At 47.9% G+C, this 68,080-nt stretch overlaps 1 protein-coding gene and 2 long non-coding RNA genes across 3 annotated transcripts; 2 read left to right on the top strand and 1 right to left on the bottom strand.

Annotated features, from left to right (window-relative positions):
* The first annotated feature begins 16,558 nt into the window (after window positions 1-16,558).
* On the top strand, window positions 16,559-49,465 carry LOC120713206. Its single transcript, XM_039999211.1, has 4 exons — window positions 16,559-16,608; window positions 16,682-16,861; window positions 16,940-17,157; window positions 49,300-49,465. Exons 2-4 carry the CDS (start codon window positions 16,754-16,756, stop codon window positions 49,463-49,465), a joined length of 492 nt encoding a protein of 163 aa, XP_039855145.1. The 5' UTR covers window positions 16,559-16,608; window positions 16,682-16,753.
* Window positions 49,466-66,264: 16,799 nt separating this feature from the next.
* LOC120711618 lies at window positions 66,265-66,657 on the bottom strand. Its single transcript, XR_005690361.1, has 2 exons — window positions 66,518-66,657; window positions 66,265-66,452 (listed from the first exon to the last, which is right to left on the bottom strand). It is a non-coding gene; the product is annotated as an uncharacterized LOC120711618 (long non-coding RNA).
* On the top strand, window positions 66,352-66,920 carry LOC120711619. Its single transcript, XR_005690362.1, has 3 exons — window positions 66,352-66,470; window positions 66,548-66,699; window positions 66,789-66,920. It is a non-coding gene; the product is annotated as an uncharacterized LOC120711619 (long non-coding RNA).
* The last annotated feature ends 1,160 nt before the right edge of the window (window positions 66,921-68,080 follow it).

The raw sequence follows: 68,080 nt of genomic DNA, 5'->3' as shown, positions 1-68,080 counted from the left end.
TATAGTGTGGATCTCCAAGAGAATCTCTTAATTAGATGAGCCAAATTCCTATTTAGCTAATCATTTAGCCAGTATTTCCTCTCTATATCTCATCTTTTTTCAATAGACTAGCTAAATTTCCTTCTTCGTATCCACCAGCTCTCCTCTCTCTCCTCTCCACTCTCTCTCCAACTCTACTGCCCGGCTGCTCTCCATCCATGGCGGCAGCTCACCCTTCGCCGCCACCGTGCTCTGACCCCGCCCCGCCGCTCCAAGCCACCTCGCTCCGGGCGCCGCGCTGCCGCCGGAGTGATTCCACCCCGCAGCATTGGGCCGCCGCACCGCGCCGCCGCCGGGGTACGTCCTGTTAGATTTATGGACTTGGCCCATATAAATAATCCTAATAAATCTCAAAGGCCCATTAGCGCTAAGAGGAGGTACACCATCTTTTAGTCCCGTATTGCTAATGGACGAGGGTGTAGGAGGTTTTTATCCCTTTAAATACGAACCACCTCCCTCATGGAAAAAGTGTATCATAGATCGTTATATGTGGAGTCCCCAAGGTTTGGGAATTCATAAGAAGATCTAATCTGAGTTAGGATTTTGCCTCCTCTCATTGCTGCGCCGCCACCGTAGTCTTCTCCATCCCGAGCGCCGGCGTGCACCGGCGAATGGAAGAGCAGGTCTCCGAAACCGCTCGCTCTTGTGATCCTGCACCGGGAGGGGGCGAATAAGGTTTTTGGGAAGTGCTAAGCGCGACTGCTCATCTTCTTCGCCACGGCTCGTCCTCCATCCAAGTTAGGAGCTGCGGCGTACCATCGTCTGCAACGCCGGTTGCTGCGCTCCGTTCGAAGGACCGTCTTCGTCTCATCTGCACCTTTCGTCTTCCCGGCGGCTCCCGCACAGTACGTATTTTGTGTTCACATTTGTTTTATAATCATGTTTTTTGAGATCATGTTTATGATATATGTACTGTCTAGTATGTTAGAGTCATGCATGCTAGGTTTAATTCTCGTCATGATAAATCTAGTTCGGAATTTAAACTTACCGTTGTCTATTTTTCCAACTGTAACGTCCCGCCTCCCCGAGGCCGGGCCCGCTTACATCTGACAGCTTTCTAGGATATAGACTGCCCTCACAGACCAACACATGTCTTTTCTACACATTTTGTCCTCACTCGTGCGCACCCGGGAATAACTTCCGGGTCGGTCACCCATCCCCAAATTGTTCCGGGCCAAGCACGCTTAACCTCGGAGTTCTTTGGAGACCGGCTTCCGGAAAAGAAGTTGCAACTTGTTGGTATGAGTATCCTATTAATCCTATTAAGCCCTGGGCCGGGGTGTCACATGTTCACCCCCTTAAGAGACCGACGTCCTCGTCGGTCAATCCCAAGCCAGGAACGTCCTCTCTTGGCCATGTCCCGTACATCCAGTGCCAGCAGCCCATGTGCCACGTCCATGCGTCCAGTGCCAACGGCGCATCCCAGATGCCCGCGCACTGACCCGCCACGCGCCCGTGCACATGCCGGTGGCATCTGCGCCCCCACGCACCCGTGCTCATGCCTCCGCACTTACGCTCGTACGTGCCCGTGAAACCGTGAGAGTCGGCTCTGATACCATTCTGTATGTCCCGCCTCCCCGAGGCCGGGCCCTCTTACATCTGACAGCTTTCTAGGATATAGACTGCCCTCACAGACCAACACATATCTTTTCTGCACACTTTGTCCTCACTCTTGCGCACCCGGGAATAACTTCCCGGTCGGTCATCCATCCCCAAATTGCTCCGGGCCAAGCACGCTTAACCTCAGAGTTCTTTGGAGATCGGCTTCCGGAAAAAGTTGCAACTTGTTGGTATGAGTATCCTATTAATCCTATTAAGCCCTGGGTCGGGGTGTCACACCAACAATCCAAAAACTTTATTATAGGCAATCTGTTGATTTAACAATGGCTGGTTTCGCTGAGTCACTGAGGCCAGAAAAATTTACTGGTGTGAACTTTAAGATCTGGAAGTCCAATGTTCGCCTCTGGTTTACTACTATGCACATCTGGGACATGAGACTTGGCAAGCATGAGGGCGTACTTACTGCTGAAGAGCAGAAGAAGTACGATGAGGCCAATAATCTCTTTGTCGGATGTATCATTAGCAATCTGTCAGACGGATTAGTCCGTGTGTACATTGATGAGACAGAGGCGAAGACGTTGTGGGATGCTCTGGTTGCAAAGTATGATGCAACAGATGCGGGCAATGAACTGTACCTCATGGAGAGTTTCCATGACTACATGATGGTGAATAACCGTTCTGTGGTAGAACAGGCGCATGAGGTGCAGTGCATTGTCAAGGATCTTGATCTCCTTAAGTGTCCTATTCCCGACAAGTTTGTGGCTGGATGCATTATTGCAAAGTTGCCTTCCTAGTGGAGGAACTTCACCACAACTCTGAAACACAAGAGACATGAGATATCAGTTGAAAATCTGATAGCGACTCTTGATGTTGAGGAGAAGGCTCGGAAGAAGGACGTGCCTGAGAAAGGAGATCAAGGCCAGTCCAGCGCCAACTTGGTCCAAAAGTTCCCACATGGCAAGAACAAAGGGAACAACAAGCCTAACAAGACCACTACCTTCAAGAAGAAGAAGAACAAGACTTTGGAAAAGTGCTATGCATGTGGTAAGCTTGGACACTTCTCCAAGGAGTGCCCAGATCGGGCAGACCGCAGGGCCAAGAAAGCAAATGAGTCCAAGGATGTCAATATGGTGACCATAAGCAACACTGCAGATGGGTACGGTAATTTACCTACAGTTCTTTCAGTTTTTCAATCTACGAGTTGGTGGCTTGATACTGGTGCTAATGTTCATGTGTATGCTGACATCTCTATGTTTTCTTCTTACCAGACCGTCTAGGACTTCTCCGTGCTGATGGGGAACGGTTCACATGCTTCTGTTCATGGTGTTGGCACGGTAGATCTGAAGTTTACTTCGGGGAAGATCGTGCAGGTGAGGAACGTGCAGCATGTGCCCACTATCAACAAGAATCTGGTCAGCGGGTCAGTCCTATGCAAGGACGGGATTAAGGTAGTGTTAGAGTCTAATAAATTTATCGTGTCGAAACATGGACAATTCGTTGGTAAAGGCTACGATTGTGGAGGCTTGTTCCGCTTTTCTCTTGCTGAACTTTGTAATAAGTTGGTGAACCATATTTGTGGCAATGTTAGCGATGATGCGAGTGTTTGGCATTCATGTTTATGTAATGCTAATTTTGGTTTGATGTCTCGGCTTTCCAGCATGTGTTTAATTCCGAAATTCACCATTGCTAAAGGTTCTAAGTGCCATAGTTGTGTGCAATCAAAACAACCTCGGAAGCCTCACAAGGCTGCTGAGGAGAGACACTTGGCACCTCTAGAACTCATACATTTTGATCTATGTGAGATGAATGGTGTGTTGACAAAAGGTGGGAAAAGATACTTCATGATATTAATTGACGATGAGACTAGATTTTGCTATGTTTATTTGTTGCGAACTAAGGACGAAGCGTTAGACTACTTTAAAATCTATAAAGCTGAAGTTGAGAATCAACAAGAGAGAAAGATCAAGCGTCTAAGGTCAGATCGTGGTGGCGAGTATTTTCCCAAAATATTTGAGGAATTCTGTGAGGAGCATGGAATTATTCATGAGAGGACGCCTCCCTATTCTCCCGAATCAAACGGGATTGCCGAGAGGAAAAACCGCACGGTGACTGACTTAGTTAACTCCATGTTAGACACAGCTGGTCTTTCTAAGGCATGGTGGGGGGAGGCTGTATTGACTTCGTGTCATGTCTTGAATAAAGTTCCAAACAAGAATCAAGATCAAACTTCATATGAGATGTGGAATGGGAGAAAACCATCACTTTATTATCTGCGCATGTGGGGTGCTTATCGAAAGTAAATGTGTCTATTCCAAAGAAGCGCAAGTTGGGACCTAAGACAGTGGATTGTGTCTTTCTAGAATATGCTCAGAGGAGCATTGCTTATAGATTCTTAGTGGTTAAATCTGAGATACCAGATGTGCATGTTGATACTATTATAGAATCTCGTGATGCAACATTTTTTGAGAATATTTTCCCTATGAAAGATATGCATAGCAATTCTAGATTTTCGACAGAGATAACTCCTCAACCTGCAGTACCTATCGAGTCTTCTGAACAATCCGATGAACATGAGCATGTCCTAGAGAAGGATGACAGTGAAGCTCCTAGAAGGAGCAAGAGACAAAGGATCGATTTCACTGTGTACCTTGTGGACAATACTCCCACGTCCATTGCAGAGGCATATGCATCTTCAGATGCAGATGATTGGAAAAAAACAGTCCAAAGTGAGATGGACTCAATTCTTTCTAATGGAACATGGGAGCTCACTGAACGACCCTATGGTTGCAAGCTAGTAGGATGTAAGTGGATATTCAAGAAAAAACTTAAGCCTGACGGTACTATTGACAAGTACAAGGCTCGGCTTGTTGCTAAAGGGTACACACAAAAGGAAGGCGAAGACTTCTTTTGATACTTATTCACCTGTTGCTAGATTGACCACTATTCGAGCATTAATTTTCTTGGCTGCCTCATATGGTCTTATCATTCATCAGATGGATGTTAAGACAGCTTTCCTAAATAGAGAGTTGGATGAGGAGATCTACATGGATCAGCCTGATGGATTTGTAATGAAAGGTCAAGAAAACAAGGTGTGTAAGCTTTTGAAGTCTTTGTATGGGTTGAAACAAGCACCTAAGCAATGGCATGAGAAGTTCGATAGAACTTTAACTTCTGCGGGTTTTGTCATTAATGAGGCTGATAGATGTGTGTACTATCGCTATGGTGGGGGTGGAGGAGTGATATTATGCTTGTATGTGGACGACATACTGATATTTGGCACAAACATTGATGTGATCAATGAGGTCAAGTCCTTTCTTTCAAAGAGCTTTGATATGAAGAATATAGGAGAAGCTGATGTTATCCTTAACATCAAGCTTATTAAGGTTGAGAATGAGATTGCTCTTTCACAATCCCATTATGTGGAAAAGGTCTTGAGCCGTTTTGACTATATCGACAGCAAGCCTTCTCCAACACCTTATGACCCTAGTGTGATGTTGAGAAAGATCAGGAAAATTGCCAAAGATCAACTGAGATATTCGCAGATTATTGTTTCACTCATGTACTTAGCTAGCGCAACGAGACCCGACATATCTTTTGCTGTGAGCAAATTGAGCAGGTTCATGTCAAACCCGGGTACTGATCATTGGCATGCACTTGAAAGGGTTATGCGCTATCTAGCAGGTACTATGAGTTATGAGATTCACTATTCTGGGCACCCTGCTGTGCTTGAGGGATATAGTGATTCAAACTGGATATCTGACGCTGATGAGCTATATGCCACGAGTGGGTATGTGTTTACCCTTGGAGGTGGTGCGATATCATGGAGGTCTTGCGAACAGACCATTTTGACGCGGTCAACCATGGAAGCAGAACTTACTACTTTGGACACAACCACTGTTGAGGCAGAGTGGCTGCGTAAGCTCTTGATAGACTTGCCTGTGGTTGAGAAACCAGTGCTGGCCATCCTTATGAACTGTGACAATCAAACGGTGATAGTCAAAGTGAACAGTGCTAAGGATAATGCAAAGTCATCAAGACATGTTAAAAGATGACTGAAGTCTGTCAGGAAGTTGAGAAACTCCGGAGTGATAAGTGTGACTTATATTCAAACAGACAAAAACCTGGCAGATCCCTTTACAAAAGGATTATCACGGAATGTGATAGATAGTGCATCAAGGGAGATGGGTATGAGACCTATATAAGTTGCCACAGTGGTAACCCAATCTATGTGATCGGAGATCCCGTGAATTAGGACTTGGGAGAACAAGCTGATGGTGAACTGAGGAGAGTAATGGTTAAACCCTCTCTAAGAAAAGATGCAATACTCTCAGTTGCTGTAAGGCAGGTTGGCTATTTGCCTTAATGTGTTTCTGTTGGCTCTAATGAGTAAAGGTGCTGTCCTACAGAGCATTCTTGAAAGAACACACCTATATGAGTCTGACTGTCTAACGTCGCAGTCTGTGAGATTTGGGTGATCTCTAGTAAACTCATGAAGAAACCAGGGAGTACGATGTATATGCTCCACCCGCGGAGAAGGCTACTGGCAGCCATGTACTGGTTATGACTTTGAGGGAAATTTGTTCGCACCAAACTTGCAATTCAAGGCGTAGTCTATTGTTCAAGTTGTGGATAAGTGTAGCTTAGAGCTCTAGGTGATAGTTCAACTTAACAGTCCTCACTAAAACACTGGTATATCAAACAGTAGTGAGAAACAGACAAAATCTTTAAATGTGTATTTGAGATCTGGTGGGGGATTGTTAGATTTATAGGCTTGGCCCATATAAATAATCCTAATAAATCTCAAAGGCCCATTAGCGCTAAGAGGAGGTACACCATCTATTAGTCCTGTATTGCTAATGGACGAGGGTGTAGGGGTTTTTTCCCCTTTAAATACGGATCACATCCCTTATGAAAAAAGTGCATCATAGATCGTTATACGTGGAGTCCCCAAGGTTTGGGAATTTATAAGAAGATATAATCTGAGTTAGGATTTTGCCTCCTCTCGTTGCTGCGCCGCCACCGTAGTCTTCTCCATCCCGAGCGCCGGCGTGCACCGGCGAATGGGAGAGCAGGTCTCCAAAATCGCTCGCACTTGTGATCCTGCACCGGGAGAGGGCGAATAAGGTTTTTGGGAAGCGCTAAGCGCGACTGCTCATCTTCTTCGGCACGGCTCGTCCTCCGTCCAAGTCAGGAGCTGCGGCGTACCGTTGTCTGCAACGCCGGTTGTTGCGCTCCGTTCGAAGGACCGTCTTCGTCTCGTCTACACCTTTCGTCTTCCCGGCGGCTTCCGCACAGTACGTATTTTGTGTTCAGATCTGTTTCATAATCATATTTTCTGAGATAATATTTTTGATATACGTACTGTCTAGTATGTTAGAGTCATGCATGCTAGGTTTAATTCTCGTCATGATAAATCTACTTCGAAATTTAAACTTACTGTTGTCTATTTTTCCAACAGGCCCTTGCCGCATCAGGCTGCCGCGCCTCTGCAGAGCTCTGGCTCCGCCACGCCAGGCCACCGCTCCTCCGCAGAGCTCCGGCCCCGCCGCATCGGGCCGCCGCGCCTCTACAGAGCTCCGGCTCTGCCACGCCGGGCCACCGCGCCTCTGTAGAGCTCCGGGGCCGCCGTACCGCTGCAGAGCTTCAGCTCCGCCGTACCCCGCCGCAGAACTCCGGCCCTACCGCGCCGGGCCGCGCCGGCGCCAGGAGGGCGGCGCTCGACTTTTGGACCACCGAGGGAAGAGGAGGCGGGGGCCTCGGGAGGGTGCAGGATGCGCGGGAGCAGAGCAAGAGCGAGGGCGACGGCCATGTTATTTTTCCTAGCGAGATCAATGGGATGGAGAGCCAGATAAAGAAGAGAGGTAGATAAAGAGTCCGTTGAATTCTGTTTTCTGGAGTTTTTTTTTGTTTTTAACTAGCCAAGTCAAGATAGATGGTCTCTTAGAGATGCTCTACCAATAGAAAAAATAAACGCATGAATTCATGCCCAGCGCCCGTCGGATCGGCCACGCTCGCGGGCCCACCACATAGTTGGCGGTGATTGCCTGGCCTCCATGGCTCCATAGCAAGAGCCACTCACAGTTCGTGAAGGGGCCGTTTTCCATCCGCCATTCCCCCCGGCTATATAAACACCCGAGCAGCAGCTTATTCTTCCCTGCTATATAAAGCAGCACGCACATTCTCTCTACCCATCCTCTAATTAATCCTCGGTGAACACGTACACAAAGGCCAGAGCCAAGCACAAGACACTAGCTAACTGAAAGAGTGCTGCCAGTGCCCGGGGATATAGTCACATATAGATGGCGCCCGGTAATAAGATGCCCAAACCCGCCGCCGCGACGGCGGATGGCAGTGCGGTGCCCCTCATGCAGCATGATGAGCCGGGCATGGCCGACGCCGCGGTTCAGAGAGGCGCGGCCTGCGGCACCGCCGCGACAGCACTGGGTTGGAAGAACAAGGTAGCAGCCAGTGCACGCCGGTGCCTTCCGGTCGTCGGAGTCGCCGTTGCCGCCTCCGCTGCTGCCACGGCCCTTTGCCGCCGGCACGGCCACGCCGCCAACGGCCTTCGCACTCTTCATGATGCTACTGGGAGGACTCTCACTCGTCACTCTCGGTGTGCTCATGGATCGGGATGGGAGTACCGATGCTGGATGGGACGGGGATCATGTTCCTCGGAGTTGATCAGGAGTTCACGACTGTTCTGGCCGTGTTTAGATCATTTCACAAAATTTTTTTAAAGAGAATATTACTATTTTGGAGTACTAAATAAAATTTATTTGTAAAACTTTTTGCACGAATGAGTTATAAATCGTGAGACGAATCTAATGAGCCTACTTAATCCATAATTAATCCATAATTAACAGATTGTTAATGTAGCATTACTTTTGCAAATCATGGATTAAAGTAAGCTCATCAGATTTGTCTCACGATTTATAATCCATCCGTGCAAAAAGTTTTATAAATAGATTTTATTTAATACTTCATACATGTGTTTAAATATTTGATGTGATGTTTTTAGGTGTAAAGTTTTTGATCTAAATAAGGCCTCTGGTTTTTTCTCGTTTCTGGAATAATTGACATGTGTCGGACTTTAATTTGCAGCTACAGCTATAGCTTTTCTTTGAGGTCTTAATGCATTCTCAATAATTTTGTTTTTTTGGTGGGGCGTTTGGGCGGGGGCTCACCTTATATCGCTGGTAAAATTGTCTTGTTACTTTCTTTTCTTTTTCTGTTCATCAGTCCTCCTATCCTATCCGTTTGTTGCTGCAGCGCGCTGCATGCATGGGTCGTTTTGGCTGGTTGTCCCCCCTCTTTTTCTGCGGATCTTTTGTTAGTTTTTTCTCTTTTTTTATTTTTTTCTATATTCTCTTCTAATAAAATTTATGACAAATCTTTTGCTGGCCCTTCGGGTAAAGCACAACTTTCAGTGGTTGTAGTGTATGCAGCAGCATAAACTTTGACGATATACTAAATCTATCAAGTATTGTATTTCTATTTTACATCGACATCCTACACTACCTTATTATTTTGCACATTAGTGTCCCAAGATTCCACAGGAAAAACAAAATCAGGTACAAACGTGAGGTGGAGTTATAATAATCTAGAAAAAGCAAGCAAACATGTCAACCTTTTTTTCATTTTGCTATATACAAGTTGACCACCATTTCTTTGTATTGCTATATTGTACTCCCTCCGTTCCAAATTATAAGTCATTCCAAAAATCTTGGAGAGTCAAAAAAATTTCAAGTTTGACCAAATTTATATGACAAGATAATAATATTTATGATACCAATTAAATATCATTAGATTTTTTGTTAGCTATATTTTCATAGTACACCTATTTGATGTCATAAATTTTTAAATTTTTTTCTATAATTTTGGTCAAACTTTGAGATGGTTTGACTCTCCAAGATTCTTGGAATGACTTGTAATTTGGAACGAGGGAGTATATTAGAGATGCATGCGAAGACGTCCGATGACTGATGCCGGATCACCAGGTAAATTCTAAGCAATAAAACCAGTGTTTCGGCCCTTTAATTTGGCTCCCACCTAACACATGTCCCCTTTGCACCTTTTATTGCAGTGAAAAAAATGGGGTCTGTAAATGTGGACCCCTCCACTACTCTTGTGTTGAAAACTTCTTTTCTAGTATGCTTGAAACCCGACTTAGTTCTAAAAAATATCTTGGGACAATTAAGGCACCAGTATTTGATTGATCGTTTATGGTACCAGTTTGTGCAATTGTGCTACTAATTAAATAATGCCAGTGGAAGCGTATTCCATTGGAGAGGGGAAGAGTTCTTATAGATTATCAATAAGCAACCTTTGTTCGAACGGTTCAACTCTTTTGCACGGTTCAATATAATTCATCATGTAAGCTTGAACTCTAGCATTGGTTTAATATAATATTTAGACTGCGTGAAACCTGACGTGGTTCTTCAAGAAAATATATTAGATACGTGTTGCTGAACCAATGAGGTGGAAGTGATCAACGGCTAATACAACAATATTTGATTGACTGTTTATGATACCATTTTGTGCTACTCAATAATGTTAGTAGAAGATCTCAAACCTTAAACTCTATACCCTAAATCGTATTTCATGAATCTTTTTTCGAACAATTCAACTATCTTGCATAGTTCAATTCATGTAACCTTGAACTCCAGCATCAGCTTAATATAATGTTTAGGCTGCGTGAAACCTGACGCAGTGTTCGTTGAACGAATGTGGTGGAAGTGACCAACTGTTATTAAGGCAAGAATATTTGATTGACCGTTTATGATACTGTTTTGTGCTTCTCAATAATGTCAGTGGAAGATCTCAAAATCATATTCCATTGGAAGGGCCCGGGAAGATGCATGTACTGTATAGTTTATAAATAAGCAAGCTTTGTTCGAAATGTTGACATTGCAAGAGCACTAGACGAAATAATGAGCAGAACAAACTTTGACTTTTCTCTTACACAATTCAATTCATGTACTAGTAAATTTGAATTTATTCAGACGGAAGATGACAACATATCTCCCTATGTTGACAAACTATTTAATTTTAACTAGTGGTGGCCACTTGTGGCAAAGCTTAGGAGGGCAAAAATGAACCGGCGACTGAGTGAGTGCAGGTGTTGCCACGATACGCCGCGAACCAGCAATTAACAGTACAAGCGTATAGGATCAGTTCATCCTAACCGTACAAGAGCAGCTAGGGCCATGTTCATCCACTGATGCCGTACATCATATCACATCTATTTATATCAAGTTTCAGTTGGTACCATACTATGCATGTCATTCACAAAAAGAAAACTTATTAGCTAATAACAAAATCTATGTACGAATATCCACACATACCTATAAATTCTACATACTATTTTTCCTGTACTACATAACTATCTATATTATTAACTACTAGAAAACGGGCCTTGGGCACCGGCTGAGAAAGGCCAAAGGCACCGGTTTCCCAACCAGTGCCCCGCAACCGCAACCATTGGCCTCTACTTAAGACACCGGGTTTTTTCAACCGGTGCCTTAGGCCTCCATTGGTACCGGTTGGAAATACCAGCCGGTACCAAAGAGGCTGCCACGCTGATGTAAGGTGGCAGCCCCTTTGGTACCGGTTGGTATTTCCAACCGGTACCAATGACCTTTTCCCTTTTTTTCCCAAATCCAGTTTTTTATTATTGTTTATTCTTTTATAATTACTAAACGCACTCAAGCTCTACAGTACTCTACGTTCATTGGTTGTTCGTGTTCGTTTTCAGAGAATATTTGAAACTAACTAAAAGTGAAATGCGAGCATATAATTAAGCTAATTACATGAACTAATATATTTACAAATTTACAAACATCAAGGCATAATGTTTAAATATTTACAAATGTACAAGTCATGTTAGCCGTCCAACTACTAGTCCCCTCAGGATGTCGATGAAAGTCCTCTATCGATGTGACCGTCATGGTAGAACTTGCCTCTAGGATCCAAGATCTCGTTCAAAATGAATCCGGCGAGCTGCTCGCACACGGCGTTGATCTGATCAGTAGAGTAATATTCATCCCCCATTTGAGACATCTATCATTTAGGAAAAAAGCATTAACATTCTGTGCGTTAGTATAATTATGAAAAATACTAGTGAACGGTTTGGACGTACTCTCATTTCTTCATCAGTAGCCTTCCTGCATGGAGTCATGATGTGCAAGTAGTCGCATACGTAGTACCCGCACCAATCAGTTCCTTGTTGTTGTCTCGCACACTTAAGGAGAAACAAATAAATTACTCAATTTAGAACAATTTGGGATTATATACTTAACTAGACAAATCTTTATGAATGAACATACCGGATAATCCATGTTAATGTTCAGTTCGAGCCTCCATTGACCACGTCCTTTGTTATTTTTCACAAATTTTTTCCAAACCCTGCGCTCAAAGTTAAGTTTGATATTCAGGAATTGTTATTAACAGAAAAAAGATTTGATTGTACAAACTGAACTTACCTGTTCAAGGGGTCTATGATATGTTGGATTGCGGAATATGGATTTCTCATTGAGCCAAAGACTATAAGATTGCCGGTCTCTACGGAAAGTATGAGTAAAATCCAATGATAACTGCAGATATAGATATGATATATACATAAATGTATTAGACAACTGTAGTTGACCGAAACCCACCGGCGAGCAACGACGGGCAACACGAAGAGCCGGGAGGTTGCTAGGGCGCTAGAGGCACTGCTCCCTCGTCGACGGCCCGCAATGTCCGTCACGCGCCCGGAGGAAGTGTGAAAACCGGGCGTGCCACCTGACCTATACCCGATCAGGAGGGTGCAGACGTACTCCAAACAGTTTCCTGCATACAAAGACACGTGTAAACGTAAGTCCGAGCCGTAGTCGGCTCCCCGGGACGACTCTTGCATCGGCTTTGAAGAGCCGATCGAGTCCCGGTGTCAGACGGGATCTGATTGTATCCGGATATGATAAATAGAGCAAATCACTATAAAACTGCTTCAGTCAAATCTAATTGATCTAATCCACGATGGTAACAGCTTCACTGCTAGATCGGAACATCCTACACGTGACTAGGCCTAGCGAACGTAACAGACAACTAAACCACAACCTAAAACAATGGTCTAAGAACTAGCAAGAGCCGATTTCCCGGAACAATCCCTATCAAGGCTAAGATAAAGCATCTACTACGCCACCGGATCATCCAATCCGTTTGTAAGGCCTAACCTAGCAGATATTATGCCAACTCTTAAGATAAGAGCAAATCATAATAGATCGGATCTACTAAACATGAAAGAAGCAGGGTGTTGCCCCTGTGCGACTAATTCTATGCGATAAGAACTAGCAAGAGATTGAAACGTGACTGCACAGAGACAACATGATATTCGCAGATGATAAGCAACAAAGCACAAAAGATCTACTAAAAGCCATGCTACGAACATCATGATAACTAGCACTACTCGCCATCAAAAATGCTTCAGTATGAGTAATACCAAGGTAAAAGTAAGAACAATACTGCCCTGATCGCAAGAAGCGATCAGGGTAGCATGGCACTTACTTGGATGAAACCCTAGGATTAGGGGTGGCGATGCGCCGAGAGTTGTTGTTTGCGAGTCGTGATGATGCTCTCTTTCATGAATAACGAAGGATACATATTTATAGTCCGGAGACTTGGGAAACAATCTAAACTAATCTTGTCCCGATTGGACTCTATCTCTAATCTCAAACTAAATCTAAGGATACACGGCCAATGTGGCCCAGATGCTCACGCAGGAGCCGATTTACAAGTCTTCCTCATCTTTTGCTTTAAGCCCATCTTGATTTCGGCCCATAAATTAACCCTGTTAATTTATGGCGATAACACATGCCCCCCTGGTTTTGGCAATGATAGTTCCAAAACCAATCCGTCGCTTCATCTTCCCGTTAATGTTCATTAATCATATTGCAACCACCAAGGAAGACGCAACGTCTCTGCAACTGGCTCCTCGTAGAATGTGAAACTGCCGATCCGTCTTCCATCTTCTCACTATTTAATCTCACCCGAATCGGCTCTTCTCCACAGAAAACTCATTCTTCCTCCCAAAGCCAGTAACGCAGAAAACCACCCCAAACCTCCAGCAGCCATGGCCATCTCTTCTTCCTCCGGCTCCAACTCACTCAGAGACTCTTCTTCTTCTTCTTCGTCTTCCCCTTCTCCTTCTTCCTCCCTCTCGGCTTCCTCCATCGACTCTATCCCAGAGAGCCGAGAGCCGACCCCCGAGTGGGACCCAACAGCAGCCTACGAGGCGCTAGCTCCTCTGTACTGGGACGCAGAGGAGTTCGACTTCGGGGTCGCCTCCGAGGAGGACGAGCCCATGACTGAAGGAGAAGACCTCCAACTCCTGTTCCAAGAAGAGTCGGAGAAGGACGAGGAAGAAGACCCCTCGTCGGACGGAGTCGACTCTTCCTCGGAAGAGGAGATCGACTCCCCCTCCGATGATGATGAGCCGATGGGCGGAAAGCCCTTCCAGTTCCTCGGGTCCTTCGAGGAGGACAGCGAAGAGGAGGTCAACGGCGACGACGGCGGCTGGAGCGACTCCGGGTCTGAAGGTGGCAGCAGCGCCTTCAGCAGCAACGACGACGATGACGGCAGCGACGACGACGGAAGCGGGGATGTGCCTGCCCGAAGCCCCAAGCGTCGTGGGTACTAGGTACCTACGAACAGTAGTAGTAGTATTGTAGGAGTAGAATCAAAAAGCCGAAGGATCGATTCCTTTGTAAAATCAGCTTTCTTTGTAATAAACTCTCTTTTAATGAAATCGAATTTCCCCAATTTCATGTCTTCGTTTATTTCTTAAAAAGCCGATGACAATGCATCAGGCTTCCATAAATATCCAAGAGCCGACGAAATTCAAACTAGAAGCAACCCGCACAAGAGTAGAATATCGCTTCCAGCTTGAACCGAACTCGACGTACCCTCAAATTCGAGTGTAACTCGAAAAATAAACTCTACAAATCCGAGCAAGAATTCTCCAGGTAGCCGGAATTCGAACCAGAATCTCCAGCAATCAAACCCTAAGTCAACAGATCTGTGACCATGGCGGATTCTGCAGTTCAGACAACAAGCTCTAACGATACGGCAATCCATGGCCTGAAGGTAATATTCGGCCTAATCTTTTAGTTTTCTTCAGCTCACTAAGCTTCTGAAACTGAAACTCTGAAATATGACACCATACACATACTTTTGAATTTCTGAACTTCAGGTGTCAGACATCCTTCTGCCGCATCCCTCCAATCCAAAATCTTTCTGTCTTGGCCCACAAACCCATGAAACCCCCACAGATTTAATCTCTTGTGAAGCAAATAGGATCCCTTTTGTGAGTCAAAACATTGATTTTAACCTCTGGGCCGACTGCTTAAGAGCCTGGCCTAATCCACCTGAAAGCTGGATAACATGGTATAACAGAGTAGCAAAAACCCACATGCCCTTGTGGCAAGATTTGAGCATAGCCGATGCACTTAGCTTATCACTGTCACCCCTTGACAAAAATGAAAATCTTCTGAAAACCATCGGCTATTTCTGGTCTGATGCTCTGAATTGTTTCCTTTTTGGTCACGGACCCAGGACTCCCACTCTGCTAGATGTTGTCATGATCACCGGACTAGACATTAACTCCCCCAATCTTGCTGCTCACAAAATGACAGAAGTCTCCTTTAAACTTTCTTCCAAAGTCAACTGCACAAATTGGGGTACTTACATGAATCAGCACATGAAAACAAAAAGGTCCAGTGACTGAAAAGGAACACACAGCCTTCTTAAATCTTTGGCTAGAGCACTTCATCTTCTGCGGCCCTTCCTTAGCTCCAACTAAGAATTATCTCCCCTTGGCCTACCACCTGGCCCATGGTAATCACACCGGCCAAGGCAAACTTTTTCTCGGAGAAACATACAGATATCTCCATTTAATGACATCTAACTTGCTCAACCACAAGAAACTGAAAACTGGAGGCCCTTGGTGGTTTATTCAGTTGTGGGCACAACTGTACTTCCAGCATCATATTCCCAACTTCCAAGGCCTGACCAAGAACTCTTTCCCTGATGAGACTGGCAAACCAATTAGATGCACAAGCTATGGCCAAGCTTTATTCAGTCTTCCTGGCAGCAAACTAAATTCAGCAGATGCAACAAACTGGTTCAGAGTCTTCTACAAAGGACTAGATAATCCTCTCTACCTTCCGTTTACTGAATCTGAATCCTTTGAGAACCCAACTGCCTTCAGATTAGATAACTTTGCCGATGACGACAGCACTCGACATCTGTATTCTTTGATGATTCGACCTGGCTTCCTCCCCGTTGGCATCAGTACTTCTAACAGAATTATCAAGCCAGGCTATGAATCCTACCAGCCAGTCATAGTAGCTCGGCAATTTGGCCTAGGACAGGTCCCTCCCCACTTCCATATTCACCACTTGGTGGAGAGTAGGGCCGATCTGCCTGACGGTCTTACCAGCTCGAGATGCTACAGCATGTTCGATGACCTCCAAATTCCAATACCAGCCGATCTGTCCTTCACTTCTTCATCAATCGGCTTTGATACCTGGTGGAAGATGTGGACAACACATGTCTTCAGAAAAGCTCTAGGCCCTCAACTGCAGCAAATTGATCCTGAATACGTAATCCCCGAGGAAGAGGTACTGATTTTATGCATCCATCCTTTTAAATCCTCTACTCCTTTCTCTTGGCTTAACCTACTCATCCCGTCAGCAGCAACGAGATGGTCCAGAACCCACGACCAGTACCGGGGAACCATTTCACTTTCTTCCAACTGCTCCTGACGTACTTTTCTGCAAAGGATCACCACCAATGAAGAAAGTGATAATGTCTGTTCAGACAGACTTACTTCAGTCGGCTTCCAAGCGAAGACAAGCCTCTGCAGTAGTTGCCCCCCGAGTCTTGACCAAGAAAAGGAAGATGATCACAAGGCGAGTGATCAAGAAACCAGCACCAGCATCTCCGAGTCCATCAGAGTTCAACACCAACCAGGTAACTCATCTTTCAAAACCTTCTTCTTTATTTTAGACATATATGCTCTGGTTGACTATAATTCTATTTCCAGGATGCAGCTGAAGAAACCTCCAATGTAGAAGGCCTGAATCAACATGAGACGGCTGCAACTCCCGATGCACTGATGGATACAAGCGAAGAACAAACTGATACAGTCGAGGCTCTTAACGCTAACACTAGCTCTGATAGGACGATTGCTCCCGAACCGACCAACACTTCTTCTTCAGAACAGGTAACATCATAAAACCAATTCTGAACCAGCCGATAACTTCATAAATGTATATTGTTCTAACTCCAGAGATGTCCATAGAGCTTTGACATTTCAGGTTTACTTTCCTTCGACCCGGCATCAATGGGTCTGATTGTCCCTGGAGCAGAAGCATTACCTCTGCAGCAATCGGCTAACTTGTCACATCAGCTTCGACTCATCAGGGATTTTCTATCTGCTCCAATCACTGCTCTGATTGATGATTCCAGCAACATAAAGAACATCTTTGAGCAAATAGAACCCCAACTCCCGGAGCCATTGCAAATCAAGCTCTGGTCAGCCAGCAACCTCCCATTCTTTCGGATAGAAGTCAGTAAAGCACAACGAAGGATGGAAGCACGTCACTCTCAAGCTTCTCTGAAAGCTGACATTACCCAAAAATGCAAGGCCCTCAACCAGAAGAAAGCAACTCTAGATATCAAAGCTGACGTGTCTGCCAACATGAACCGACTCGACCTCCTGAAGAAAGAACTGGCAGAACTCGAAGAAAAGGTCCGCACCACCAAAGAACTCATTCAGGCCGAGGAAATCTCCATTGCAAACTCCAAACAAGAAACCCAGGAAATAGCCAAGCAGATACAAGCAGAGTTTGCAGAAATCAGCACCTTGAGTCGGCAGATAGTCACAGGCGATGACAAGGATGACGAAGCAATTATAGCACGAGCAGATGCCCTCCGTACTGAAGCCATCCACGCCATAGAAGAATTCCTGAACCAGTAGATAGGCTCAAGATAGAATTAGTACCGCCTGTTAACTTGAGATTTGTAACTGTCCTTTAAAAACATCTTAAGTCGATGGTCATACATCGGCTGTTCGCTTTTCATATATTTCACTAGCCAACTCAAAGTGTTGGCCTGTCATGATTTTTTTTACTGGCCAACTCAACGTGTTGGCCTTTCATGACTCTTTTTTTTGTGCGGCCAACTCAACGTGTTGGCCTATTACACTGCAGCCAGATGGATCTCATTGGCTTTTCGTTACTCGCCTTCCCACATGCTCGGGAAATACTTCTTGAGATGCTGACCATTGACAGCAACAGGAAACTTGACACCGTCCAATTCTTCGAGCATGTATGCATTCCCAGGCGAAACCTGATCAACCTTATACGGCCCATGCCAAGTCGGAGACCATTTACCAAGCTTTTTGTCTTTAGTTCCTAATGGCAATACCGCCTCCCAAACCAAATCTCCAACTCGGAAATCTTTAGGCTTGACCTTCTTGTTGTATGCACGAGCAACTTTAGCTTTGTTTTCTTTGATTTTTTCAGCGACCAAAGCCTTAGCTCTGTCAGGTCCTCCACATTATTGTTCATCAAGGCTGCATACTGTTCAGCAGATAGATCATTCTGAAACTCAACACGCCTTGATCCAGCCGTGATTTCCCATGGTAGCACAGCATCCTGGCCGTAGACTAGATGGTACGGCGACGTCTTGGTGGACCCATGACACGAAATACGATATGCCCACAAAGCTTCTGACAACACCTCATGCCAGCGCCTAGGGTATTCATCAATCTTTCTCTTTATGAGCTTGATAAGGCTCTGGTTGGATGCTTCAGCTTGTCCATTAGCTTGGGCATAATACGGAGATGATCTGATCAGCTTAATCCCCATGTCATCGGCAAACTTTCTGAACTCCTCTGATATAAAGACCGATCCTCCATCGGTCATAATGGTCTGAGGGATCCCAAATCTATGAATGATGTGTTCTTTGATAAAGCTGATCACATCTCTTGATGCTACTGACCTCATGGGCACTGCCTCTACCCACTTTGTGAAATAATCTGTGGTAGCTAAGACCCATTGGTAACCCTTGCTAGACGACGGGTTGATCTATCCAATCATGTCCATGCCCCATCCTCTGAATGGCCAGGGTTTGATGATAGGATTCATCACTGATGCTGGCACTATCTAAATTTTGCCAAACCACTGACATGCTTGACATCCCTTGTAATATTTGAAACAATCTTCATGCATGGTGGGCCAGTAATAACCCGATCGCCTAATCAGCCATTTCATCTTATGAGCCGATTGGTGAGTACCGCAGGCTCCTTCATGTACCTCATGCAAGAGCCGATTTGACTCTGAAGGTCCCAGGCATTTAAGTAATAGTCCTTCCAAGGTCCTGTAGAACATATCGTCCCCTATTAGAACATACTTCATGGCCTTGAGTCTTATCCTTCTGGGTGCCCCCCGAGCCGAATTCTTCAAGTAATTGAAGATATCGGCTCTCCAGTCTCCAGGTTCTAGAAACTGGACCTCCACCTCGACTCCATCGGCTATCTCCTTGTAGCCAGAAGCCATCTGTGCCAAATCATTGGCTTCATTGTTCAGAGTCCTGCGTATCCAGTGAAAATTGATGTACCTGAACCGTGTCATCAACTCACGGCACTGCATCCATATCGGGAAAAGAGCCTCGCTCTCACACCTATATTCCTCCGTGAGCTGAGAAATCACCAGCTTCGATTCTCCAAAAATTTCCACTGCTTCTGCACCGGCTTCGAGAAGCAACTCCATCCCTTTGCGAACGGCTTCATATTCCACCAGATTATTGGTGCACGGGGCAGTCATTCTGATGGAGAAGGAATAAGTCGCCCCTCGAGGCGACACTAGCAGAATTCCCACACCGCACCCATCATCACAAGCCGATCCGTCAAAGAACATAGCCCAAGCACGAATAAATAACGCAGCAATATCAATGCTGATCCTATCCGCAACAAGATCTGCCAGTGCTTGTCCCTTGACTGCTTTCGCAGGCTGGTATCGGATATCGAACTCTGACAATGCAAACATCCATTTTCCGAGCCGGCCTTTAAGGACAGGGGCCGACAGCATATGTTTTATGACATCCGATTTGCATATGACAATTGTTTCCGCCGAGAGCAAAATATGGCGAAGCCTTGTACATGTAAAGTATAAGCAAAGACAAAGCTTCTCAATTTCAGGATACCTGGTCTCGGCGTCTAACATGCGTCTGCTGAGGTAAAAAACCACCCTCTCTTGGCCGTCATGCTTCTGGACTAGCACCGAAGCAATAGAAGTGTCACCGACGGATACGTACACATAGAACGGCCTATCTTGCTGAGGAGGAACCAATACTGGAGGCTTTGACAAATATTCTTTGATTTCATCGAAAGCTTGCTATTGTTCTGCCCCCCAGCGAAACTCATCATCGGATTTGATCTTTACTAAACCCATAAACGGCTCAATGCGTCTGGACAGATTAGAAATAAATCGCCTGACAAAGTTAATTTTACCGATGAGTTTCTGTAACTCCTTCTTTGTAGTAGGTGGCTTCATCATCTTCGCGGCTTCTTGACTTTTTAGGCCGATCTCGATTCCCCTTTCATGCACTAGGAATCCCAGAAATTGACCGGCCGATACACCGAAGGCACACTTCTTTGGGTTCATTTTGAGCCCGAACCTTCGAGTCCGCTCCATAACTTGACGCAGATCTTCTAAATGCCCCGCAGCTGACTTGGACTTGACCACAACGTCATCAATATAAATCTCTACCAGCTTGCCGATGAGATCATGAAAAATGTAATTCATAGCACGTTGGTACGTTGCACCGGCATTTTTCAGTCCGAAGGTCATAACCAAGTACTCGAACAAGCCAACTGCACCTGGTACTCTGAACGCAGTCTTGTTCACGTCCTCTGGGGCCATGAAGATCTGGTTGTAACCGGCGTTGCCATCCATGAAACTCATCATTTTGTGGCCAGCAGCGGCGTTGATCAACGTCTCTGCAACAGGCATTGGGTATTCATCCTTCGGAGTTGCTCTATTGAGATCTCTAAAATCGACGCAGACACGCCATCGGCCATCTTTCTTTTGTACCGGCACCACACTGGAGATCCATTCTGCATATCGGCATGGCCTGATGAACCCAGCATCCAGCATCTTCTCCACCTCTTTCTTAACTTCTTCTAGGACTTCGGCCTTCATCTGACGTGCTCGTTGCTGAAACGGCCGAAACTTTTTCTTAAGCGGGAGCCGATGCTCGACTATGCTTCTATCCAATCCAGGCATCTCTGTGTAGTCCCATGCAAAGCAATCCCGGTATTCTTTTAGCAGTGTGATTATCTCCTCTCGCAAAGCCGGATCCAACTTACTGCTGATAAATGTCGGACGTGGCTTATCCCCAGGACCGATGTCAACCTCTTCCAAATCATCAGCTGATGTGAATCTGTATCCGAGATTGCCGTCATCTAAAAAATCGGCCGCGAATGCGAGCGAGTCTTCACTATCCACAATGTCAGCAGCAAACACAGGGAGATGACAAGAAAAATTATTTGGCCAACCGCACGGGCTGGCCGCTTCTATACTTCTATTATTTCTCAGAACCAAATAGTCAATAGATAGCCAACTGCTACAGGAGGCCATCATGCGTACATGATGTAACAATTCCGACCAAAAATAGAATTTTTCTATTTTTCGGGGCCGATCGCCGGGATCGGCCTCTCTATTTTCCTTACACCCCGTGGCTAGCCAGGGTGCATCTATTCTGTGAGGCCAGTGGATAAGACCAGCCTCAGTCCGTTTTTTGTCGCCTCAATCCGATCACAGTCTTCCAGGGCGATCCCGGAAATCGGCTCTTGTCCTTCCACATCCCAGGCGTTCATATCTGCGACCGAGACCTCGCTGGAATCATCTACAGGGACCACCTCTACTTCATCGCCATCCCATTGGACGAGGTACTGGTGCATTGTGGAAGGGATACAACAGTTGGCATGAATCCAGTCTCTTCCAAGCAGCACCATGTATGTGCTCTTGCTGTTAACGATGAAGAACGATGTCGGTACAGTCTTGCGGCCCACTGTCAGTTCCACATTAAGAACCCCCATTGCCTCTGTTGGCTGTCCATTAAAATCGTTGAGCATCACATTGGTCTTGATCAAATCGGCAGAAGAACGAACCAATCGGCGCAGCACAGAATATGGCATCAGGTTAACTGCAGCACCAGTGTCGACCAACATCCTGTTCACAGGTTTGCCGTCAATGAAGCCGTTGAGATATAACCCCTTCAAGTGTTTGTAGCTCTTCTCCTTGGGCTTCTCGAAAATGATTGGCCGTGGGCCGAGATCCAGCTGCGCGATGGCCAATTCCTCCGGTTGGGGTGCTCGAAACTCCGACGGGAGCACGAACACCATGTTCACGTCAGCCGATGGCTCTTCATCGGCTTTTGTCTGCTTGGGGCGCCACTCCATCCTCGGGGGCGCCTCTCTTCCCTCTGCGGTTGCCTAACTTGCTCCGCGAGATCCGGACTTCCTCAGCACATCAAGATACTTTGCTTCTGCGTCTTTGAGGTTGCGCAAGCGCTGTACTCTGCGCTTCTGCGACCGATTGAGCCCGTCAGGATACCACCGTGGGCGATGGTACCTGTCTTCTTCCTCTAGCTCTGAATCACCTCCGGATGGGCGCCCCACTTGGTCGTCCTGACGTGTTCTGGGCCCCAAACGCCAGAACACCGATGTCTTGTCCTGTTGGTGCCCTCGAGGCCTGCACTCCAAGCAATCATGTAACATCCCGAAAATTCACTAAATAAATCATGCGCTAAAGTTGTCTTTCGTTGAGCTCGACTCCCCTCAAACCCTGAATCCTAATCCCCAGAACCTCCCCCGAGCAACCCGACACCCGAATTCAATCCGCGTCCCATCTTTTTCCATCCAACGCGACGCGTCGTGACCGGCCGCCGCGAAACCCGCCCCACCTTTTTCCCCCTCTCCTTTTTTCTCTCTCCCCTCCGACCGCGTGCACCACCTCCTGCGGCCGCACGCCCCGCGTGGCCGACCGGTCCCGCAGTCGCCGCTGGCGCGCACCGCCCCCCCTCCTTCCTTTATCCTTTCCCTCTCTCTCCCATTTTCTTTTTCTCTATTTCTTTTTCATTTTTCCCATTTCTTTTTTCCCCTTTTCTCGTTTTCCTTTTTCTTTTCTCTCCCTCCCTCCTTCCTTTCTCCCTCCTCTGCCTCGCTCCTCCGCTCGCCCCAAGCCCCGCCAGGCCGGCGCCCTCCCCCGCGCCCGGCCACGCTGCCTGCCTCCCAGCTCCGGCCGCCTCCTGCTCCGCTCGGCCACGTTCCCCACCCGTGCACGCAGCGCCCCGCTCCCGGCCTGCGGCTCACGCTCTCCCGCGCGTCGCCCCGGGCTTGCCCGTGCGCCCGTGCCCGCGCACGCGGCGCTCGGCGTGCCGAGCCGCGACGGCCGCGCCGCACCAAGCCGCTTGCCCGCGCCCGGCCAACCCCACGGGCCTGCGGCCCACGTGCTCGCCCTGCGTGCTCGCTGTGCCCCGCCATCACCGCCGCGCCGCCCGACGCTCCGCGTGCTGAGCCACGCCGCAACGCTCGCCGGCCGCGCACGCGCCGTGACGCGCCCCGCTCGGCTGCCCTCCGTTCACACGCACGCCCGTACCACGCGTGCTCCACGCGGCCGGGCCAGCCACCGCGCCGCTCGCCGCTTGCGCCACCGCCAGGCCGCCGCCTCGCCGCTCACGCCGCTTGGCGACGCGCACAGGTGCCCAGCCCACCCCACGTGCCACAGTGGCCGACGCGCCTCCCGCCGCTGCCGAGCGGTCTTGTCGCCACTGTGCGCCGCGAATCAAGCCGCCAACCGCCATTAATGGAGTCCGCGGAGCTCGCCGGGTGACCACACCGCGGCCACCGACCACGCCCCCCCCCCCAACCGACCTACATCGGCTATAAAAAGGGCCCCGGGCTCCGCAGCCAACCCCACCGCCGCTCCCAGCTCCTTCCCCGGTCCCGCAGCACCGCCGCCACACTCCATCAACGCCGCCGCCGCCGGCTCGCGTCGCCCTGCTCCCTCGCCACACCCCAGGCCGAGGTGAGCCGGGGAATCGAACCCCACGTGCCCCTAGCCCCTTTTCCCCTCACTCCCGGCCGCCGCCCTGGCCCTGGACGGCCGGATTGGCCGCCGCCGGCGACCCCAGGCGCCTCCCCTGTTTCCCAGCGTGGGAGGGAGGAAGGGGATGGCGATTTTGCCAAAAACCCCTCCCCCTTTCCTTTATTTCTTAAAGAAACCTTCCATCATTTTTGCCTTTTTGCAGAAATACCCCCACCTTTAGTATATTTGCAAATAAACCCTATTCCAATATAAACCTAATCTCAAATATACCCCTGACCTCTCCAGGATAACCCAAAAGCTTCCAAAAATTACAAACAGACCCCTGCCTACTCAAGATTTTTTTACAACCAGGCCCCTGGCCCTTAACTAACCCACGAATCTTTATAAAACCTATCATTTCATGTACCAGACGACCCCGGATTAAACCAAAACTTTACCCTACCTAACTTAACTCAGCCTTGACCATGTCACTCAGAAACCACTCAAAATTATTGCTTCTACCTCTATATTTTATGCGTTTCCATTCCGAGCTCAACGATAAAACTTTTATTCCTGTGTCTTGATTGTGTGCGTGTTTGTTTGCGTCGTAGACCACGGAGTGAACGAAGGAGAGCCCGTCAACGAGCAGTACTGTGAGCAGGAGAACGAGGATCAGTTTCGCGACCCCGAGCCCGAAGGACAGGACTTCCCCGAAGGCTTTGAAGACTGCAAGTTCAATCCCATCCTTTGATACATGTTTCTGTCCTAGTTTTTATAAATACAACCCAATGGCCTATTTTATAAAATTGCATATGATTTTTACTTGCATGAAAACACAGTTGGATAGCCACCCCTTGATTTGTGATGACCATTCCTTGACTACCTAGATTAATGTCTGATTTTGCTTGGACGTTAATCGATATTAGAATGCTTAGAACTTTACTCATAATACTATTTGATTTATAAAGAAAATGAGGGTGTGTGGGGCGGGTTAAAATGTGGATTTTCGAAAGATGAGTACGGACGGGATGGACGGCATTTCTGTGTGAATTGCCGATTGGTGTGCTTATGCCTGTGTGGCAGGGCAAGGAAGGGAGATATCCATCTTGTCGTGTCTAAGGACCGAGTTGGTGTTACGTCTCACCTAACTCCACTCTCGTGCAAACCACTCGACCGTTGAATGGGCAACGGCGTAGCATAAATCCCACTAGTTGGTGTGACGGCCATCAGGAGGGCTGAGAGCAACGGGTGACTAAGGAAAAGGGATAAGCCCAGAGTGACTTATGCCCGGTTATACCTGTGTGAATGGTCGATGACCCCTTGGTGCATCCCGTGATGGTTAGTCAGGCTTAGCTATGGTGGGTAATGGCTATGTTGGGATCTACACCGACACGACGGTGTTCGAGTTGTGGCATCCTACTTGTGGGTAAAGTTGCACACCTCTGCAGAGTTAAGAATCTATTCGAATAGTCCGTGCCCACGGTATTGGGCGAGTTACGGTGTGGTCTCACAACTAGTGTTTCTTGGGATGGGCTGGTGTGAGTTGTTTTGGAATTGTGACCGGCAGTTGTGCCGTGTGCTACGACGGACGGGGAGTCCGGTAGCAGTTTTAAGACGTGAACTCCGTGTTGCTACAAAAACTGATTTCTAAAAGGGTCTTTCTTTAAAATCAACCCCTTCTTAAAATATTGATTTTCTGCAAATTAAACCGTAACCTTATCCTTGATTCACCTTTGCATATTATTCTAATTTAACCCCTCCGTGGGTGTGGTTGGACTTGCTGAGTACGTTCGTACTCACCCCATTCTCACTTTTTACAGAAGAAGACCCGGACTTCGTTCCAGACGACGCCGAGTAGGGTTATCGTTCTACTCCCAATCTTGCCTGTGGAACCGGCCCCGTTGAGATGCCTCCGCTGTCGCAGTACTCTGAGCCCGTAGTAGACCCTATGTGGTTTGCGGTCTGGTGTTATGTTGTAGCTTGGTTAATAATTATCATCATCTGTATCGAGTGTCCCCCAAGGTTTGTACGGTTTTGAACCATCTGATGTAATAAATGTGGCATCAGCTTCCTGGGACTGGTGCTTTGTATCACATTTAAGTCTTCTCTTATGAGGGGACGCTTCAGGTGGTATCAGAGCCGTAGGTTGGCCGTAGGACGTGACCCTAGGAGCGAAGCCCGTTTTTAGACCCTTTACCTTAGGACTTTTCTATCCTTAATCCTTTCCTCACACAAACACTTACCTTTGGTTCTTGCCCTGTTCCAGATGGCTGACAATGGATGGATTGGCGGAATCTGTTTCGCAGAGCCCGGCCTTCCCAAGTTGTTGATACTCAGCCTGGAACGCATCGGAGTTGTGGATCCACCAGAGTTTCTCTATCGGGAGTACGACTCCAAGGGTACTCTTCGGTGTGACCTGATGATCTTCATAGCAAGAAGCACCCGCTATCCTGATGTGGACCCTTGGTTCATCTCCACCACTGGATTCCGTTTCCCGGATACCTATCGGAAAGCCGCCCGTAAAGCCCTGCGACGGCTCCGAGTGATCTACAAGCATCACCTTCAGCGGACTCCTATGGGGTTCTTCCCGCCAACTGAAGGAAGAGGACGCACCTGGATCGCCCGAATGAGAGGACTTGGGAGGGAAGAAGAAGATCTGGAAGACACTGTATCCCACCTGTCCATCTACCTCACCGGCCTGGATGAGCTCTACCGTGAGCAAGCAGCACAACTAAAGCAACAAGTTCACAGAGCAGAAAAGGCAACCCAGGAGCTGGATGAACAGCGGACAAGGACCGCACACGCCGAGTATTCCCTGGCTGCTCTCCAAGTCCAAATGGATGAAAAAGAGGCAGAATTGGAAGAGCAGCGGACAAGGGCCGCACGTGCCGAGAACTCGCTAGCCGCTCTCCAAGCTCAGATGCGGAGGTACGAGGCTCGCTGGGGAATAGGTGGATGGATAGAGGAAGACGAAGAAGAGGAAGAACCCATGGAAACCCATTGGGACGTTGGCACTCAGACTGAAGAAGAAGAACCCGAAGAAACCCACTGGGATAAAGGAACTCAAACCGAGGATGAAGTGATGGATCAGTACCTTCCACTAAAGAAGCGCTCCTTTAGAATTGAGGAAGAGTCCCCATGATAGGAGTAGTCTCTAAGCTAGAACCTTTGTGCTAATAATCATGTACCCATGAAGTTGTACCCAATCATGATGCCATAAATAAAAACCATCTACCCCTTTGTGTACCGCAAATATTCGTGCAAGATCTTCACTCTATCTTTGTTTTCAGATGGCTGAGGAAGGATGGACCCAGGGTGACTGCCAAGCTGCACCTGGCTTCCCCAGCCTGTTGATCAACACCCTGGAAAGCCTTGGCATTACGGAACGCCCAAGGTACTACAGCAGAGAGTACGAGCATCATGGCACTCTCCGCTGTAGGGTGATCATAGTCATCGCCAGAAGTGAGCGCCACCCCAACATCCAGTCGTGGCGAGTGACCGCTACGGGATTCAGGCACCAAGACACCTATCCCTTGGCTGTCAGAAAGGCACTTCGGTACCTATGCCGGATTTTCGAAGAACACCTAGCACCCACGCCAATGAGGTTCTTTCCGCCGGCCATCAGAACCCCTATTTGGGAAGCCCGCATGAGAAGCCTGGAACGGCGCCGCCATGAAGTAGACCCTTTGTACCAAGTGGCTAACTATCTGGCCGCTTTGGACCAACTCTTCGATGAGCAGGCCCACCTGCTGAGGGAGCAGACCAATCGTGCCGAGCAAGCTGAACTCGCGGTGAGGCTCCAACAGGTCCGAGCAGCCCAAGCCGAGGCAAGAGCCGCAGCCGCGATCAGCAGTGAAGCAGTGGCACAGGAGAGCCTCAGACAGGCCCGAGGCCGGCGCATGCAAGAATGGACCAGGAGTGGGACCCCAGTTCCGGCCATCGGAGAAGACCATGTTCTACTTGGGACACCCGTCATAGGATGGGGAACGCTCTTTGGAAGCCCTCGAGCTCCACCCGAGAACCCCGAAGGGTCTACTGCTGTCAGAGAAAGAGAAGTTGCTGCTCAGCCCCAAGAGAACGGGAACCCGGAGGACGACGAGCCGTTTGTTTCCCCGGAAGCACGTACCACCCCAGAAGAAGACTCGCCCCGCGAGTAGAGTGTCCAACCCTACCCTGTTGTTGTACCCTTCTAGTCCTTCCAGTTTAAGTTGTATTCCTAGTTTGAACCTGTACCCGGACGTGTAGTACGCGTTCTAGTCTTGTTCCTGTGTTGTACCCTACCTCGCTTTAGTAAAAGTTGCTTGTTTGCCTTGTTGTGTGCTTGTTGTGTGTGTGCCTTTCGGCAGAAGGTTAATTCTGTTCTTTTTCAAAAATACGAATTAAATAACTTAAACATCACCTAATCCCAATCTCACAAAAACCCTACCAAATCTGCAGATGGTTTCCCGAAGCGTCACGAGGGCCTCCCGTGTCAGGGACCCTGCAGCCGCTGATGCAGGAATACACCCTGACGGGCAAAACCATCCTCAGGAAGAACAAGAAGTGAGTCAGGGCAGAGGAGAAAATCATGGTGCACAGCTGCCACCACCACCGCCACCACCTTTCGTGGACCTGGCACAAGTAATCCATAACCAGACTCTCATACTGGAGACACTGGCCAATGCTCTAGTGAACAGGCAGCCACGAGAGCAGACCTTTAATGACAAGCTGACAGCTTTTCTGAGGGCCAAGCCACCCACTTTTGCCGGATCCAGCAACCCCTTGGATGCAGATGACTGGCTCCGCGTGATCCAGAGGAAGCTCGAGCCATTTGGGTGCCAGGATCGAGATAAAGTTCTTCTGGCTGCACATCAACTCACCGGGACTGCCTTAGCCTGGTGGGAGAATTACTGCGCTGCTGCCAGAGATGCCTCCACCATCACCTGGAATGAATTCGTGAGGGAGTTCCGCCGTTATCACATCCCCTCGGCCACCATGAAGCGCAAGGCAGATGAGTTCCGCGCACTTCAGCAGGGGAGTATGTCGGTGGAAGAATATACTCACCAGTTTATGGAGCTGTCTCGATATGCGCCAGATGAAGTGAACGACGACGAGAAGAAGCAGGACATGTTCAAGAAGGGACTAAACCCAGAACTCAGGACCCTGCTCACTCCTCAGATCTACCCTGATTTCAACACCCTGATGAACAAGGCAATCCTCACGGAGAGGGCCAAGATCGATGAAAGAAAGGATAACAAGCGCAAGTTTTTGGAGAGCAAGGCACGCCAGCAGGATCGTTTTCAGAAGACCAGAAGTCTCAGCTACAACGCACCAAGGTCCCAAGCCCCAATGCAGTACAAAACTCAGTCCCAAGTGACAGGACCACGGGCCCCTAACACACAGCCCAGAAGCCAGAACACCATGAGGGCCTCACAGAATAATGCGAGCCAGGTCACCAATAACAACAGCAATGTGAGGGCCTGTTTCAACTGCCGAGAGACACGGCATTTCATCGCCGACTGCCCTTATGCCAAGAACAAGCCAGCTACTTCAGCTTTCTCCAACACAGTGAACGGACCCAAGCCAGTGCTGACCGGTGCCAACCGAGTACCCCTCCGCGGCAACAGCAACAACAACAACAACCAGCAGAGGCAACCTCAGCAGTCCTTTGGACGAGCCCGTGTCAACCACATCGACGCACAGGAAGCTCAAGGAGCCCAGGGCGTAGTACTCGGTGAGTACATAGTCAGCTCAACTCTTGCAACAGTACTGTTTGATTCTGGAGCATCACACTCATTCATATCTTCGAGTTTTGTGGAGAAACATAAAATACCTACGGTACTACTAAAAACACCCCTATTAACCCGGACGCCCGGAGGAGACATCAGGTGTCAACTGGGTTGTCTACGGGTAAGGATCAATTTAAGTGGGGTAGAGTTTTTAGCAGACCTAGTAGTACTTAAGTCAGAAGGGATAGATGTGATCCTTGGAATGGACTGGCTAAGCAAACATAATGGCCTCATAGGTTGTACGGACAAGATAGTACATCTGACAAACCCAGAGGGAGTCCGAGTGACCTGTCATACCCGAGAAAGTGGAGCAAACCCGATGGTGTTTAGCATGGAAGCCAAGTCCTTGGAAGAAGTCCCAGTAGTGAATGAGTACCCCGATGTCTTTCCCGAAGAACTTCCCGGTATGCCACCAGATAGGGACATAGAATTTGTCATTGATCTTGTTCCTGGAACCGCCCCCATAGCCAAAAGACCCTATAGGATGGCAGCCTCTGAGTTGGCAGAGTTAAAGAAACAACTAGAGGAGTTGCAACGGATTGGCTTCATCAGGCCAAGTTCGTCGCCTTGGGGAGCCCCGGTTCTATTCGTCAAGAAAAAGGACGGAAGTATGAGGTTATGTGTAGACTACCGGGCCCTAAACGAGGTCACTATCAAGAATAAGTACCCTCTCCCCAGGATCGATGATCTTTTTGACCAGTTAAAAGGAGCCAGGTATTTTTCCAAGATTGACCTGAGGTCCGGTTATTTCCAGCTCAAAATCAGGGAAAGCGACATCCCGAAAACAACTTTTGTCACCCGGTATGGGCAGTTTGAGTTTACGGTGATGTCTTTTGGACTGACAAATGCACCTGCCTATTTCATGAACCTCATGAACAAAGTGTTTATGGATGAGCTAGATAAGTTTGTCGTAGTCTTCATTGACGACATACTTATTTACTCAAAGAGTATTCAGGAGCACGAGCAACACCTGAGGGTAGTTCTAGAGAAGCTAAGAATGCATAGGCTATACGCCAAGTTCAGCAAGTGTGAGTTCTGGCTGGAGAAAGTAGCTTTCCTTGGTCATATTCTGACCGCAGAAGGAGTAGCAGTGGATCCCGAGAAGGTCGAAGCAGTCTCCAATTGGCAGCAACCAACTAATGTCAGTGAGATCAGAAGTTTCCTCGGATTAGCGGGGTATTATCGGAGATTCATTGAGGGATTTTCTAAGATAGCCCGGCCCATGACAGAGCTGCTCAAGAAAGAGAAGAAGTTCACCTGGACGGAGTCGTGTGAAAGAAGCTTCCAGGAGTTGAAGCGAAGATTGACGACGGCCCCAGTACTAACCCTGCCGGATATTCATCGGGATTTTGTCATCTATTGTGATGCGTCCCGACAAGGATTGGGTTGTGTACTAATGCAAGACGGGAAAGTCGTTGCATATGCTTCCCGTCAGCTCAGGACCCATGAGCAAAACTACCCGACCCACGATTTGGAGCTTGCGGCCGTAGTGCACGCACTTAAGATCTGGAGGCATTATTTGATTGGAAATAAGTACGAAATCTTTACCGATCATAAAAGCCTGAAGTATATCTTCACCCAACCAGATCTAAACCTGAGGCAGAGAATATGGCTGGAATTAGTCAAAGATTATAATTTGGAAATTCATTATCACCCAGGTAAAGCCAATGTAGTAGCTGATGCCCTAAGTCGGAAATCCTACGGGCCCAAGGATGCCCATTTACGAGAGGAAATGGCACGATTAAATGTGCACATTGTCCCTCGAGGTTCCAGCCAAGTGCTGAACGTTCAATCCACTCTAGAAGAAAGAATCAGGAAAGCCCAAAAATCGGACAAGGGACTGATGGAAATCCGGAGGCAAACCGGAGAAAATAAGGCCCCAGACTTTCGAGTTGATAATAAGGGAACGTTGTGGTATAAGGACATAATTTGTGTGCCCCAGAAAGGAGATTTCAGGAAGATAATCATGGATGAAGCCCACAACTCAGCCTACTCCATCCACCCAGGATCCACCAAAATGTATATGGACTTAAAACAGAAATATTGGTGGAATGGGATGAAGGCAGATATTGCACGATTCGTCGCCCATTGCGATACTTGCCAGAGAATCAAAGCTGAACACCAGAAGCCGGCAGGATTGCTGCAACCCCTACCCATTCCAGTCTGGAAATGGGATGAGATAGGGATGGATTTTGTAGTAGGCTTGCCCAGAACCCAGAAAGGACATGATTCCATATGGGTAATAGTGGACCGACTCACTAAAGCGGCTCACTTCATACCCGTACGGACCAACTATGGCAGAGAAAAGCTAGCCAAGCTCTACGTCGAGAATATAGTAAAGTTGCATGGCGTGCCTAGTCGAATTGTTTCGGATAGAGGGACCCAGTTCACCTCTAGATTTTGGAGAAGCTTGCATAAAGTCATGGGCACCAAACTAGACTTTAGCTCCGCTTATCACCCACAGACAGATGGTCAGACAGAAAGGGTGAATCAGATTATGGAAGATATGCTGAGAGCATGTGTTCTCACCTATGGCAAAGATTGGGAACAGAGTTTACCCTATGCTGAGTTCTCATACAATAATGGGTATCAAGCAAGCTTGGGCATGTCGCCATTCGAAGCCCTCTACGGAAGGAAATGCAGAACCCCTCTGATGTGGTCAGAAGTTGGGGAACGTGCCCTAGTCGGGCCCGCACTCATAAAAGAAGCAGAAGAAAGGGTAGCCGAGATTAGAGAGAAACTGAAGGCAGCCCAGTCCCGACAGAAGAGCTACGCGGACAAGAAAAGACGGGAAATTTGTTTCAACCCGGGGGATTTTGTGTATCTCAAGGTATCACCCATTCGAGGAACCCGAAGATTTCAGGTACAAGGAAAATTGGCCCCTCGGTATATTGGACCATACCGAGTCTTGAAGAAAGTTGGAGCAGTAGCATTCCGATTGGAATTACCAAAAGAAATGTCAGATATACATCCAGTATTCCACGTCTCACAGCTAAGAAGATGTCTGAGAGTACCCGAGGCAGAGCATGTGCCAGCAGAAATGATAGATCTACAGCCAGATTTACGATATCAAGAAGTACCGGTCAAGATTCTAGACACGGTCTCCAGGAGAACCAGGAACTCGGAAGTGCGAATTTGCAGAGTTCAGTGGAGCAGACACGGAGTAGAAAAAGCAACGTGGGAACGCGAAGACGCACTGAAGAAAGAGTTTCCCCACCTGTTTAGGAACCAGCCGAATCTCGAGGACGAGATTCATTTTAAGTGGGGTAGGTTTGTAACATCCCGAAAATTCACTAAATAAATCATGCGCTAAAGTTGTCTTTCGTTGAGCTCGACTCCCCTCAAACCCTGAACCCTAATCCCCAGAACCTCCCCCGAGCAACCCGACACCCGAATTCAATCCGCGTCCCATCTTTTTCCATCCAACGCGACGCGTCGTGACCGGCCGCCGTGAATCCTGCCCCTCCTTTTTCCCCCTCTCCTTTTTTCTCTCTCCCCTCCGACCGCGTGCCCCACCTCCCGCGGCCGCACGCCCCGCGTGGCCGACCGGTCCCGCAGTCGCCGCTGGCGCGCACCGCCCCCCCCTCCTTCCTTTATCCTTTCCCTCTCTCTCCCATTTTCTTTTTCTCTATTTCTTTTTCCTTTTTCCCATTTCTTTTTTCCCCTTTTCTCTTTTTCCTTTTTCTTTTCTCTCCCTCCCTCCTTCCTTTCTCCCTCCTCTGCATCGCTCCTCCGCTCGCCCCAAGCCCCGCCAGGCCGGCCCCCTCCCCCGCGCCCGGCCGCGCTGCCTGCCTCCCAGCTCCGGCCGCCTCCTGCTCCGCTCGGCCACGTTCCCCACCCGTGCACGCAGCGCCCCGCTCCCGGCCTGCGGCTCACGCTCTCCCGCGCATCGCCCCGGGCTTGCCCGTGCGCCCGTGCCCGCGCACGCGGCGCTCGGCGTACCGAGCCGTGACGGCCGCGCCGCACCAAGCCGCTTGCCCGCGCCCGGCCGACCCCACGGGCCTGCGGCCCACGTGCTCGCCCTGCGTGCTCGCTATGCCCCGCCATCACCGCCGCGCCGCCCGACGCTCCGCGTGCTGAGCCACGCCGCGACGCTCGCCGGCCGCGCACGCGCCGTGACGCGCCCCGCTCGGCTGCCCTCCGTTCACGCGCACGCCCGTACCACGCGTGCTCCACGCGGCCGGGCCAGCCACCACGCCGCTCGCCGCTTGCGCCACCGCCAGGCCGCCGCCTCGCCGCTGACGCCGCTTGGCGACGTGCACAGGTGCCCAGCCCACCCCACGTGCCACAGTGGCCGACGCGCCTCCCGCCGCTGCCGAGCGGTCTTGTCGCCACTGTGCGCCGCGAATCAAGCCGCCAACCGCCATTAATGGAGTCCGCGGAGCTCGCCGGGTGACCACGCCACGGCCACCGACCACGCCCCCCCCCAACCGACCTACATCGGCTATAAAAGGGCCCCGGGCTCCGCAGCCAACCCCACCGCCGCTCCCAGCTCCTTCCCCGGTCCCGCAGCGCCGCCGCCACACTCCATCAACGCCGCCGCCGCCGGCTCGCGTCGCCCTGCTCCCTCGCCACACCCCAGGCCGAGGTGAGCCGGGGAATCGAACCCCACGTGCCCCTAGCCCCTTTTCCCCTCACTCCCGGCCGCCGCCCTGGCCCTGGACGGCCGGATTGGCCGCCGCCGGCAACCCCAGGCGCCTCCCCTGTTTCCCAGCGTGGGAGGGAGGAAGGGGATGGCGATTTTGCCAAAAACCCCTCCCCCTTTCCTTTATTTCTTAAAGAAACCTTCCATCATTTTTGCCTTTTTGCAGAAATACCCCCACCTTTAGTATATTTGCAAATAAACCCTATTCCAATATAAACCTAATCTCAAATATACCCCTGACCTCTCCAGGATAACCCAAAAGCTTCCAAAAATTACAAACAGACCCCTGCCTACTCAAGATTTTTTTACAACCAGGCCCCTAGCCCTTAACTAACCCACGAATCTTTATAAAACCTATCATTTCATGTACCAGACGACCCCGGATTAAACCAAAACTTTACCCTACCTAACTTAACTCAGCCTTGACCATGTCACTCAGAAACCACTCAAAATTATTGCTTCTACCTCTATATTTTATGCGTTTCCATTCCGAGCTCAACGATAAAACTTTTATTCCTGTGTCTTGATTGTGTGCGTGTTTGTTTGCGTCGTAGACCACGGAGTGAACGAAGGAGAGCCCGTCAACGAGCAGTACTGTGAGCAGGAGAACGAGGATCAGTTTCGCGACCCCGAGCCCGAAGGACAGGACTTCCCCGAAGGCTTTGAAGACGGCAAGTTCAATCCCATCCTTTGATACATGTTTCTGTCCTAGTTTTTATAAATACAACCCAATGGCCTGTTTTATAAAATTGCATATGATTTTTACTTGCATGAAAACACGGTTGGATAGCCACCCCTTGATTTGTGATGACCATTCCTTGACTACCTAGATTAATGTCTGATTTTGCTTGGACGTTAATCGATATTAGAATGCTTAGGACTTTACTCATAATACTATTTGATTTATAAAGAAAATGAGGGTGTGTGGGGCGGGTTAAAATGTGGATTTTCGAAAGATGAGTACAGACGGGATGGACGGCATTTCTGTGTGAATTGCCGATTGGTGTGCTTATGCCTGTGTGGCAGGGCAAGGAAGGGAGATATCCATCTTGTCGTGTCTAAGGACCGAGTTGGTGTTACGTCTCACCTAACTCCACTCTCGTGCAAACCACTCGACCGTTGAATGGGCAACGGCGTAGCATAAATCCCACTAGTTGGTGTGACGGCCATCAGGAGGGCTGAGAGCAACGGGTGACTAAGGAAAAGGGATAAGCCCAGAGTGACTTATGCCCGGTTATACCTGTGTGAATGGTCGATGACCCCTTGGTGCATCCCGTGATGGTTAGTCAGGCTTAGCTATGGTGGGTAATGGCTATGTTGGGATCTACACCGACACGACGGTGTTCGAGTTGTGGCATCCTACTTGTGGGTAAAGTTGCACACCTCTGCAGAGTTAAGAATCTATTCGAATAGTCCGTGCCCACGGTATTGGGCGAGTTACGGTGTGGTCTCACAACTAGTGTTTCTTGGGATGGGCTGGTGTGAGTTGTTTTGGAATTGTGTCCGGCAGTTGTGCCGTGTGCTACGACGGACGGGGAGTCCGGTAGCAGTTTTAAGACGTGAACTCCGTGTTGCTACAAAAACTGATTTCTAAAAGGGTCTTTCTTTAAAATCAACCCCTTCTTAAAATATTGATTTTCTGCAAATTAAACCGTAACCTTATCCTTGATTCACCTTTGCATATTATTCTAATTTAACCCCTCCGTGGGTGTGGTTGGACTTGCTGAGTACGTTCGTACTCACCCCATTCTCACTTTTTACAGAAGAAGACCCGGACTTCGTTCCAGACGACGCCGAGTAGGGTTATCGTTCTACTCCCAATCTTGCCTGTGGAACCGGCCCCGTTGAGATGCCTCCGCTGTCGCAGTACTCTGAGCCCGTAGTAGACCCTATGTGGTTTGCGGTCTGGTGTTATGTTGTAGCTTGGTTAATAATTATCATCATCTGTATCGAGTGTCCCCCAAGGTTTGTACGGTTTTGAACCATCTGATGTAATAAATGTGGCATCAGCTTCCTGGGACTGGTGCTTTGTATCACATTTAAGTCTTCTCTTATGAGGGGACGCTTCAAATCATCTATAGTAGGTAATCGGCTCATGCCGGAATTCCAATAGTACCTGAAGAACAGGCAATGCCAGTGGTCGCGTATGGCCTGGCGCCTGCCCAATGTCCTTCCTGAACGGTGCTCGTACTCGTCTTCCTCCGATTCGTATCGGTGGCGTAGCTGGTACTGGTATTTCTCCAGAAGCCGATTAGAAGCTGGAAGCTGATTGCGGATGTGACGTACTTGCTCTTCAGTCACATGCTGCTGTTCCAACTCGTGTTCATTCTGCGGCCGCTTGCCAGAAGCGGCCTCTCTCCTCTGCTTGTCATGGCGGCGCATAGGTCCCACCATGTTGATGTGGAATGCCGTGTCCTGGCCCTTGGAACTGAAGTTAGCATGTGGGAAGGGCTTCATGTCCACCTTCATAGTGTGCTGAGCCAGGATTAATCGGCCTTGCTCGATAGCCGATTGGATCTGGTGACGCAGCTGCTTGCATTCACCAGTGGCATGAGTAAACGAGTGGTGCCACTTGCAGTATAGCCTTCCCTACAACTCTTGTGCCGTCGGCAGCTTGTGATTTTCTGGGAGCTTTAGCTGTTTTTCTTTGAGGAGCAGGTCGAATATCTGCTCTGTTTTGGTTATGTCGAAGTCGAAGTCCTTCACAAGCCCCTGCTGCTTGATCCGCTTGCATGGGACATGATTTGCCCCCCGAGTGCACTCTGCCATGGCCACTTCTTGCTCTTCACCCGAGTCGTCAGATTCTTCAGCTTGTGCCATGTTTACATGGCGCCTGAACTTGTCCTGGTACAGCTCAGGATGATAATGCTCGTATGCGGTAAGCTTCTGCACAAGGTGTGCCAGAGACGTAAGCTCCAACTGAAAAGCCGCATCCTTGATCGGCTTAGCAAGTCCCAGGACAGCCAGATCGACTGCCTCTTTCTCTGTGATGCGTGACGTGTAGCATCAGTTCTTGACCTCCCTGAAGTGCTGTATGTACTCTGACACGGTCTCTCCTCGCTTCTGCCTGACTTGGGCGAGGTCGGCAATTCCAGCTTCTGCAGCTTCCGAGTGGTACTGGGTATGGAATTGATCTTCAAGCTGCCTCCAAGTCCGAATCGAATCCGGAGCTAGCGACGCATACCATCCAAAGGCTGGGCCTGTAAGGGATTGGCCGAAGAACCGGACCCTCAATGGATCCGACACTGAGATCATCCCAAGCTGCGTTAAGTATTGGCACACATGCTCGATGGAGCTGGCTCCCTCTGATCCGTTGAACTTGGTGAACTCAGGAAGCCGATACTTGGGTGGCAGTGGGATCAAGTCATAGTCGCTTGGATACGGCTTGGAATAGCCGATCGCTTTCTTCTTGGGCAGGATGCCGAACTGGTCTCTGAGTATTGCACAGACCTGCTCCACACTAAGAACTCCTAGGGCCGATGGCTCAGCACTCGGCCCAGTAGCGTACTTTGCCAGCCACGCTTATTTTTCTGCGTCTGCTCCAAGAGCTCCTGGGTTCACCATCTGCACCGAGCGTGCTGGACTGACGCTGTCAGGGATGTAGGCGCACGTGTAGCCGTGCGGAATCTCCTTAGGTGGCTCGGTGAGGAACTGGCCTTCTCCAGGATCACCGCCGATCTTGTGGACAACGTAGATCGGCGAGCTGTGTGGTCTGGGAGCTGCAAATGTGAATGGCAGTTGCGGCCTAGAATGCAGTGCAGCTTCCTCTGTGTGACTCCCCAGGATTGGCCCCGATGGAGAGTACTGGTTCTTGATTATCTCCTGGATGACGCGATGCGCCATGCGCTCGAGTTCGTTCATCAAGCTCTGAGAGTGCCGATGAAGTGCATGGGCCACCATGTAGTTCATCTCCTGACGCAGGGCTCTGGTGCGTTTTTCAGATGGTACAGACAGATCTACATTGTCCAGAGCGCCTTCTGGTGAGAACCCCTTCCACTTGATGCCATAGTTGCAAGTCCTCTCAAAAGAGCCGATGAGATCGGCTTCCAGCAGAGCTTTGATCTCATCATACTTCTTCTTGTGTTCAGGAGAAAGCTCTTCATATGTGACGGGCTTGGGAGCGGGTTCTTGATCTTGAGCTCCGGTCATCATTGCGGTGGATGTTGTTGCCGAGCGTCCCACCGGGAGTGCCAGAATGTGTTGTCGACCGAAACCCACCGGCGAGCAACGACGGGCAACACGAAGAGCCGGGAGGTTGCTAGGGCGCTAGAGGCACTGCTCCCTCGTCGACGGCCCGCAATTTCCATCACGCGCCCGGAGGAGGTGTGAAAACCGGGCGTGCCACCTGACCTATACCCGATCAGGAGGGTGCAGATGTACTCCAAATAGTTTCCTGCATACAAAGACACGTGTAAACGTAAGTCCGAGCCGTAGTCGGCTCCCCGGGATGACTCTTGCATCGGCTTTGAAGAGCCGATCGAGTCCCGGTGTCAGACGGGATCTGATTGTATCCGGATATGATAAATAGAGCAAATCACTATAAAACTGCTTCAGTCAAATCTAATTGATCTAATCCACGATGGTAACAGCTTCACTGCTAGATCGGAACATCCTACACGTGACTAGGCCTAGCGAACGTAACAGACAACTAAACCACAACCTAAAACAGAGGCCTAAGAACTAGCAAGAGCCGATTCCCGGAACAATCCCTATCAAGGCTAAGATAAAGCATCTACTATGCCACTGGATCATCCAATCTGTTTGCAAGGCCTAACCAAGCAGATATTATGCCAACTCTTAAGATAAGAGCAAACCATAACAGATCGGATCTACTAAACATGAAAGAAGCAGGGTGTTGTCCCTGTGCGACTAATTCTATGCGATAAGAACTAGCAAGAGATTGAAACGTGACTGCACAGAGACAACATGATATTCGCAGATGATAAGCAACAAAGCACAAAAGATCTACTAAAAGCCATGCTACGAACATCATGATAACTAGCACTACTCGCCATAAAAAACGCTTCAGTACGAGTAATACCAAGGTAAAAGCAAGAACAATACTGCCCTGATCGCAAGAAGCGATCAGGGCAGCATGGCACTTACTTGGATGAAACCCTAGGATTAGGGGTGGCGATGCGCCGAGAGTTGTTGTTTGCGAGTCGCGATGACGCTCTCTTTCATGAATAACGAAGGATACATATTTATAGTCCGGAGACTTGGGAAACAATCTAAACTAATCTTGTCCCGATTGGACTCTATCTCTAATCTCAAACTAAATCTAAGGATACACGGCCAATGTGGCCCAGATGCTCACGCAGGAGCCGATTTACAAGCCTTCCTCATCTTTTGCTTTAAGCCCATCTTGATTTCGGCCCATAAATTAACCCTATTAATTTATGGCGATAACAACAACTTAGTATTTATTTAGTAATATAACAGAGGTTTGAGTCGATCAAGGCTTACCCAAAGTTGTATTGTATGAATATATAGGATTTGTAACTTTGCCTAGTCAACGAATCGTACATGTTTTCGCATGTTTCCTTGTAACTTTCGTTGATCAATTTCTGGTTGACTAGCAAAGGAGACATGAAGCCGATCTGATGGTGCCATCCATGTTTTCGGCTTCTTTGGATCTCCTGTCTAAATGATGCAATACAAATTTTATAATGCACACATATAATTACATTCTTGTTAACAAAAAGTATTAATGTAGAGGTAAGTGATACTTACCATACCCAAATGGTGATGATAGAGGCGTCGAGGGCTTGTCGATGGTAAATGTGATATAAATTTTGGAAGTACACCCAGAAGTCGTCCTCCCCGCGGAAGAAATCAGGGTCACGATACTTGACTCCAAACATTTTCCCTTCGTCTTTCGCCATTCACAGGTACCATCTATGCAAATTGAACATCTACGTGCCTAGACTTTTCTCCTCTTCCTCAGTGGCAAACGGTTTTCCATGCTGGAATGGAGTAATAGTGCGAGCAACAGGGATTTTTGTCTCCACATGCCCCGTTGCCTCCTTTAGCGTTAATTCAGTTTCAGAAAGAAATATTGTGGCCTGTAGGTCCGCCTGGAGTTGTACGTCCGTCGGGTGTAGGAGTGGCAACCCTGGCACCCGGAGGGGCTCGAGTTCTTTTTGTTGTGTGCCAAGCTGAGGAATGGTCTTGCCACATTTTTTCTTCAGATTTCTCACCTTGTGTGCCTTTGTCAGAGTACGATCATAGTCCGAGGGTAAGCTTTTCGGTTTTGGAGGGTTGTCTAGGTTTGCGAGAAGCTTTTTCCCTAGTTCTAGAGGTACCTTTTCCCTCGGCGGGGGGACTTTAGGCTTCAATTGTTCTTTTATATATCGAGCAGTCTCCTCTTCCAACTCCTCAGCGGTTTTCTCGTAGGTTAATTGTCTTTCGACCGTTTTCTGCTTCTTCTTTGAGGGTCCAGCCGCTGGGAGGGATGCTGTCTTTTTCTTTCCCTTTTCTAGTGTAGGAGGAGTTGGAGTACTCGTGGCCCTTTGCGCCGGCGGAGACGGTGGTGAAGGAGGTGGTAGTGGGGACGGCGGAGAGGTAGGCCGCGGAGATGGGCGATCGGTCTGCACGGGAGCCGTTGTGCTTGCAGTAAGTTTGATGTCGGCCTTGCGCCATAGAACGACCCCGTGCAGTGCGTCTCCCAATGTCTTCTCTCCATCCTCTCCAACGAAGTCGAGCTCAAGATCCTCATTGTTTCCAACTATCTGCTCGACTGTGATGGAGGTGTAGCTAGGAGGTATCGGCCTTCCATGAATTGTAGTAGAAGGATTCAGGGGCAGGGCTGACCCGTATGTGACATGAATGGATATATTTCTTGCTCGCACATGAAGCTCGCACGGTGTCGGCATGGTGACATCATCCACTGGATACCTCTGGTCATCTACCGCCGTTGGCTCAATCTGGGGTTGCTATTCCGCTTGTACGTCGGGCGCCGCCGTGGATGCACAACTGCTGCGTCGCTAAGAGGCCGGGCTTATCACAACATCCGGGTGCAACCCAGCAGTGCCCCTTTGGTTCAGAGCTAGCTGCACCGCCTCATTGACCCTGGCGTCCATCTGAGATTCCAAGGACGCAACCTTCTTGTTCATCTTTTCTTCTATGGCACGAAGTTTCTCTTCCTGTTCGGCTTTGCTCTTTCGGTGAGTCTTGTAAGAGGGATCTCCGGCCCAAGCAACTTTCCATGGGACCACGCCGATACCGCGGGCTCGTCCAGGGTGTTCCAGATTCTTTAATGCCCTTGCCAGCTCATCATTCTCCCTTTGAGGATGGAATGTTCCTTGTTGAGTCTCATCTATTGCAGCGACTAGATCGCGGGACACTTCTTGCATATGCTCGGGCACGACCAAACTTCCATCCAACTGGTTTAGTGTCACGCCATTAGCAAATAACCACCACTTGGATCTATTCGGCCAATCCCAAGTCATCGGCCTGATGCCTCTATCTATAAGGTCCTGCTCCATCTTCTGCCATTTTTAACTGACTTCTTGTACCCGCCAGCCCCAAGGTGGTGGCTGTACTTCTTATTTGCAGCATTCATCTTGGCTTGTTCGGATTTTTTTTGGGCTTCCTCTGATAGTTTGTATTGTTTGAACTCCTTCCAGTATGGTTTAACCTGAGGAAGATCGTCCCAGTTCGGCTCCTTATCCTTCTTGATGTAATTGGTGTACAACTTCTTCTTGAAAGTTGCAAAGGCAAGGGCCATCTTTCTCAAGGCACATTTCTTCACAAGTTCTTGGTCAACTCCTTCAGAAAGAGTGAACATATCCTTAAGTTCTGCCCATAGCATTTCCTTCTGATGTGCAGGCACGACGTGTTGCTGTTCTTCGGGTTAGGTCGTTTTCAATAGTCTTGTGGTTATCGGAATTCTTGCCCGAACAATAACCCCACATTGGTTGACAAATTTTATGCTAGCATCCTCTGGAGCACTTGGACAGCTCTCTGCGTCCACTTCTCTGACGACTTGTCTTCCCTCCATTTTCTTGGTTGGCCGGCGTCTCCCTTTTGACTGCCTCAACGAAGTCGATGCGGAGGTCGACTAAATTACAGAAAAGATATGTTAATCGCAAAACCAATCTACCGAAGTCACCATGCATATAGTTTTTAGATTCGTACTGGAACATGCTGCTATTGATTGGGCGGCGGCGCAAAGTCATCTTCTTCTTCATCGGCATCTCCAGACATATTCAGGAAAGAATCAGCTGTCCGAGCATCTTCTTCAGCGATTGGCTGGGTGGTGTTAGCCCTCGTATCTTCGTTTATTGCGTCCAACATGTATTGCCCGGTAGCCTGCTCATCACCGAAGGGGTCCATCCTTAACTGAAACCGTAAAAATGTGTTAGAGTATGTGTCTATCCTTAAATGAAGCAGGAGAATTCAATTCTTTGAATGAATATGTGTGTGTGTTAGAGGGACAGAGAAAGAAAGAGAGTTAGTGTGTGTGTGTGTGTGTGTGTGTGTGTGTGTGTGTCTGTGTGTGTTAGTGTGTGTCTGTGTGTGTTAGTGTGTGTGTCTGTGTGTGTTAGTGTGTGTCTGTGTGTGTTAGTGTGTGTCTGTGTGTGTTAGTGTGTGTGTCTGTGTGTGTTAGTGTGTGTCTGTGTGTGTTAGTGTGTGTGTGTGTGTGTCGTGGAACGGGGTCGAGGAACCGGGTCGAGGAACGGGGTTGCGAGTTAGAGAGCGAATACGAAATTAGTCGTCGTCATTACACGAGTTACATGAAAACAGCAACCAAAACTATGCTAGAACTATTCTATGCGTTACAACGATCGCGTGGACATAAAGAACGCCTAAAACGGAGGTAGAATGCGAAAACTAGGCTTAAAACAAGATATAGGGGCTTAACTGTAAGAAAAACAGAGCTTCTGGGGGTTTTCTGCAAAAACCGAGGACCTAAACATAAATAACGCATAGATCTAGGGTCTAACTCGCAAAACTACAAGGGCTGGATGGCAGGTTCTATTACTGGAAAGTTTAGGGGGGGTCCGTGCAAGATTTTGGGCTGAACTGCAAATACTTTTGAATAGGACAGGAGCGCGGGTTGATACTCAGAAAGTGCAGGGGCTCTTTAGCAAAATGTCCAGGCCGAAGCGGTACACGCGGATCTGATCCGTTGGATCACGATCCCGCGGCTCAGATTAGATCCGGATGTGATCTAATCTCGTCCATGGGTTGAGGATCGGGCGGCTGGGATCGACTGGACGCGCGGGGCGGCGGCGGGGCTCGCCGGCGGCCTTGCTCCGCGGCGGAGCACGGCCGGAGTTGTTCGAACTCGGCATTTCCGGGGTGAATCGAGCTGGGGTTTGGGTCGAGAAGGGACTACGTGACATGCGTAGTCCACTTGAGGCCTTTGCGGGCCTCGGGGAGGTTCGTGGCGGCGTGTGCTACGACGGCGACGGCCCTGCGCGGCGGGGTTCGCCGGCGCGTGGCGTGCAAGCTGCTGGGGTGCGCTACGGGCTAAAGCAATGTAGCGTAAAAGCATGGCGGGGACTAGAGGGTGCTCACCGAGGCTTGAAATGGTCGGGGGCGTGATGCAGCAGGGTTGGCGGCGAGCTCCGGCGGCGAGGATGGTGCGGAGCTCGGGGAAGGGGCGCTGCAGGGCTTGCTCCGGGCCTCCGGTCTCCTCGAATCGATGCGGTGTGTTGCTGCGGATGTGTACAAGGGGTCAGCGTGGCCGGGGGATCGCCAGCGGCAAGTAATCGCGGCGGCGCATAGAACTCACCGGCGCAGAGTTCCGGGGAAAATCCCGTGCGCGGTGCTCGTGGACGGGTCGATGCATGGGTCCTCCGGGCCTCTGGACTCCACGGGGAACTTCGGGATCGAGCTGCGAAGCCAGTGGAGGGGTCAGGGAGGTCGGCGGTGCGCGCGCGGAGATGGAGGGCGGCGGCGGTCGACCGGAGGAATCGAGGAGCAGTGGAGAATTGGGAAGAAGGCAACGGGTTTAAACCCCTGGCCAAAGGTACCGGGTCAAAAATTCAGCCGGTACCTATGTAGGCCTTAGGTACCGGTTGTATCTCCAACCAGTGCCTTAGGCGAAGCCTCAGGTACCGGTTCTCCGCACACCCGGTGCCTTAGGGCCCAACGGGCGGGAAATGAAAAGCCCTATGGTACCGGGTGGATTAACAAAACCGGTACATTAGGCCTTTTGAAGTTCACTTTTCAATCTTCTTTGACCGCCTTTGAACGGAATTCGTCAGTATCTCAATGGTAACTCGCGGAAATTTGGGCTTCGCGGCCACGGTTCGACTCCCGCGCAACGCCCCACTTTTTTTTACCCAAATAGGACCCTAAGGTACCGGTTGGATTTTCCAACCGGTACCAAAGGTTATCTTTTCTTTTACCCTTTCTTTTTCTCTTGCAAATCTATTAATTGCCTCATAATTCGTAATAAATCTGATATTTGCATAATAAATCTGATAATTGTCTAGAAAATCATATAATTATCTAATAATTTAAATAATTGTCTAATAGTTAAAATAATTGTCTAATAAATTTGTTATTTGCTCAATAAATTTATTAACTGCCTAGTAAATCATTCAACTAAGAAAATATTAACTATGGTTTTAGGTGCACAATAATAATTCATTTAAATGTACAATAATTTTAATTACTACATAATAAATCATTTAGGTGCATAACTAATTATTTTAATTGCATAATAAATCAAATAATTGCATAATAAATTATTTAAATGCAAAATAATTTTAATACTACATGATAAATCATTTAGGTGCATAACTAATCATTTTAATTGCATAATAAATCAAATAATTGCATAATAAATCATTTAATTGTCCAACAAATCAATTCGTTGCATAAGAAATCTAATAATGTTCACAAAAAATATTACAAGACATAACCATTCAACTAAGAGAATATTAACGATGGTTCGCTTTACAATCGTCCCTTCATTATGATCATGACGTGCGTACGGAGCCTCCTCTTCGGCTAAAAGAATACTTGTGTCAACCTCCACTGCGAACGGAGTCATATCTTCAACCTTATTGTATTCTTCTTCATCTGTGACATCGTCGACTCCCACAATTTTTCTTTTTCCTACCAGAACAATATGGCGCTTTGCCTCATCTCCGGCACCTACAAAACTTGATTTATTCCTAGACTTGTCCTTTCTCGTTTTGCTAGACATGTCTTTAGCTAGGACGAATGGTTCGTCTCGATAGCCAAGCTCTTTGAGGTCTACCGTTGTCATTCCGTACTCATCGATATCGACACCTTTTCCTGTGAGTTTAACCCATTGACAACGAAATAGAGGTATCTTCAACGGCCCATAGTCGAGTTCCCAGATCTCTTCAATGTAACCAAAATATGAGTTCGTTTGGCCACTAGAGTCGGTGGCATCTATACGGACACCACTATTTTGATTGGTGCTCTTGTTATCTTGGGCTCTTGTATAAAATGTGTAACCATTAATTTCATATCCTTGGTACATCATGATTGAATTTGCCGGACCCCTGGCCAGCCAAGCTAGCTGCTCATGAATTTGATCGTTGGCCATGACTTCCTTCTGCAACCAGGTGGCGAATGTATCGTTATGATGTTTTGTAATCCATGTCTCAGACTTCAAAGGGTATATACTTCGCACAATTTGCATGTGCTCCTCCATGTATGGAGCCACCAAGGCTGATTGTTGCAGAACTGTGAGATGTACTTTGCTCAACGTGGCATGATCTGTGGCATTTACTGATTTTCTTCCAAGTGTGCCCTTTCCAATCAGCCGCCCCTCATGACGTGATACTGGAATCCCAATTGGGCAGAGTTCTTCCACATAGTCAACACAAAATTCAATGACCTCCTCTGTGACGTAACCCTTCGCAATGCTTCCTTCTGGATGAGCCCGATTACGAACGTATTTCTTTAGTACTGCAAAGTATCGTTCAAAAGAGAACATATTATGAAGGAAAACAGGACCGAGAATACCAATCTCTTTGACCAGGTGAACTAGAAGATGTATCATAATATTGAAGAATGATGGAGGAAATATCATTTCAAGACTGACTAAACTTTGGACAACATCCCCTTGTAGCCTGCTTAAACTCGATGGATCGATTGCCTTCTGAGAAATTGTGTTGAGAAATGCGCATAGCTTTATGATTGTTGCTCGAACATTAGCTGGTAGAATACGTCTAAGTGCAATTCGAATCAATTGCGTCATCAACATGTGACAGTCATGGGACTTTACGTGTGCGAATTTCTTCTCTTTCAAGTTCAGTAACCTCTTTATATTCGAAGAGTAGCCTGATGGGACCTTGATACTGTTCAAACAGTCGAATATACTTTGCTTCTCTTCCTTACTAAGAGTGTAGCACGCAGGACCTAGATAATGACGTCCTTTATCCCTTTTTTCTGGATGTAGGGCGGCCCGTTGTTTCATACGTTGAAGATCTTGCCGCGCTTCCAATGTATCCTTTGCCTTACTGTAGACACCAAGGAAACCTAGAAGGTTCACACAAAGATTTTTTGTTAGGTGCATCACATCAATTGCGTGGCGGACGTCTAAGACTTCCCAATAAGGTAACTCCCAAAAAAATACTCTTCTTCTTCCACATAGGTGCACGTCCGTCATCACTCTGCACTGATTTGCTGTTGGGTCCTTTTCCGAATACTACTTTTATATCTTTGACCATTTCAAACACCATTTTCCCACAACGGTGCCTAGGCTTGGTACGATGATCTGCCTTTCCATCGTAGTGAGCATGCCTCCTCCTTAATGGGTGCTTGATCGGAAGAAATCGACGATGACCCATATACACGATCTTCCTACAGTGCTTGAGGTACATGCTGTCGGTTTCTTCTAAACAATGGGTGCATGCCCTATAACCCTTATTGGATTGTCCGGAGAGGTACTTAGTGGTGGCCAATCGTTGGTGGTTACGAAAAGCAATGCACGCAGGTTAAAATGATCCTCTGTGTGCGCATCCCACATACGAACACCCTCATCTTTCCACAACAATAGAAGATCATCAATCAGTGGTTTCAGATACACATCTATATCGTTACCGGGTTGCTTCGGGCCGGGGATAAGCACCGACATCATAATGAATTTCCGCTTCATACACAACCAGGGAGGAAGGTTGTACATACAGAATGTTACAGGCCTGGTACTATGACCACTGCTCTGCTCACCGAAAGGATTCATGCCATCCGTACTTAAGCTGAATCTTATATTCCTCGCTTCATTTGCAAATGTTGGGAATGTTCTGTCCACTTTTCTCCACTGCGACCCATCAGCGGGGTGTCTCAACATATTGTCTTGCTTACGTTCTTCTTTGTGCCATCGCATCAATTTAGCATTCGTTTTGTTCATGAACAAATGTTTCAGACGTGGCATTAGAGGAAAATACCACATCACCTTGGCAGGCAACCTCTTCTTGACACGCATCCCCTCAACGTCGCATGGATCATCTCGAGGGATCTTATACCGGCATGCGTTGCATACAGGGCATGAATCCAAATTTTCATACTCACCTCGATATAGGATGCAGTCATTAGGACAAGCATGTATCTTCTGTGCCTCTAATCCTAAAGGACAAACAACTTTTTTTGCCTCGTATGTTGTCTCCGGCAAGGTGTTACCCTCAGGGAGTAAGTTTTTTATAAGTTTCAGCAACTCCTCGAATCCCTTGTCAGACAAACCATTTGATGCCTTCCATTGCAATAATTCCAATGTGGTACCCAACTTCTTTTGGTCTTGTTTGCAATCAGGGTACAATTATGTTCTGTAGTCCTCCAACATACGCTTCAGATCTCTCAATTCCTTTTCTGTTTCGCAACCTTCCTCAGTTTCGCGCAGCATCTGACCAAGATCATCTTCTACAACGTATCCTTCAGTATTTTCTTCAGGCTCACCCATTGCAGTGTCGTTGAAAAAGGAATTATAATTGGCTGCAAAGTCAGGAATCCTGTCATCTTCTTCTACATTATTATCCAGCTCAATTCCTCTTTCGCCATGCTTGGTCCAAACATAGTAGTTCGGCATGAAACCACTATTGAACAAGTGACTATGGATGGCTCTTGATGATGAGTAATCCTTCTCATTCTTACAGAATTTGCATGGACAACGAACAAAACCGTCATACTTGTGTTTCTCGGCCGCTTCTATGAATTCATGCACGCCATCAATGAACTCCTTTGAATGCCGATCGGACATGTACATCCATTGCCGACTCATCTAGGTCGACAATACATTTATATACATTATTGTAGTGTACAAATAGTACATTCATACTATAATAAATTTGAATTCAAATATATAATTGATAATGCTTATAACTATAATAAATAGATACTATTCACTTATTAAATAAATTAAATGATAATTGCTTCTAAAAACCAATTGCTAAGTTATGGAGAAAAATAACTAACCTTTTTTGAAAAAAAACAAAAATTCGCCTCCCCTCCCCTCACTCAGTTGCCATGAACAGTGAGTTCACGGCAGCTTGGAGGGGGGAAGGGTTGGGGTATTTATAGGCGTGGCTCAAAGGCACCGGTTGGTGCTCAACAACCGGTGCCAAACAAAAAGCATAGGCACCGGTTGATGTTACTAACCGGTGCCTTTGTTGTGGGCATGTGGCGGCACCGGGACATGGCAAAATCCGGTGCCATTGTCCACCCTTTAGGCACTGGTTGGTTCCACCAACCGGTACCTATTCCTCCTTGTGCTTTTGGTACCGGTTGGTGGCACTAACCGGTTCCTATATTGAAGTTTTGGTACCGGGTGATGCTTTAACCCGGTACCAAACACCTTACCTTTGATCGCTGCTGGCCAAAGGTACCAACTGCTTTTGCAGCCGGTACTGATGCGTGGCATCAGTACCGGCTGCAAAAGCAGCTGGTACCTTTGGCCAGGACCTTTGGCCTGTTTTCTAGTAGTGTATGTAAACTAAAAACAATAAATAAAATCTTTAATTTGTTTCTTAAAATATTGTCGGTCGAAGAAGTTGCCCAATGCTCATCATGTTAGCGTTATCTAATACCGTTTATATTATAGATCTTGTGTGCTTGACTTCACATATGTTGAAATTGACAAACTATAATACATAGTAAGTGTGTATTCCTCAGAAACACTCATCTGAAAATATATCATTCCCATGACTTTTTGCTTATTAATCTCTAGTGTTGGCGTTTACAACATCGATTTCCATGTGTTTTTTACTCTTTCCCACGTGCTCCTGACACAACATAATACCCCATATTCAAAGTATTGGTATGTACCTTACTTCATCCACATTGGTAGTGCTTTGCTTGGAGAGGATCCTTATGAAGTTGGATGCAGCATCTAGAGCTTCTTAGAGGCCAAAAACATGTATATATAAAATGCAAAAAATCTGACTGCACTCTGTAACTAGGGCCAACCCAACGCAAAAGTTGAGCAGTACCATACTTGTGTACTGACTTTATAACTTCTCAAAGTATGATCAAAGTTTATCAAAATCTAGAGGGTAAGGGGACATGTGCCCCCGCTGAGTTATTTTTAGGTCTACCGTAGTAATCGATTTTTTTCAAATTCCAAACATAAACACTTTGATTGCTCTTAAGCAAAGTTGTAGAGGTCACATGGGACTTCAATTCCATTATACAAAGTTTGCTTCAAAACTCAACCATCTTTGCTCAAATTCCATCTGAGTATCAGCCCGACACTCAGAGTTCAGAGTTCTCAAGGTTTTCAGTGCATCATTTGTATTTATCCAACTTTGAGCTTCATTTTAAATACAATACCCCCTCAAGGTTGACTTCGAGATCCCCTTCTGCGATGGGTTGGACTGAAACTTCTTCACTGTTGGAGTTGTCATGCCCCCGCGGCACGACGCCAAGGTCTGGAGATGTCGGGATCTCCACCAAAGTAGCATTGTTTCCCTTCTTCTTCGGCATGTAGTGTACTAGAATGAACCACGGTGGGTGTCCAAAACTGTTGATGGAGAGTACCCTTGGGAACAAAGATGTACCACAAAAGTGCCTTAAAAATCTCCTTAAGCACACTTGAGAATGCAAATGCCTTTCTGCACCGAGGCCGACATTCTATTCTCCTCAACAACTCGTCCCATATATCATTGTTACATAGGTATTTAGAGCATCATCAGTGGTTGAATCGACTTCTCGCGCTTGCATTTGCTTAGCAGGGGCTACCCCCCCCCCCCCCAAGTGAAATTTTAACCCCCGCCTAGATTCTAAAGTCCAACACACAGGTCATCAATACAGCGATGTTTTGTACTTAAGTTCTCCTTAAGTTCTGCAACTATCGTTTTTAGAGCATGGTTAATAATACAGTCAGCTGGCTATAAAGATTTTTGTAGCCTTCTCTCACATCATTTATATAGTAGTTGAGCTATTCACTATTAATGCATGGCCCACTTATTCCTTTCACGAGTTTTCTTGATTCTTGTGTATAAGCAGGCTGTAAGCTTACAGCTCATCTCTCTTCTCTTTCCTCTTTTCTCTCCTCCACCTCAGTATTTAGTAGTTTACAGCATACTATAATACTTATTTTTAATATACCCAACGAGACATACTGGTGCATTTAATACTCATCTATAGGCTAGCCAGCTAGCGATAGACTATTCAAATCCAACCCAAAGACTCCGATGTTATTGGCCATGAGGTCTGCCTCGGTTTCTTGCAAGCTGCAGCACGAAATGCTACGTGCCAGCGCACCCAGCACAGCACAGGGCAGCATGCTATGCAGTCATACAATTTAGGCCAATTTTAGTGAAAATTTTATGGACACAATTACTTAGACTGAGAATTAGATAACTGTGTCACATGAATTTCATGGTGATAAAACTCTCCTCACATTTCATGAAACTCTAGCCTTCTCTCTCCTTGTCATATCAGCAAAAGTGATGATATTTAATGTTATAAAACTCATCATGAAACTTCCATTGAAACTGGGCTTAGTCATTGGCAAACAGGCAATGAACACGCATGTGATTCACGCATATATAGGCCATTAAGTAAGTGATTGTTATTCTCAAATGTTCATGTTATTTTTCTTTATTTTAAATACACATAGTATAATGGGAAAACTAAAACTTATAATCTTTTCAGAAAACGTGGTCAAACTAAAAAAAAGGAAGACATTTGACATTATTTTAGCAAAGAAAGAGACTGCAAATTTGCAATACGTTAGCAGATGGTTGCGTGTATGCTGGGAAGTTGTAAAGTGCAAATAGAACATATGTGAAGCATTTTCTATATATCTAAAATATTGGTGACACGTATATATATATCTTGATATATTTTATCACGTATATAGTATAAAGGGAAAATTCGATTCATGCCACCACAACTCCGTGAAATTGGGTTTCACGTTGAAAATCATGCCACTCAATGGCATGGATTTCAACATGAAATCAAAAATCGTGAAATTGTAGTGGCATGGATCCAACTGACCCTAGTATAAAATGTCTGGTCGGGCCCTTTATTCAAAATTCCTGATTCCACCACTACACCTTTCACTTTTTTTAGGGTCATTTGGATTAGTACCATTACAATTTTCACAAATTGGAAATATACTACCATAATTCATCATATTGGGGATATGCAATCAGGATTTCCCCTCTTTGGGCCCACTCGCAGAGTATACCTTCCTTGTATTTTCCCGTATATAAATTTTTACCCCTCCCTCTCCCGTCAATCTGCTCGCCTCCCCTGTTTTGTCGTCGCTTCCTGTCACGGGCGCAGCCAACCCCTGCCGCGGGCGGCGTGGCCTCCAGGGTCTCGCGCGGGCGGCACGGCCTCCAGGAGCACGGCCGGCGCGGCCTCCAGAGGGCCTCGCGGCGCGGCCTCCAGGGACTCGCGGGGCGGCGCGGCCTCCAGGGACTCGCGGACGGCGCGGCCTCCAGGAGCACGAGTGGCACGGCCTCCAGAGGGCCTCGCGGCTTGGCTTCCAGGCGGCGGGGGTGCTGGGCCTCCAAACGGCCTGGGCGGCGCAACGTCCTCGCGGGGGCGCGACGAACTGGGTTACGGCAGGCGGCGGCGCGACGAACTGGGCGGCCTCCCGAGCGAGAGCAGAACGACGCGAGAAAGGGGAGCAATCGATGGGAGGGTCCACCGGCCAGGTATCCTGTGTATGGAGGGGCAATTTCGTCTATACGGAAAAGCTTGAAGGATACATACCTGTAGGTGGGCTCAAAGAGGGGAAAGAAATATTCTGATCATATATCTCTAATATAGTTAATTGTAGTAGTATATTTCTAACTTGTGAAAATTGTAATAGTACCCATCCAAATAATCTCTTTTTTATTGCTTAGGATTCGATTCAAAAGAGAGTCTTCCAGCGTTTCTATCCGATTGGAGACCACGTTGAATGATGCACTAACCGCTTGGGAAGCCCTTACATGGGCGGTTCAGCTACCCCTTCGTCAATTATACCTTTTTATATTTTAGGAATATTCTAGAGGTACGAGGTAATTTCCATTCCTAATTTATTTTACAGCTCAGCGCCTCTTTCAGCTTCTCTGTTCCTTAGCACGTGACCTGAACGCGATCCTTCGGCACCGCTCCTTCGGTGGCTTTCTCAATAGGGTCCCTGTTGTGACCGAGTGGCGCAAAACTGGCTTGGATTTCTGTCAGGTTTGGGCGTGCGGAATATTGTGTGGCATCAGTTTAGGAAACTATTGGAGCTAATATTTTTTAGTTTATTTTCAAAACTTTTTTTTGAGAGTATATATTAGGCATTCTTGCCCTCTTGAAGATATTTTTTTAAGATTATACAGTACAAGGCAGACACTCACAACGCACGCACACTCACACTTCTAGGAATATACGTATGCAAATTCTACCTCTATGAACATTTTTGAAGACTGAGTCTGCAAATTTTTTTAGATTTTACACATTATAACCGCAATCTAATCATGAACGGATCAATGGGCGGAGAAGATCAAGGCATTTTCGCACGGGCCTCCTAGCGTAGGCCCAGTCACCGCCACGGAACGGTGAAAAGGCCCACAACAGGTAGCCCGTGGACCGTAGTGCAGCTCTCCTCTCTAGTTGTGGCCGACAACTGTGGCGGCTAGACGTACAGCAGCCTGACGGTGGTGCTCCCGCTCTTCCACGTGCCCTGCCTCCGGCGGCCTCCCCATGTGGGACCGAAGTCGGCGACCAGAGGAGGATGAATGGGAGCCGATCAAAATTTCTTCGAAATTCGAATCGTCGGCATATATCCCAAAATTGCCCAAAACCTCAAGCGTTCTGACCAAAATATGGAGTAGCTATTGAAAAGCTAACCCAACGCAAAAAGCCTAGAACGAGCGAGCGAAACCACGAAGCAAATCGGAAGCGAATTGGAAAATCTGTAGCACTGATCTGCCTGGACCGGTCTGACCGGTGCGCTATATCGGTCTGACCGGTGCGCTGGACCAGTCTGACCGGTCGTGCCTACCGGTCTGACCGGTAGCACCCAGAAAACCCCCGAGAAATTGGATTCAAACGTTGAATCCCGAGCAAACGACCACAAAAATCGGTGAAACTTGGGGGATTGCTTCGCCCCTACCCCGTGAACATATCCTCAAAAGATCTCGTCCTAAAGATCAACGATTCTTGAGAATTCGAGAGGAGATCAAAAGGGTTGGGGTTTTCTCTAAAACTCAAGAACTCGAATTCGAAAGAGCTCGTGATTCCAGAGGGAGTAGGACAGGGCTAGATGCACGGGAATCACAGCTAAGAACTCGTAGCCTCCTCTCAATCAAGTGTGCCAAGAACAAAATCGAAAATCCATTGCATAAGGCACAAAACCAGGGGATTGAATCGAATCAAAAGCCCAGAGGGCATGAGGAGGATAGGGCCTCCTTTCCCAATCAAATCCCTTACAAAGTTTCAACAATCCATGGACAAAAACAACTCAAACGAGAGGAACAGAGAGAGGGAGACGCAGGGGCGGCGGACTGGAGAAACAGAGAGTCCACGAACAGAATACAAAAGCCGCTATTAACCTATCACAAGTGAAGGGGTATTTATACCCGCGGGACCGGTCAGACCGGTACGCTAGACCGGTGCCAGGGACCGGTCAGACCGGTTGGCCTGCAGCACCCCCTGTACAACGATCTCATCCGACGGCCGAGATTCTTTCTTCGAAACGAAGTCTTCTCTGCGATGCAGCCGTCTTGATGAAGATCCAGTCCGCGGTTTTGGAGGGTCCGCGAAACCCGGGTAGGTGGTCGGTTTTGAGAAAACCGCCAAAACCTCACGCGCGGGAAGATTCCCGCCTCCACGCCGTGGCCCTAGATGCCGTTCCTGCCTCGGCCTTCTGACGGCCCTAGACGTCGCCCGACGTCCGTCACCTCCTCGCCCGCAGCGAGGCCCTAGACGCCGTCGACGCCCGTCGCCTCCGTCAGTCCCGAGACCGACGCCCGTGCCTCCACGACTTGGCATCTTCAACCGCCGTCCGTCTCCTTGGTTTTGTGGCGCAAACCAAGAAACCCGCCTTCCGTCGCCGCTTGCGCCCTCGATCCAGGAGTGGACGCCACAGCTGCCGCCCGGTCCGAGCTTCGGTCCCGGCTGCCCTTCACCGCCATCCACCGCACGGTCCATCTGCCACAGCACCTCCACGGCAGCTCCCCGTCGACACTCGACGCCCGTGTACCTGCAATCCAAAGACCAAGCGCACGATCACACTGCACGGTTGACAATTCACTCATCACAAGCAGAATAGAGTACTCAACATTCCTCAATCTCCCTCTTGATGAGTGCATTGTCAACACACCACAAACGATCCAAGAGAAGTGAAACCAGAAAAGAACAAAGAAACACAAGCAAGTGACAAAAGGCTCAGAAAGGCAGGAGCAGTCACTCACTCAAGCAAAATCGATCCCCTAAGACAGGGGCAAAGGCTCGACGCAATCGATCAAAAGCCAAAACATGACTCCTCAAGGACAGAGGTAACGCTCGACGCAGTCATGCAAGCAGCAGAGGAAAACGAGAAAACCAGGAGCCAAAACCAAAGCAGAAACTCCCCAAGCAAAGTTTTTCTCTCTCACAAGTGCAACTCTCCCAAAATGATGCACTCTCAAAGCTCTGTGCACAACAAGTTTTTCAAAAATCAAACAAGTCTCCCCCTTGTTCGATCACTTCTCTCAAAATTCTCCCCCTTGTTGGCACATGCACACATCAAGGCTACAAAGACCTAGAGCTCCCCCTGAAGCTGAAACTCCCCCTGAACAGATGCTATGCAATGAATGCGATGCAGGAGGTGTAAATGAAAGCATTCAGGGATACAAAGATATGAGCAACATCTAGTCCCAAGCACGTGTGCATCCATAAACAGGACCTGCATCTAGCTCAAAAGGGTATATCAAATCAGTCTAGAGCTAGACAAGTTCAGTTTAGGAGAAATAAAAGCATCACCCATGATCTAGTACTAACAAGTAGGGAATAGAAAGCAGTGCTAATCATACTCATACAGGTGATCCAAACTCAGCCAAGAACAAGTTGTTAACATTCATTTTTCAATCAATTTTATAGCAATCAATTCTTAATGCCAGGGGTTGAAAGCTTGTCAAGCTTTACTTAGCAACGAGGCCAAGCCTATGCCAAAAGACAATCAGAAGCTTAAAGCACTCGTTTCAGTCATGCACAGCCTTGCCCGGGTTCTCACAAGTGCAAAGTGAGCTGTCCCGAAAGCTCGATCAGTGCGACAAGCAATCCCACCTGGATCTTTTCAATCCATTTCAAGAACAGTTCAAGCAATTTTATCAGATTTAGATCATTTCAAGTGTGAATTGCTGAACGAAAAGGCACACTAGCATGAGTAAGATAGCAAAGCACATCAACACGCCCTAACATGCTAGTAGCCAAAACAGGGTGATCATGTTTTCAGATTTTCAAATCAAAATAGCTTAACTCAGATGATGTCATATACACAATGGAGCAAGCTATACATGATCAAGTTTATCAACTCACACTAGCAGGCACTAGAAGATCATAGCAATGTATTCAAGAATGCTAGTGCAAGTGAGACAATGCAAAATGCAAACATGTACAATGCATATGCACAATGCAACTACCAAACCTAGAAAACAAAGAGAAGCAAAACAAAGACCTACCAAGCTAACCAAAACAAAAGTCAGCGATCAAAAGGGGTAACAAACCCCAAGCTTCCCTCGCAAGCGAGCAAAAGTGTCTTGCTCTAGCGGTTTGGTAAGTATATCTGCGGTTTGCCTCTCTGAAGGGACATGGATCAGGTCTATGTGTCCTCTCTCATGATTGTCTCGCAGGAAATGGAATCGGATGTCTATGTGCTTGGTTCTGGAGTGTAGGACAGGGTTCTTTGCAATGCTAATGGCCGACATGTTGTCTACAAAGATGGGAACCCTACCGAAACTCAAACCATAATCTTGCAAGGTTTGTTTCATCCAAAGTATCTGGGAGCAGCAACTAGCAGCGGCAACATACTTGGCTTCTATGGAAGAAAGCGCTACGCTAGCCTTCTTGCGAGAGGACCAAGACACCAAAGATGTACCGAGAAATTGACAAGTGCCGGATGTCGACTTGCGATCCAACCGACACCCACCGAAATCGGCATCAGAAAAGCCCACCAAAACCAGAGAAGAATCCGCAGAATACCAAAGACCAAATTCAGGGGTGAATTTCAGATACCTGAAGATGCGTTTCACCACCTGCCTGTGGGAGGTGCGCGGAGAAGCCTGGTAGCGCGCACAAAGGCAGACGCCGAACTGAATGTCCGGTCGCGTCGCCGTCAGGTACAGGAGCGAGCCGATCATGCTCCTGTACTCCTTCTGGTCCACCGCCTCGCCATCCAAGTCCTCATCAAGCGCCGTAGATGTACTGATCAGAGTCAGCTGAGGAGACAAGTCGCTCATGTCGAACTTCCGCAGCAAGTCTCTAGTGTACTTGGCTTGATGGACAAAAGTGCCCTGAGGAGTTTGCTTGATCTGCAGCCCGAGGAAGAACTGCAGCTCACCCATCATGCTCATCTCGAACTCCCTGGACATCTGCTCAGAAAACTTGGACACAAGAGCGTGAGAAGAGCCACCAAAGATAATATCATCCACGTATATCTCAACTAAAAGAAAATCAGTGCCGGACCGCATGAGGAACAAAGTTTTATCAATACATCCCATTTTGAAGCCCTGAGCCAGCAAAAAGGTTTTCAATCTATCATACCAAGCTCTAGGTGTCTGTTTCAAACCGTAAAGAGCTTTCTAAAGTTTATAAACACGGTTTGGAAACTTGGGATTTTCGTAACCAGGGGGTTGCTTTACATAAACCTCTTCTTCGATAAAACCATTCAAGAAGGCAGATTTAACATCCATTTGGAAAACCTTAAAACCCTTGGAAGCAGCAAATGCAAGAAAGATTCGAATAGCCTCCAAACGAGCAACAGGAGCAAAGGTTTCCTCAAAATCAATACCCTCTTTTTGGCAAAACCCTTGGGCAACAAGACGAGCCTTGTTCTGAACAACCAAACCATCCTCACCCTGCTTGTTTTTGAAAAACCCACTTCGTTCCGATGGGATTACAAGCAGGTGGAGGCTCGACCAAAACCCAAACTTGGTTTCTTTCAAAATTTTCAAGTTCCTCATGCATGGCATTGACCCAATTAGAATCAGAAAGAGCGTGTCCAATATCTTTGGGCTCGAAAGATGCAACAAACGCTGAATGAGCAAAGCCAGCGATACTTGTTACCTTGGACCTGGTGACTCGCTCGTTTAGATCACCTAGCATCTGTTGAGGTGGATGGCGACGCTGAATGTGTCGCGGTGCTTCCCGTGTCGAAGTCGCCTCCCCCTCAACCAAAGCTGGTGCCTCCTCAGGTGCAGCTGGTGTAGCCTGAGTCACCTCCTCGAACAGCCCCCGGGAAGTAGACGTAGTCGGGTCGGGGCCGTCGTCATCATCCGAGCTCGTGGCAGAAATAGCTGGGTCCACAGCACGCGTGGTAGCCTCAGCCTCGCCATCTGCAGCTTCTTCCTCCTCATCTTCAAAGATGGAGGTGCCGAGCTCATCATCTCCTGCAACTTCAAAGACAGAAGAATTGCACGGTGTAGTCTCGTCGAAAGTGACTTCACAAGTCTCTCTGACGATGTTAGTATCAATAATCAGCACATGGTACGCTCTAGAGTGAGAAGCATAACCGAGAAAAACACCGTCAGACGAGCAAGACTCAAAGTTATCAAGATTTCCATCTTTCAGCACAAAGCACCGGCAACCGAAAACTCTGAGATGGTCAACACGGGGCTGGCGTCCAAACCGCAACTCATAAGAAGTCCTGTGCATGAAAGCACGCAAGAAAATGCGGTTGGACACGTAACAAGCGGTGTTAACTGCCTCAGCCCAGTATTTACGAGGAGTCCTATGCTCATCAAGCATCGTCCTCGCCATCTCAACCAGCGTCCGATTCTTCCGCTCTACAACTCCATTCTGCTGTGGAGTGTAGAGAGAAGAATACTGGTGTTCAAGCCCTTGATCACTACAAAAGGCGTCAAAACGTGCGTTTTTGAATTATGTGTCATTATCACTGCGAATCGCTCGCATGGCCTGGGGTAGCTCGTTTTTCAACCTCAAGATCAAGTCTCGAACAAACTCGAAAGCCTCATCCTTGGTTCTCATGAAAAAGACCCAAGAGTAGCGAGAAAAGTCGTCCACAATCACAAGCACGTACCACTTTCCACCAACAGACATCACCCTAGAAGGACCGACAGTGTCCATGTGTAACAATTCTCCAGGGTGAGCGGTCATCACCTGATTAATAGGCGGATGAGAAGCGGCAATCATTTTCCCGTGGCGACACGAATGGCAAACAAGGTTCTTCTCATACTTCAATTTGGGCAATCCTCGGATCAGGCCAAGTGAGCTCAGTCTCGACAACAAATCGAAGCTCAAATGTCCTAGTCTCCTATGCCACTTCCACAAATCAGAAGAAGGACCAACCATCAAGCAATGAGAAGGGCCAAAAGGAGTTCCAGAGAAGTCAACCAAGAAAACTCGATCGCGAGGTGTAATCCGGCAAACCAAATCTCCCCTGGAATCCAAAACACGCGAACAGCCCTCCTTAAAGCGAACCTCAAACCCCTCATCAAGAAGTTGCGAAACAGAAAGCAAATTGAAGCCAAGATTCGAAACCAAAGCAACTTCTCTCAGGGTAAAGCGATCAGAAACCCGAACAGCGCCAAGTCCACGTACCTTTCCTCTTCCATTATCCTCGAACACAATGTACTCCTTTGAGCGCATCGGGGTGAGGTTGGAGAACCATTTGTCATTTCCGGTCATGTGGCGCGAACAACCAGAGTCCATGATCCACCTGTTCTCCAAGCCTCCGACATGCACATCAGTAGTGAGACAAAGGGTGAGCAAATGTCTCAACACTGGGGTTAGCAAAGTGAGAAGCAAACTAGTGTCGAGTCATTTGCTCTACAGAAGGGTTAGCAAAACTAGACAAAGCGTATCCCTCGTCCCGTCTACCGCATGACTGACGAACACCACCGCGAGGAAAGCGTGGAGCCTCAAAACCTCCTCCAAAGCCTCGGTCTCGTAGTCCATAGCCGTACTGAAAACAACCAGGAGCACGGCCGGCAAAGCGACCACCCGCTGGAGCACGGTAACCACCACCGTCTCCCTGACCTCCACCTACACGGCGTGTCCTAGCATCTCGCCTACCATCACGCCGAGAAGGACCATGCACCCGAGCAGAGTACATGTCCGCGTTCCGTCTCTCCTGCTCTCTCCTCACAGCCCGCTTCCTCCTGAAGCAGAACTCCTCCAAGTGACCTTCCCTGTCACAGAACTCGCAGTGGTACCTCACCTCACGCTTGGGAGGTGGAGGCCTAGCCTGCGGACGGGGAGGAGCAGCCCTCTTCTTCTGGGCAACCTGGGCTGTGGCAGCAGGGAGCGTGTTGAGGGAGTTCCTCAGCTCATTGGGCTTTGGAACCCAAACCTGCTTCTGCGGAGGTGCTTTCGGTGGTTCTTTAAGCACACCATCCGCGGGGTCAACAAGCGAAGGCTGCGTGCTCGTGCTAGCAGTGTTTCCAGCAGCCTTGCCAATCTTACCGTACAACTTGTCAAAGTCTGACTTCGTGTACGTGTAACCAACCCCAAACCCATCACCACGCTTGAACTGCTTGATCATCATGCCCAACTGCAGCTCACTAGTAGAAACCCAACTAAGAATCGCCCTAAGATAGGTATTCTCATTCTCCAGGTTAGCTTTCTCTACCGCAAGATTATCCAAATCAGAAATCAAACCAGGGCAAACAGAGCAGTCAATAGGTGGCCTAGACTCTATGACCTTAGTCTTTCCAAAAGACTTGATCAAAGCGTTCTTCTCCTCTAGCTCCAACCTAAGCGTGGGACAAAGCATACAAGCACCAAGCAAAACTAGCCTAGACTTCATCTCCTCTAGCTCGCACACAACAGTAGCAAACTTGGACTGCAAAGAAGCTAGATCAGACTTAAAGATAGGACACTCCTCGCATTCAAGCACATCGCTAACAATAGGAGCATCCTTAACCAGTTCTAGTTCATGCTTGGCCTTAGCGAGCTCATGAGACACGTCAGCAAGTGAAATCTTAGCAACATCTAAGTTCGCGACGTTCTCATCATGCTTGGCACGGAGAGCAACAAGATCGTTCATGTGAGATATGTAGCCAGCGCACTCATCCTCACTAGACTTCTCCCTAGCACAAGCCAGCTCAGCCCTAAGCTTTCTACGCTCTCTAGCTGCTTCCTTAAGCAGCCTCTTCTGGTTGTCAAGAGCGGCGTACAACTCCCTAACCTCTGTATCAAGCAGGTCGATCGTGGAGTTTACCTCTGAATCGCTCTCGGATCCAGGAGAAGAGCCGGAGTGCGTCGGTGTAGCATGTCCACCCGAAGACGCACGAGCACCATCGGCTTCGCCCGCCATGGTGCAGAAGCTCTTGCGTCGACCGGCCTCCAAGCAAAGGCCGATGAAGCCGGTGGCTTCCTTGTCCTGCTTCTTCTTCTTCTTGTCGTCGTCATCGGAGGTCGGTGAAGAAGAGCGGTCGGTGTCGGAGCTCTTGTCGAGGTCACTGAGCTGCGCCAGGAAGGCTTTCTCCCGCTTCTTGGCCTTGTACTAGAAGCACTTCTTGAGTGACTCCTTGTCGAAGCGTCCTCCCCGGTCACGACTGCGGTGCTTGTGGCGCCGACGCTCCTTGTTGGAGCCTCCCTCGTCGCGGTCGCGGTGGCAGTAGTAGTCGAAGGAGTTGTTCTGGCCTCCGCCGGACTTCTTGGGGCAATCGGCGATGAAGTGGTTCAGATCGCCGCAGTTGTAGCACCCGGGGTTCTTCTTCCTCTGCCTGTTGTGGTAGACGCGCTGGAACTTGCTGATGAGGAGGCACAAGTCGTCGTCGCCCAGCGTCTCCAGCTGCTCATCTGAAACAGAAGGCAAAGAGGCAAGAGAAAAGCCAAGAGCAGAGTTAGCGTTAGAGCTCGATCCACCTGGGCCAGTCACAAGAGCAACGCTCTTGGAAGGAGGGGCACTATTAAGCTTGGCTCGTGTCTGGTTATCCACCTCCGTGGCCTTGAGCTTGCTGAAAAGCTCATTCACCTTGAGATCCCACACAGAGCGATCAAGTGCGTAAAGCAACTTGAGGGCCTTCTCGTGCTCTGTGTACTCAAGGGCACCAGCAGATCTGTTCGCATTGACCTTGTTCACAATCGACTGAAAACGACTGAACATCAGGTCAATGCTCTCACGCGGCTCCTGTGTGAAGTTCTCGTACTCACGCCGGTGAGTCTCGAACAGTCTGGCCTTCACCTGAGGTGTACCCTCGTGGTAGTTCTCAAGGCACGTCCAAATCTTGTGGGCTTCCTGAAAACCCTGGACGCGTGAGAACTCCGCACGAGAAACGCCAGCGAACAAGACATTGACGGCCTTGGCGTTAGCCTCGTGCTGGGTCACCTGAAGAGGCGTGGTCCGAACAGCCAGCACCTCGTAAAGCTGGTTCTTGGTAATCTCCCAGACCTCGGCTCCCATGCTCTGCAGGGAGGCTCTCATGCGAACCTTCCAGTAGGCATAGTCCTCGCCGGAAAACACCGGGATCTTACCAAGACTCGCCATGGTCGCCAAGTGGTTTTCGAACCGGTTAAGGTATTGAAAACCTCAACCGAGCTCTGATACCAATTGTGGGACCGAAGCCGGCGACCAGAGGGGGGTGAATGGGAGCCGATCAAAATTTCTTCGAAATTCGAATCGTCGGCATATATCCCAAAATTGCCCAAACCCTCAAGCGTTCTGACCAAAGTATGGAGTAGCTATTGAAAAGCTAACCCAACGCAAAAGGCCTAGAACGAGCGAGCGAAACCACGAAGCAAATCGGAAGCGAATTGGAAAATCTGCAGCACTGATCTGCCTGGACCGGTCTGACCGGTCGTGCCTACCGGTCTGACCGGTAGCACCCAGAAAACCCCCGAGAAATTGGATTCAAACGTTGAATCTCGAGCAAACGACCACGAAAATCGGTGAAACTTGGGGGATTGCTTCGCCCTACCCCGTGAACATATCCTCAAAAGATCTCGTCCTAAAGATCAACGATTCTTGAGAATTCGAGAGGAGATCAAAAGGGTTGGGGTTTTCTCTAAAACTCAAGAACTCGAATTCGAAAGAGCTCGTGATTCCAGAGGGAGTAGGACCGGGCTAGATGCACGGGAATCACAGCTAAGAACTCGTAGCCTCCTCTCAATCAAGTGTGCCAAGAACGAAATCGAAAATCCATTGCATAAGGCACAAAACCAGGGGATTGAATCGAATCAAAAGCCCAGAGGGCACGAGGAGGATAGGGCCTCCTTTCCCAATCAAATCTCTTACAAGATTTCAATAATCCATGGACAAAAACAACTCAAACGAGAGGAACAGAGAGAGGGAGACGCAGGGGCGGCGGCCTAGAGAAACAGAGAGTCCACGAACAGAATACAAAAGCCGCTATTAACCTATCACAAGTGAAGGGGTATTTATACCCGCGGGACCGGTCAGACCGGTACGCTAGACCGGTCAGACCGGTTGGTTAGACCGGTCAGACCGGTGCCAGGGACCGGTCAGACCGGTTGGCCTGCAGCACCCCCTGTACAACGATCTCATCCGACGGCCGAGGTTCTTTCTTCGAAACGAAATCTTCTCCGCGATGCCGCCGTCTTGATGAAGATCCAGTCCGCGGTTTTGGAGGGTCCGCGAAACCCGGGTAGGTGGCCGGTTTTGAGAAAATCGCCAAAACCTCACGCGCGGGAAGATTCCCGCCTCCACGCCGTGGCCCTAGACGCCGTTCCCGCCTCGGCCTTCTGACGGCCCTAGACGCCGCCCGACGCCCGTCACCTCATCGCCCGCAGCGAGGCCCTAGACGCCGTCGACGCCCGTCGCCTCCGTCAGTCCCGAGAACGACGCCCGTGCCTCCACGACTTGGCGTCTTCAACCGCCGTCGGCCTCCTTGGTTTTGTGGCGCAAACCAAGAAACCCGCCTTCCGTCGCCGCTTGCGCCCTCGATCCAGGAGTGGACGCCACAGCTGCCACCCGGTCCGAGCTCCGGTCCCGGCTGCCCTTCACCGCCGTCCACCGCACGGTCCATCGGCCACAGCACCTCCACGGCAGCTCCCCGTCGACACTCGACGCCCGTGTACCTGCAATCCAAAGACCAAGCGCACGATCACACCGCACGGTTGACAATTCACTCATCACAAGCAGGATAGAGTACTCAACATTCCTCACCCCAACTCCCTTGCCTCCGGCGCCTCCGTTACCTTCCCCCGCCGCTACTCGCCGTCCGACTTCATTTCAGCGTGCGGTCCACCATCACTGATTCCAGCAATTAGCTTTGATCCGCCATTGCCTTTGGTCCGGAGTTAAATGTAATGACGACCGAGCAATCGCTTTGTCTGCACCTCCTTCAGGCTGCGGTTACAGTTTCGATCTGCCTTTTTCTAATTGCGGGAAAACTGTGCTTCTCTATCTCGACAATATGCAACTTTTGTTTCAGCAAAGTTCAGCCTCTGTACTCTGTTCAAGTCCTCATAAAGTAACTATACGAGTATCAAAAGGGTAATCCATTCAGCAGCCTATTGCTGACTTGCATGTGCTGTGGTTGGATTATTGAGTTTAACTGCACCACACAGGTTAGTTCAATGTGGACCGGTGCCTGATCCTCTGCGCATCTCGTTCGTTATCTGGCCTAGCACGGCGTGCAACCGTCAGAGTAGTTCACGATTGGGAAAGAACAAAGAAAAAAGGGCTTGTCAACGTTCCAAATTTGCTTGGATCCCGACCAACATGTTTTCTGAACGTGGCTTTAGCTTGACGTCTTATGAATGAATGTATTTGGGACAAGGCAAGTAGGCAACTGATGATAGATTTTTTTTTTGTGAACATGAAACTGATGAAAATTTAACACCATGTGCCAAAAGGAACTCCAACCATGCATGACTCCTCACAAATCAAAGTTTCTTTGCTTTGACCTTCCCCAGTACAGTCCCTTTGAAATTCTTTCTGGGTTTTCTTTTTTGGCCGTTAAACAAAAGGAGATAACGACATGCGTGCACAAGTGGCGTCACAGGCAATGAGACAGCGAATTGCGTGATATTTTACACTGTTGAGTTGTTGAAGTCGATAAACGAAAAACAACTTTAGATACTATTATTATTATTATTATTGTTATATCATTGCTGACACCAAAGATACTAGTAATACCCATACGAAGCAAACAAAAGGAAAGACCGTTGGCATCGAATCTGAGGACATATTCGGGAAAAAGAAAATGTATACTACGATCCCGCAGCATGCATGATGCATTCATATATGCGCTCTGCTAGGCGAGGATCGCACGGATGGTGATGCCAGACAGGCCAACGATCAGCATCAGGAACAGCCGAGGCCCGGTCCTGAGATTTTGGTGGCCCGGGCGAAATTATAAATGGGGCCCTTAATATGAACTATAAGTTAAGAGTATTAATAACAAAAATATATATACTAGTAAATGTATCAAAAAATATATTATAAATATTATCTTAAATTGTCTTCTGCCATTTTTTTCTAACAAATCGTTAGTTGAAAACTAGGGAAAAACTATAGAAGCAACTGATCGACTCGAAGGAATCTTATATCTTGGCACGTTCACACGAACTTGGCAATTTTGCCTTGGAGACGGAATATAGTGGACTAATAGTTCACTAGAGCCCTGACATTTATCCCTGGACGGGCAGGCAGGTGGTGGAAGGCTGCAGGCCATAGGCGTTCAGCGGCCAACGCCATCGTTCCTCGTCGCCAATCCTATCTATTTTCTACAAGATTTTTTTCTTCTCCATCTTCCACTGATTGAAATTCATACAAACAATCACAATCTTTAATTTATTCCAAACTCTAGCTACCTCTCTCTCCCAAGTTTCCCTCTCCCCGCCGCCGTAACGGCGCTGCCCCGTTCTACCTGCGCGTTGCCTGCCCCTGCTTGCACGCCGCTACCAGCAGCTGCCCGCTGCCTACCTGCCGCTGCTTTGCATGCCGCTACCCTGCGCTGCATGCATGTCACTGCCTACACGAGCGCTGGTGCCTGCGTGCTGCTGGCCCGCCGCCGCTACGCGCAGCGCCGCTGCCTGTGCTGCGGGCCGCCGCCGCCGCCGCCCGCACTGCTGCGCTGCGGACCGCCGCCGCCCCGCCCCGCGCCGCCGCTGCCGGAGAAGAAGTTGCTGTTCAACATTTTTGAATTTAATTTTTCAACATTTCATGCTTTCAATTTCAACATTTCATTTGCATAATTTCAACATTTTGTCAAATATTGAACCGATTCAATAAAATATTAAATTAATTATATTAAAATGTTGAACATAATTGCAAAAGTTTATATAATCTATCTATTATATTAATAAGGGAGTGTTAGAAGAAGCTAAAAGAAGCCACCACGTTCGCCGAGAGGGTCAAGAAATTCCCACGTTTATTCGAAAAGAAAAAGAATTTGGACCATTGGATTTTATAAAGATCTAACGGTCTAGAATAATCATACGAGTCCATGTCAATCAATGTATTGAACGTGATAAGGAATATAAATAAATAGATGGCAAACTACACGTACATGTATGAATGTGATAAGGAAAAGGAGTACAACCATGACAAAAGAACATGTATAGAACTCCGACAAGAAAAAGGATTGCAGCTTTATAAATAAATAGATGTCAAAATAGCAGATTCAAACAACAATTACTATGGGCTTATTTTCTGTGTGTCAGCTGCCGGAGACAGCTTCCCTCCATCTTCAACATCCCTTCACGCTGAGGCAGCGCCTCGATGCCGGGGGGCACGACGAGTCGGATACTCCCTCTGCCAACCTGTTGCTTGCGACCGAGGTATTAACAATCTGATTACTTCTACAACCTATCTTTTGTCCATCAACCTCATGCCACCTCTTCTTCATGTCGTACAGGTCCTAACAATATGACATACAAAAAAATTAGACAATTGACAACAGTTGGGCAGTCATGGAACATTAAAGTGAGAGTTATAAGAATATGGGAATCAATTAATTTTGCAACAGACGAACTTATGAGCTTAGATATGATTCTTATGGATGAACAGGTATTGTTCTTTGTAACATATTTTTTTCAGCAATAAATCTTATCACATGTTTAAGTACTCACTGTAAAAGCATTTATTGTCTTTTACAGGGTGATACAATTCGTGCTACTATTTGGAAGAATCTTATTGACAGTTATAAGCCAAAGATCATTGAGGGCTCTATCTATGCACTTAGCAATTTCAAAGTCCAAGAAGATGCCAGATATCGTCCAGTAAAGAATCTATTTAAAGTAGTTTTTGTCTATAACACAAATGTTTAGGCATTGGATGCAGATTTAGTCAATTTTAAAAAATATTACTTTGAGTTTGCTTCTAGAGATACACTGCTAGAGCGAAAAAATATAGATAAACAATGTTCAGGTATGTCTATGATAAGTGTCTTAAAATTATATCTACATTCTAGATTTTTAATATATTAATCTTTTTTCTTTACTGTTTGCAGATGTTATTGGATTACTCACAAAGATTAAGAAACTTGAATCTAGGATCATAATGAAAAATATTGCCAATCCACGCAAAAGGGATATTCGAGAGATTGAACTTCTTATATCAAAGTAAGACTCTGCATTTGCTTCAAATTAATAAGGACCATGAAATAATATTACCATCATTTGATCTAATAAAGTATTTTATGGCACGACTCAGGGATGATACAGTTAGGATAACTCTATGGGGACATTTAGCTCATTCTCTGAATGAGGATGTTGTTGGAAAACACACTGTCGTGATTGTTACATCAACAATGGTGGAAGGTTTGCAAGGTAAATTATTATTTTAAATATACACAATGATAGTTACATTCATGAAAATTAATATACTTTTATGAATTAAATAGGTACACTATCTCTAAAGTCAACAAATGGCACAAGATTATATATAGACTTAGATATACCTGAAACCTGGAAGCTTATTGACAGGTATGCAAAACATTCATGTCTTTATTCATTATTCAAAGTTCAAATTCAGAACTGACTTTTAATGGTACCCTAATAACACATATCTGTAGTGTTCCATATGAAGAAACTATACCAAAATTAATGGAGGTAGATAAAAGTACAAAAGGTACCATTCAGGAACAAATGTTTTATAACAGAAGAACTTTACAAGACATTACTCAGATGAGACACGACAACCCAACAGATCAGGTACAATACAATATTCACATATCTGATTATTTAGTTGAAAATTCATGATTTTAATTTTCTAATGAGAACTAAGCCTTTCTTATCCTTAACATGATATTAAAATTTTAGGATTTTGTGTTCACATCGAAAGCTACAATTGAACGACTAGAAAATTCTTCTTGGTGGTACATGTCATGCAATGGTTGCAACAAAATGTGCACTAAAGTAGACGGCAAGTATCATTGTAGAAAGTGCAA

This window comes from Panicum virgatum, chromosome 6K, assembly GCF_016808335.1.
Source record: "Panicum virgatum strain AP13 chromosome 6K, P.virgatum_v5, whole genome shotgun sequence".
In the NCBI taxonomy this organism is placed as follows: Eukaryota; Viridiplantae; Streptophyta; class Magnoliopsida; order Poales; family Poaceae; genus Panicum; species Panicum virgatum.
Note: the sequence above shows the minus strand (reverse complement) of the source record. Positions and strands in the feature narration are given on the sequence as shown.

Bases quoted from the DNA above. Each gene is read 5' to 3' on its own strand.
- LOC120713206 (XM_039999211.1), top strand. From the start codon at position 16,754: ATGGATACAAGCGAAGAACAAACTGATACAGTCGAGGCTCTTAACGCT. The intron at 16,862-16,939 runs GTAACATCATAA...AGATGTCCATAG, and splicing joins ACACTTCTTCTTCAGAACAG to AGCTTTGACATTTCAGGTTT. The intron at 17,158-49,299 runs GCAAATCAAGCT...ATTAATCTCTAG, and splicing joins CCCCAACTCCCGGAGCCATT to TGTTGGCGTTTACAACATCG.